This window comes from Ptychodera flava, chromosome 10 (assembly GCF_041260155.1).
Source record: "Ptychodera flava strain L36383 chromosome 10, AS_Pfla_20210202, whole genome shotgun sequence".
NCBI lineage: Eukaryota > Metazoa > Hemichordata > Enteropneusta > Ptychoderidae > Ptychodera > Ptychodera flava.
Genome location: NC_091937.1, coordinates 10,398,375 through 10,463,121, shown reverse-complemented (window position 1 = coordinate 10,463,121; position 64,747 = coordinate 10,398,375). Strand labels below are relative to the sequence as shown.

The following is a 64,747-nucleotide window of genomic DNA, read 5'->3' as shown; positions in this document are numbered from 1 at the left end:
ATGCAGCGTCCTCGGCTCTAGGGGGTCAAATGAAAATACTCCTTGATCTTTTGGCACTCCAGCCCCGAGATCTAACGATCTATTCCAAGCAAAATAACCGCTGGTGGCGTCCTCTTCGTATCCGTATAGACGGATGTCAACCAAGGAAGCTGTCTCGAAGATGTTGGTTGGCCATGTGATGGTCACAGTTCCCTCAATGGTGTGCCATGAGCTGCTACTCAGCCGCTTTACCTTGGGTTCCGTTCGTTCTATATTTACTGCAGAAGAAAAGGTATAGATAATAGACAGAATGTGACTAAAACTGTTAAAGCACTTGACTTGTTCAGGCATACCAAGTTGATATAATAACCCTTGTGGTGATTAAGACGTTACAAATACATAATATTATTTTTGAAGGGCGATAAATGGTAAGCTATAACACTTCTTAACATTGGCTTTTCACTTCATATTTAGGTTAAAGCCAAAATAAAGCGAGTCATATAATCGTACTACATAGCGATTGTACATTTTTCTGACTGTCCAAATTGTATGTAAACCTGGGTGTAGAAGCTAATCACTGTCACTATACACATTCCCAGACTAAGCAAAACATCAGTTTGACTAAAACATGTGACTGAAAGTATTATTTAAATAGCAGTAATAGCTTACTCTATCAATCATAGTTCCAAGTGCGTATTTCGATGACGTGCAATCAAAATGAAAATATTATGTATAGTATTAATTATTGCTAGTTTAAAAGTCAAGACAGAATTCGAACCAATGGACGCTCTTGTATAGTATGACTTGGCGCAGTCGTATTTATCACGAAAACGATCATAAATATTTTGGTAACAACGAAAGTTTTTACTACTTCCTCGAGCGAATAGGAACAATTAAAATACAGGTCCATATACCAACTGGAGTCACATTTTGATAGGTTTCACCCTCATTATTAGCGATGTAAGATATACCATTCATGCTTTACCTCGAGTTTATCTGAAGAAATGGAAATGCTGATCACAAGTGACCAGCTCGCACGTATGACCAATTTCTGGGTTTTCCTAAAATGACCTATACCAAGCTTAAGTGTAGATGTAGCATATGCTCTTGCCTAAATGTTACAGTCTGTAAAGCCAAAAAGCACATGGCTGGCGCAAAGCCTCATCATACTACTTGATACAACATGTAGGTCTATGTATACTTACAGACAGTGAATATGCCATCGTATACATATTTGGCGCCCCCATCTGTCGAAACATTAAATGGTAGCCTGCCGACCTCATAAAACATAGGAGTAATGCATTCGGCTGTGTTGCCCGCTTTTGTCAAACCACACGTAACAGCTTTCTTGTCACGGAACTTTAACCTGATCATGTCAGCACCAGACTGATCAAAGCAGTGTCCTACTAATGTTACCTTCTCTCCACCAAGCATTGTGCCAGTTACGGGGTAAATGATTATTGAACCTGAAAATGAAGGGATAAGGCAACCGAAAGTTTGTAACAATGTGACAATGTTATCATCATCAAAAATCACAATCATCATTGTCGTCGTCGTCTTTTTCACCATTCACCATTACTATCGTCACCATAATCGTCCTCTTCTTCTTCTTCTTATTGCTGTTTTTTTTTCTCGTGTCCAGTTTTGTTTAGACTTTTCAGTAATTTATCATCAGATTTTAACGTTTTTTTGTCTGATTCAAGTTTTCTTTTTCGTCTCTACAATTGAAATGATTTGATATGTACTTTTCTGGAGGAGGAGTTTTATTTTAATAAAAAAGTATTCATCTGAAAAATCAAAATCTTCTTCTTCTTCCTTTTGTTCTTTGACATTGTCGTTGTTGTTATCATCACCATCATCATCACCATTCATCATCATTATCTTTGTCGTTGTCATCGTCATCATCTTTAATATAAACTGTAACTCCTTCCCGGTTTTGAGAACGTTACACCTTCCGAATGCCCTCCACATCATTTTCAATGTTTAACGTTGACCTAAGGCAATCACCCTGTCTGATATTAACGATTTGCAGCGTATTCACTTGGTCTATTTACGATTGAAATCTTGAATTCGACGTAACCTTCTATCGTACGTTAAGTTATGTATTGTTTTAACAGATTCTATAAAGTGATTAAAATTGGTTGGAGGGTGACTTTAACATTTGATTCTAGCTTCAAGTTCAAAAATTATCTGACGCTGTTTGACAATATTGCCCTTCCTTAATATTTTCCGGTGGATTTGAATTCAACTTAGCTGTATGCTAAGTCTTTCACTAATTATGATACGTTGATTTGGATACTACTTAAGTTGTATACTCTCTAGAGTTTGGCAGAGCAGATGTTGAGTCTTTGCCGCTGCTATTTAGTTATAAAGATCTAAAGTGTTGCTCACAACCGACAACTTGGTGTGTCAGCATTATTGACGATCAAACACCGGTACTTCAACGAAGAGACCGTACATGTTGAGACGTTACACAACTATTTCTATTAATTGACACAGCTGACTTTTTTCATCATATTCATCTATCAAGAATTCAAATGTATGGTTATTGTCATTATCATCACTGTAGTCGTCGTAAATGTCATTTTCCTTATCACTGTCACCATCGTAATCATCAGTCATGTACTTCATCATCGTCATTTGTCATAACCGACAAAATCAAAATACAGTGACGACAATTTAGTAATAATCACTCAGTATTGGCCAACGAACTCTGTACCTTGTGTGTTACATCCTCCTTCTTCTATTTCTGCACTGTCAATTCTGAAAACGTAGCGTCCAGTAACATTAATGTTTGTAGTTTCTTCTATGTTTACAATAGCAGCAGTTCGGGATCCGGGGACGTTCTTGAATACGATTCCATCTCCTGAGTTAAAACCAACCTTAGGGAGAACCATCATATGGCATTTAGGAGTATATATATATATTATATATATATATATATATATATATATATATATATATATATATATATATATATATATATATATATATATTGTCTGAGGATTGCAGGATGCGCGAAACTGAAGTAACAGACGTTATTACTTTGTACTTAAAGTTATTTGTAAATATATATATATATATATATATATATATATATATATATATATATATATATATATATATATATATATATATATATATATATATATATACATATATATGATACGGTTGCTGGTGCTGTTTTAGTGCAAGAGGATAGTTATGGGACAGATCATCCATGATACGGTTGCTGGTGCTGTTTTAGTGCAAGAGGATAGTTATGGGACAGATCATCCTGTTTGCTACTTTTCACGCAAATTTAACAATTCCCAGAGAAACTACTGTACAATTGAAAAAAAGTGTTATCTTTGATGTTAACTTTACAGCATTTTGAAGTTTATGTTAATTCATCAAATCAGCCAAGAGTAGTTTATATTGATCACAACCCTCTTGTTTTTCCGCAGAAATTAAAAGGCAAAAATCAGAGATTGCTAAGATTGAGTTTAATGTTTCAGGAGTTTAACCTTGATATTAGACATATCAAGGGCAGAGACAATTTAATTGCAGATAGTCTCTCTCGTATTTAGAGTTTATAGTTTGACACATTTTAACATCAAATTTGTAAAAGAAAGATTTTTCTTTAATTTTTTTTTAAGAGGGGTGTGTTATGTAGGCCATTTCCCCCTCACTCATGAGCTGAGTTTAATTAGTCTGGAACATTCTCAAGGTCACTGTCATTCACGACCTCACGACCTTGAATTCAATTAGTCATGTTTGGAATGTTCTGGAAAGGTAATTAGTGATGTGAAGGTGATAAATTTAGAGCAGTAATTAGCATATCAATAGAAGTTCTAGATTGTTCTTATATTCTCTTATATAACCACTTAATATAGGACTAGCACAGCGTGCAGTCAGACATTTCGGGATCGTGTCTCTTCCGTGTTACTTTAAGTCTTTGGAAACTCCAGCAGTATTAATTTCAAAACTTTGCAAGACCTTCACTGCCACGCTGGATGTATACTGTGGACTTTGTGCAACCTCAAGCCTGCAAGGACTACATTGGTCTGCCTCACTGTCTGACTTTGGAGCTTTGCCGTCCTTGCTGAGATAAGTAGCCTGTACACTTTTACAGTTTGTATCCTATTCCTGACTCAACAATTAGTTTTATTTTCGTTATAAATTTCGTTTCACACGGAAATGGGTGAGTTCACCTTTTGTTTTTTGGTTTTTTATCAAGTAACTATACATATATGATATATATATATATATATATATATATATATATATATATATATATATATATATATATATATATATATTATATATATATATATATATAATATATATATATATATATATATATATATATATATATATATAATACATACATACATACATACATATATACAATAAATATGAGAACACATCAAGTATGTTAGGTACCTATTACTCGAGTTTCACGCATACACGTGATCGTCAGATAGGTAGATTATATATATATATATATATATATATATATATATATATATATATATATATATATATATATATATATATATATATATATAATAAACACCTATTGCCTGGTCATGAGGGCTATAGCGCCCGTCTATTACCCCGAGGGGCCGTGTGTTACCAGAAACACATCGCTATTCCCCGAGGCCGTAGGCCGAGGGGTGTAGCGATGTGTTTCTGCTAACACACGGCCACGAGGGGTAATAGACGAGCGCTATAGCCCGAATAAAGACCAGGCTATAGGTGTTTTATAACACACCACTGGCTCATGTTGTATTGTTATATAGTTTTTAATGCGTTTTGATATTTTGTACCGCAACAATCCATTGTGACAAGTTTACTGGGCGATGTTTCCACAGCGGTTTCAGTTGTACGTGGTACCACTTTCTTTCAAAAAATATTCTAAGCATAGCATGCGACATCCCAAGTTGCACTTTAATCTTTTCCGTCGATGAGCTGTTCAAGTTCCTACATTCGCTGTTGGAATGTTGGAAAATGTTGGAAAATCTGTTTTAGAGAATGTGTCGTCACCTATCCCGAACGCACATCACATTCTACCCACCCGCCATTGTTGCAAAGCTGCAGACGACACTACTGTCACGTGACCGGGACTTTCCCAAATTTGGTCAGAACTATTTCCCTAGGAAATAGCTGTTCAAAAAATAACCTCTGACGTCACTTTTTTCGATTCGGTGGGGACTAGACGTATCTATTTTCTCGTCACGTGATGTGTTCTGGCGAATGGCGACACGGAATGAGCATGTGGCGTGTTATAAATATATATATATATCGCCGATCTGAGCGGTACCTTTCTCATTATACTTACGTGTGCAGGGGTACCACCAAGACCTGTGAACGAATCTCCATCACTAGCTGTTCCTGTTGTCCAAACGATATCTCCATAGTTAAACAATGCAAATGAGTGTCTTCCATTTGTTATCAAGACTGCCTGGAAAGTGTTCCTCTGTCGATAGAATTACATGCAGAGGCGAAAATAAATATGATTATCAGGTTACGCACTGCGTAAAAATATGGAGGCCCATTAGGACGGGAAATAAAAGGAGATTCTGTTTTGATAAAAACTCAGAAGAAAATAGTAGGACATTTTTCAAAAAAAAAATGCGTATGGCCAAAAATGTTAGGATTTTGACTTTGAAAACAAGAGCGCCAGGTTTTTCACAGGTAGAATTGTGTGTATCGACGGCTTTTCTAATCTCAGATGAGAAGCTAAGGCATAATTGTTTGGTGTTATCGTCAAAGAAAGAACGATGGTCGGCACAATTTATCTTTTGCTGTTTATCAATGTGATTGCTGTCACTGCAAATACATTGAACTGAGAATACTATGTTCACCAAACCATCCGAATGTCAACCCACGTATAGGCAAATGTACTTCGAAAGCCTCATAAAATACTACTGTATTCAGCTTTTATTTATGGCCTTATGACAGCAATTCATTGAATATGCAGTGAGTTAATAATCAGAATACCCTTCTTATCAAACCTTCAGAATAGGTAGACAAATGTATGATCAATAATAGCAGATGTTCGGTCAAAATTAGTGCCTTTATTGTTAATATATTGTCTATTTAAATACATTCATTAAATCAGCAAATAAGCTTATTATTAGAATGTTGCACTTATTGAAGTACAGTAACAGGGTAGCCATACCTATCAATAAATAGTAGAGGTTTGGTCTAAACATATGCCTTTAATATTGATGAGTAAAATCAGAATGGGATACTTATCAAGCCAATAGCATATACAGGTTTAGCTGAGAATGATAATATGATAGGTGCATTCAGTGCTTTCAGTGACTGAACAGAAATTAATAAATATGCAAATGAGATGATAATCATGATGCTATGCTCATCAAACTTACAGTATAGATGGGCCTTGGTATGATTGGATAAACCAAGTCAAAATCGATTACAGCTAACATGCAAAGTATTTTGCTATCAAACGAATAACATAAGTAGACAGACCTAAAGACCAATATAGATAACAGGTTTGGCGAAAAAATGCATGCAGTATTGCTATATGGCCTAGTGAGAGACATGCAAACATTCAGTTTGTCACACTTGTCAAACTTTCTCCATGTATGACCAACACACCTAACATGACAAAATTAAATGAGTGTAACGGGAAATACATGAACGGGTGTTCTGAGCAGCTAGGATGCGATTTGGTGTCTTTTGACAGATTTTAGAGGTCATCGAATTTTTATCTTTCGTATATTTAAACTTTAAAATCAAATATTAAAACTAAATGGATGCCAAGTATAACAGCTTACCGCAAAAATGGTTGCAAAAACAAATATCGAGTCATATCTTAGCCTTGGATTTTGCCAAGTGGTTTGGACTATCATGTTTTCTCAAGGTGACTGGATGCCGTACGTTGTTACTTTAAATCCGATCGAAAATGAACTGCATTTATTTAAACCGAACCTTAAAAACCAAATTTGCTGAAGTTGTTTAGGTTTCAGTGGTCAAAGAATTGTGGTGGATTTTAAAGTGACTTCATATCATTCCGTTAAGTAACCTGTGTGTGATTGCTTTTCAAAAGGGCGGCTTCAGGGATTTTTTGAAGTTACAACAAGACCTGATACGCAACATTACACAGTTTGAACTCAATCCAAAGACCCTGAAGTGGAGAGAATTTACACTCACCAGGATCTCATTTTCTGATCCGAAGTATCCCACATCGTCCCATGTTGCGACAAGTACCCAGATTGCTTCAAATTTAAGAATATCTTCTTTTGCAAAATACTCCTTGATATGGCTTGAAGCTTTCCTTAGAATACCACTTTCAGTTGTTTCCCGCCAAAAGACGTTGCCACCTCTGTTAGTATCGACGTCACCCCAAAATGGCGCAACCACCCGTCTACCCACTAGGGGAAAAGGATCGGGGGTGTACTGTCTGACTTCCGAAAGGAAAGATATTATACCGTTCGTGTTAACCTGGCGTTAAAGACCAAAAATGTCGTTCCGTTAGAGAATTTGGAACGAAAATGGTATTTGTAAAGAGGGCCTACTCGGTAAACGGCTTCAACTGCTCCAAGAGAACGGTTACATGCATACGTTCAGTATTTCGTGTCTTGAAATTGTGAAATTGGAATCAGCAGCTAAAGTGAAAATGACACATGGAGAACAGTCTGATCAACGAATCTGACTCTACTGCCCTCATATGTCGAGAATGTTTAAAGTAGATGATTACCCATCGGTAGTAACGTGTAGGCTTACTCCTTTAAACTGCACTTAAAAATGAATCGAATAGATAGATAGATAGATAGATAGATAGATAGATAGATAGATAGATAGATAGATAGATAGATAGATAGATAGATAGAAAGATAGATAGATAGATAGATAGATAGATAGATAGATAGATAGATAGATAGATAGATAGATACATACATACATACATACATACATACATACATAGATACATAGATAGATACATACATAGATATACATAGATACGTAGATAAATAGATACATAGATATACATTGATACATAGATAAATAGATACATAGATATACATTGATACATAGATAGATAGATAGATAGATAGATAGATAGATAGCTAGAAGTATGCATACATTTTGTCATAGATAGGTAAACAGTTACATACATACATACATACATACATACATACATACATACATACATACATACATACATACATACATACATACATACATACATAAATACACACACACACACACACACACACACACATACATACATACACACACACACACACACACACACATACATACATACATACATACATACATACATACATACATACATACATACATACATACATACATACATACATAACATACATACATACATACATACATACATACATACATACATACATACATACATACATACATACATACATACATACATACATACATACATACATACATACATACATACATACATACATACATACATACATACATTCGATTGTGCTTCCATTCGTCCATCCAGCTATCCATTGCCGAATACATCAAATGTAAAAAAAAAACAAACTTTACCCATAACGAGTCATGGTCTTGATCGAAGAAAGGAAATGGAATCGAAATAAAAATCTCTCCAGAACTTTCATCATCATTTATCGAGTTGTTGTTGTCACCCACTTCCGGGCCGTACGGGTAAAACAGTTCTGTAAATCGTACAATAAAACTGATGACATTTAGTCTATCTTGTTGCTATTTTGGATTACAGCGCTGTCTGTTACTTAAATTTGATCCCGTGACCTTTCGTCTGCAACATCGAAACTGGCTACTAAAGTAACAAAAACAAGAATTCGATGGCTAGATCTTAGAATCATTTCAAGACGTATTCAATTAATGCACTCAAAATTGTTCGAGCTGGTGTGTTATACTTGCTATATCGACTTCAGAAGGAACTTAAGACAAACTGCTTCCTACAGTTTGAGGAAAATTAAATCAAGGCTGACTGAAACACAATGCATGGTTGATCTATACAGTATACGGTGGTTTCAACAGGGTTCGAACTCACAACGTATGGTACCCAGTCACCTAGTCACAATATTACTTCGCATCGAATCACCGGTGTGACGATTATTTTAATCGATTAACGTTTTTTAAACGTTTATAAAGAAGTATCATCATCACAACCACTATTACCGCCACCACTACCCCCTACCACAAACAACAACAATTCGCAAGCAACACTTTGCTTACCGAAGTCATCCGAGCATGGGTTGTACTTTGCAATGGAGGTGTTCAGTGATTGTCCATAGGTGAAAAACTTGTTACAATTTGATACCATTCGCTGCTGTGATTCTGTGGGATGGTGATATTCGTTAACAGCGTTTTGTCTGGCAAATTGCGGACAATTTGCTTAAGAATCAATATGCCTCAGTTTCGTTTTGCACACTCCCAGATGATGTGCTCGTGATATTTTTAGTATTTCTGTCTCGGAGATACTCGTAAATTATTGAATATATATTTTGAAAACGGTAAAACTTGAACGGATATGAAGCTGTCATCATTGAGGACAGGTGAAAGGATGATGAACTAGTAGTGTTAGATTATTAGATGCAGAAAAGTAAAGTGATACCGTTAAAATATACATCGATGTATGTCGGCTGCCATATACTGTACGCAACCGTGTTTTGTTTACCACAATTAGGAAGTCTTTGTGATGGAAAGCGTTGGGCCTATCTAAAATGTGACACTCTCCCTTTGCCAATGTAAAACATAAACCGCCACCCCCCCCCCCCTTACAAAGCTCGATGTTTGAAATGCGCATGTGACCTTTCCAGAAATGCTTCGCCCTCTGTAGACGTCCTTGTTTGCCCTACATTCACACTCCTCCTTTATGTTTCTCTCATTTGCATATTAATTAAAATTTGACAGTGTTTTTCATATTTTAAATATACTAGGTTTTACCCTTACTACTCTAAGACTTTATAACTAACTAATAAGAACCACATACTACCTGTCTAAATTCACATGTGTTGTATGCCACTCGCACTTCCGTGTGAAAGGAACCAATACTTGTGTCGGAAATTCGGATGTCATATTTGTTGTACACATATAATATGCACTTCTTAGCACATTATCCTGGTCACGTACATACATATGAACAACAAAGCATACATATACACAGACATTATACTTTTTGTACTGGAAGAAATGTATGTATGTATGTATGTATGTATGTATGTATGTATGTATGTATGTATGTATGTATGTATGTATCTCATAGTATGTTTCTATATATCAATATATTTATGAGTATCTATGTCTTTTATGTATCAAAGTGTGTGTCTATATTAATTTGTGTTCGACGTAAATTGTACATATTGTTTACACTTTACCTTGAGAGGAAAGTTCATCTTCGTTCCATGCACCAGTCACATCCAAGTACTCCACACACACCTGTGTCCATGAGCCCAGCATGTCATTTATCAAGGCGATGACGTCACTACGCAAGCTACCGTGAAAGAAAGCATCAACCAAAGCTGCTTGTACGTCAAGGGGGTACGAATCAAAGTCCATTATTTCTTCTCGTGTATCGTTTATGATGTAAGGTAGGGTACCAAGCTAGGAAACAAAGGTGAGCGGAGAAAAATTTCTAGATTCTCGACTGGATAACAGGATTAAGACTTCCCTAAGAATTTGCTTCTATTGTTATTTAATGAGCGAGCCTCGACTTCACTTTGAAGAGTTCAATATGAAATTTCATTGGACTAGCAAAAAGGGACACACAGCTATTGCCGCTACGTTATTGCTCCATACATCAGGAACGTTATTTCTGCTGTTGTCCATAAAAACGTGATTTTCAAATACAACACTGTAAAGGGAAGGCTTTGAGAAAGGAACCTAAAATGTTACATGTTATTTTTAACGACAAGGTCTAAGGCTGAATAATTAGCAAACAGGTAAGAATACAAACAAACCAACAACCTCCGTAAAGACATTTCGAAATATGAAACTTACAAATGGGTAAACAGACCGACGGATAGTTGAAAAAGTAAATAACATAAACAAATATATATACATATATATATATATCCATCTGTATGTATGTATGTATGTATGTATGTATGTATGTATTTATGTATGTATCAATGTATGTATTTATGTATTTTTGTATATATGTATGTGTGTATGTATAATCTTGCATGTTTTAGACTTCAAACTCACCCTGAATAACTGCACAATTTGGGCATCGGTAAGGTTTTGTGTTCCATCAGCAACGTCTTTAAAAACAAAATTTGTTAAATTCGCAAGTTTGAATCGTGATTCGGCCTCATCCTCCGGCAATAGCCTGAACTTTATCCCTATCGCCAAGACAGTTTCAACCTCAGAGATTTCTAAAGAATAACGAGTATGGTGGCGTTCCTCAAAGGTCATAATGTAATTGCCGATGTAGGTCACGTCGTGTTCTGACAGTCCTGAAAGGAAAAGAAGTACGAGAGTTGACGCATAGTCAAACATTGTGTAACCCCTTGACGTCGATTTGCTGTTCCATCACAACCTTCAAGATGAAGAACGGCAGTTCCCTGTGTGGTTTGTTCCCATCGCCCTGCTGCAAATGAGGCAACAAAACTCTGCCTTATACCATGCGGCGAAGTTCTTGAATTTGGGCTGAGAAAGTAGCCGCGTCTCGTAACAAGGGATCCACACAATGACATGCAGACGGGAAAATAATATGGTTGCATGACTTTAGCTGCATTGTGCAAAAATGCTTGCTGAGACATGTCTCCACTTACGTAGACTAAGGTATAATTTCACCCCCTCTCTTTTTTCTGGTAAACAAGGTCTTTTGATTTTCTTGCTTTGACCTGGCACCGCAGGGGGTATGATGGTTTTATACCGCTAGGTGGAAAAAACCCACCTCTAAATCGACCCCAATATATCACTATCGGTTAATGAGAGTATTCGCTGAGAATATAATGGCATGTGCAGTGAACTGGCGAAGGCATGCTAAAGCGGATTGGCCAATTGTACAGGCCTTAAGTATTGGGTATTATTTTTATTATTTTAGGTGAGATAACAATACACTGCAACAGTACTTGTGGCTGTTTAAAACGTTCCTTATTTTTTCACTTAAATTTGTAATCTTGAATATCTCTGTCCGTCTGTCTGTCTCTGTCACTGTTTCTCTGTCTGTCTGTCTATCTGTTTCTGTCTCTCTGTCTCATTCTCACTGTCTCTGTCTCTCTGTCTCTGTCTCTCTCTCTCTCTCGTAGTGTTGTCAATGGTACTGCAACGACACTACTTTTTATATGAAATTATCATGTACTTTAGGGCAGCTACCCCAATGATCGCTTCCCTGGCCTTAATGTATTGGTGCGTAATTTCAAGTATAATTTCTGCATAATTTAAAATCTTGTTTTCTTTGTTTGTTTTTTTTATGAGTCCATCATCCAACGAGCGTTAGCCCAATTACAGGATGAGGTACCAAAAGCCCACTACCCCAATGGAGCACTGAGGAGCAACGTGCCTTGCTCAGGGGCACAACAACACGTTAAGAGTGTAGAAATCAACGTCCTCCGACAGTGAATCCCTTACTCTGGTCCGGTACTAGCCTCGTTTGACCCGATGAGGGAAGGGAATACTAGAATGATTTGTATGTTTTATTCCTTAAAATAGTTCACGGTAATTTTCTCTTTAGTATTTGTTCTCCTGATTTAAACGATCTCTTTCAAAACTAAAAGAACAGCCAAATCAATGGATATCACAAGTTTCAAGAGGCACGAACAGACAAATAGCGATGTTTGTGAGTCAACCCCGAATGCATCTGTGGAAATTTGCGTATGACGACTGTCACTAACAGTAACACATGTAACCCTGACAGAATCTGAAAAGTCGCCATTTTGGCAGAGAGATTTTGTTCAGATAAGATGTTCAGAGAGGGACTTAGGCTAACTTGTACGAACTGGACGAAAATATAAATGTTCCACATAGTAGGCGAAATACAAGACACGGCTTTGTTGAACTCTGTCAAACTTAAAATCACTTCGTTCTTTAATCGTTTCCGTGTTTGACTTACCTTGACAAAGTCTTCCATCTATTATGTGGCATAACACATACGACAGCACCAGTAGATTTAAACACCTTTGCATAATCGATGTCCTTCCCCTGTTTTCCAATTTTAACACGAATTCATCAACAAGTTGCCACTCCAGTCAAAGTGAAAGGCGCACTCAGGACCTATGCTTTGAATGGCTGAGGTCAGGCTAACAACCGCAAGTGGTGATTGATTCTCTCCGTGGCTACTTAAATTGAAAACTTTCGAATGCGCATGCGCTTGGTGTGATAAGTAAGTGGAAACGTAACAATGTTAACGCTAACTAAACAAAAGCAATAGCCTTGTCTCCGTTCCAGGAATATAATTCAAACAGTTCATATTGATCGCAATTTCGCTGACTTGCACACGCCTATGAGCCTAGGAATGGGCTACGATGAAAGTTGTCGTCTGAAGTGTTTATGAAGTACTTCAAACGAGGAAACGCAACTTAGTGTTGCGTATGACAATTTTTGTGCCCTGCAATGCGTTAAAACGATTAACACTCGCAGAATGGGGCGTGAGTTAATATAAAAGCTACACGCAAGGGCGAAACCCAGTTGAACACGCTACACTACCAGATGCATGGTTCAAACGCCCTGGGGTAATATTAATAATGTGCGTTTGGTCCTAATAAACGTATGATATTTAGGACATAAGTTTGTGTCCTAAACCCAGCGTCACTCACGTTGATTGGTAAGTTTTATGTCCCTATGTCCCATCTGCGGTCATTCATTGGCTGCCTATATGTCTTCAAGTCTCATTAATATTTACTGTTCCGAATGCAAATCATTCATTGGCCGCCATATTTTCTTGTCCTTGCCTCACTTTCGAGTGTTTCTTGTCTCGTTCTACCATGTGCTCATTACTGTAACGCATCTGCGAGCCTAGCCAATCATAACCAGACAGCTAAGGCGTAGTCGCAACGTTTGTGAACACAACGCTCTAGCACAAATTTATGTCCTAAACGTTATACGTCTATTGCAACTTGAAGAACGGTTGTGAGAGGTGAGATCCCTTGAAACATGGTTGTCCATGACATAAAGACATACATGTGCAGTGGACACTATCATTACGTCCATCTTGAATTTGGTGAAGAGTTCAAGCAATGATGATAAAGGCACTGTATGTCAAAAACATTCTTTCCAACTTGGGCAGGCAGGTGGGTAGTCGCAGGACCACTTTAGATAAGTTACAATGTAATTCAAATTTTAATCATTAGGACACAAGGATCCTGAGATAGAAACTCTCAGCCAATCACAGACATTTAATTTTATCCAATCAGAGTTCGGTATGTTTCCGCTCGATTCAGCTTGCTACTTTTCCTGATGTTTTCTCCAACGTTCTTTATCACGAGGAAAGATAGGAACTTGCCATGCCTTAGGTTTAGGATTACTGATGCTTCATTGCATGGCTTGACAAGCCTTGCTACTCTGGTGTTACAAGATATTGTTGAATTCGAATTTTAATAAACCAACTTGTGGTTTTTACATCTAGCCGAGTCATTCGCTTCTAGTTCGACGTCAGTTTACTCGGACCCCAACGGCAAAATTAAGGAATACTCGCTGGAACGTGTAACGTTATTTGGTTTGAAAAGTCTGCAAATATATCGCAGGTAAGACCTACGATGAAGCACAAAACTTGCACAGTTGGAATGTACATAGTTATAAACATTGCAGGAAATAAAATGCAGAATACATTATATGCAGTTATCAACTTTTTTGAACCTTTAAGTGTCTCGCAATGTATTTAGGTTTAATAATGAAAGTAGCAAAAATTATATGAGTAGATCGGTTTGGTCGAGTTTGGAGAATTGCAAAACGTTTTGTATATCGACCTTTTCGTTCCCCGATGAAAGAAAACACATACTTTTTTTCGGTATGACAATTGTCGTTTTATTAAAATAAAAAATAAAAAAATGATTGCTTTTTTCTCAGTGTGAAATACAACTACGTCCACGTAACAAACGTAAATATGAGTTATCAAGGTCATAGGTAACGCAATACATTATCTTAAGGTAGAACACACATTAAAAATGAACGACTTATACTTTTGCTCAAAGTTTACTCAATAAAACTTTCGACCATTCTCTTAACAAATCAAAAACAAGAATCGGGGGTCACCGTGCAAAATTTGGTACTGGAGAGATAAATTACCTGAGATTTCCCAATATTCGAAATTCAAAATCGCCGCCATCCCTACGTTAGCTCTATGGAGAATAATAAAATTTCGATTTTCGAAAAACTAAGACGGTGAAAAGTTTTCTTACGCCAGGAGCTTTAAAATGAGCCTCCACATCTGGTAGATGAGAAAAGAATAGGAAACGTTTCTGATTTCGAATCTCTGTCCCCGAGGCGAATTCTACCTTAATGGCATTCATTCCAATAGGGATAGCTGGCTCTGATGTCATGAGTACAATATATTACCGTTTATTATCGAATAGTGTTAGCTTAAAGGTACACTGTCACCTGTTCCAATTTTGCCACAGTTACCATGGAAAGAGAAAATCTAACCAATCACAGATTTTAAGCGGGTGGCTGCTTTTTAAAAACAGCGCCCTCATATAGGCATTTGAATACCAAGGAACGCCCCTTTGACCATATATGGGCATATTTAGATTACAGGTGACTGTATACCTTTAATAATACATCACGGCAACCATTATAACTGCTACAGCTAAGGAGCTATGTCTTTGTGACGAGTACAATGTATGTATATCATCCAGCACTGATTGCCGACACTAGATGTCCAACACGGTAGTAACTCTCAAATTTCAAATTCAAGCCATGAACTGAAAGTGACATAAAGAGAGTTTTACAAAATCATGCATTGTAAGGGACAATAACTGAGACCTTTGATCATAATTTTCGTCACATTTTTCTGATATTGTCTTATCATACTATTAATCTAGATCTTTCTAGATTTTGTTAGAATACTGAGTGCCAGCCACACACATTGTGAACAATATGCGATGTTATTGTTGATGAAGAATTTTTGCTGGGATTTAGCTTCGCGAGTCGACAATAAAAGTTGCTATTACACACGCACAGGTTTCATCGACAAATTAAACAACATGCATTTAGTCAAAATTTTAGGAGTAGAATAAAACAGTGTATCTTACAGACATACCAAAAGTACAGTCATTGGAAAATTACAGCTATGAGGCCTATAATAACAACAGAAAACTGCAGATGAAAATATTTACTTTTACAGTTTTCCCATGAAGACGTACGAATTTCTTTCCCGTTTAGGCAGTCGTTTTAACGGCGAATGTTAACACGGCTTAGAGACATTGCACGTCAACTACTACGGTCCTACGCAAATATATCCAGTCATTGCTGAATAGGGTCTGCTTGTGGCAAGAAGGGGAAACACAGAGTAGACTAGAGTTTCATTGAAATTGTGCAGCGTTGACCAATGACAGGAAAATATGTAGTTACTGTTTTAAAGAAAATGTAAAATTTGGGATTTGTAATGACATATGTGACAAGTGGGGTCTATGTCATTATTAAAAAAGATCATGACCCGTGCGGGTGTGCGTCCGTGTAATGATATATAAACCTTTGTTTTCGGCTATTATTTTAGAAATCTCTCTTACATGTTGAATAGGTCAACAATAATACCAAGTCTCCATATTCGTTGCGTTCATTGGCCTATTAATAAAAAAACTCATTAAAATATTTACATATGTGTAGACATACTCTCCACGCAAATGTTGTCAATTAAAACATACTGCAATTTGAGTGCCCCTACTCGCTGTCTGATTTATATAATCTCTGACGCTGCCTTCAAAATCAACATTCCAAAGTGTACTATTATTATCTTTATGTAAAGGGGGGATTCGTGGACACCAAACATGTTTAGAATTTTAAAACAACCTGCAAATTGCACAGTCAAATATACCTTATAGGTATGTTCCTGGTAATCATATTTTAAAAATATTGATTATGTGGTAATTACGGGTATTTTCGAAGAGTGCTTTCGTACATCAAATCATTTCATTAATTATTTGGACGTGGAAGTTAAACTTTGGGTTAAATTTAGTTTACGATATGGGGTAATTGGGGCAAAGAGTGCATGGGGAACAAAGTTGAAATTTTCGCTAAGCTTATGTTGAGTCAGTTTTTGTATTTCTTGAGAAATTTAAATTTTCACAGGCTTGAATTTTTCGCGTTATTTTGAATTTTAGAGAATGGTTAATGTGAGTTAGTTTGCATGTATGTAGGACATAATCAGCACACAAGATTACGCCTGATATTTCTTCCTGGTAGGTATTTAAAAGACAGCACATCTCTATCTCAAACAGTAATACTAAATGATCAAATACCACAAAATAAATGTTGAAATCTAAAGACGTTAAAATTATTTCTAAAGGATGTACAGATTGGGCTGTTTTGTCATTCTTCAAGTTAGATCGTCTCTCAAGCATAAAAAATTCCTCAGGCGGCTCTGACATCCTCAGTTATATGTGTATACATGTCGTATATTTACTCTTCGTACAGCGCGCATTTGTATCATGTGATAACATAGCCATAAACATCTAGTGCATTAATGTCACATAGTTACCATGGTGAATGTGCTCTTACTATCAGAGACCCCTGTCATGTCTCATCAACAAGTTTGGAAATCAAAATATCAGCTTATCAGATTTTGTTTTTCAATATAAGGGAGCAATATGTGAAACAGTCTCGAATGTCGTTGTCGAATGTCGTTGGGCTGTATATGTTTTTTTTTATAAATATTCGATATAATAGCGGGTGCACTACGATGCGTCTGGCAGGGCATATGGGTAGTAATTTACAAAATAAACAAATATAGACACTTCAGAGCTAGCGCTTTTTCTTCTTTATTTCATTCACACGAGCTGAGGATTTACAGACAATGAGATGAGTGATTCGATACAAAATACAGCAACACGTTACCCTCTGGATTTTGCTAATGTGCATCCCCTGTATAAAAAACTGCTATTACTGGCGATATGAGTTGGATTCCACCGCATCTCAGACGGTAACTGAATATTCTTAGATTTTGAAATGGAGTTGTTCTCATTTTAAACAATGGAACTGCTTAAATTACCTCCTTATTAGACCATTGCTTCAAAAACAGAATCTCAAATCTCAAATTGGTTGCTTGGTGTATCCCCAGTGTGTGGACTATAGTGTACCATACATATCTAAGGATACGTTTACTCAACGTGAATTTTCAAATTTTCACGATTTTTCGCGTTATTTTGAATTTTAGAGAATGGTTAATGTGAGTTAGTTTGCATGTATGTAGGACATAATCAGCACACAAGATTACGCCTGATATTTCTTCCTGGTAGGTATTTAAAAGACAGCACATCTCTATCTCAAACAGTAATACTAAATGATCAAATACCACAGAATAAATGTTGAAATCTAAAGACGTTAAAATTATTTCTAAAGGATGTACAGATTGGGCTGTTTTGTCATTCTTCAAGTTAGATCGTCTCTCAAGCATTAAAAATTCCTCAGGCGGCTCTGACATCCTCAGTTATATGTGTATACATGTCGTATATTTACTCTTCGTACAGCGCGCATTTGTATCATGTGATAACATAGCCATAAACGTCTAGTGCATTAATGTCACATAGTTACCATGGTGAATGTGCTCTTACTATCAGAGACCCCTGTCATGTCTCATCAACAAGTTTGGAAATCAAAATATCAGCTTATCAGATTTTGTTTTTCAATATAAGGGAGCAATATGTGAAACAGTCTCGAATGTCGTTGTCGAATGTCGTTAGGCTGTATATGTTTTTTTATAAATATTCGATATAATAGCGGGTGCACTACAATGCGTCTGGCAGGGCATATGGGTAGTAATTTACAAAATAAACAAATATAGACACTTCAGAGCTAGCACTTTTTCTTCTTTATTTCATTCACACGAGCTGAGGATTTACAGACAATGAGATGAGTGATTCGATACAAAATACAGCAACACGTTACCCTCTGGATTTTGCTAATGTGCATCACCTGTATAAAAAACTGCTATTACTGGCGATATGAGTTGGATTCCACCGCATCTCAGACGGTAACTGAATATTCTTAGATCTTGAAATGGAGTTGTTCTCATTTTAAACAATGGAACTGCTTAAATTACCTCCTTATTAGACCATTGCTTCAAAAACAGAATCTCAAATCTCAAATTGGTTGCTTGGTGTATCCCCAGTGTGTGGACTATAGTGTACCAAACATATCTAAGGATACGTTTACTCAACGTGAATTTTCAAATCTAGAAATGGTAAACCTCGATGATGCTTGCTATGTAGTTGTAAGATATGCTCACAAAAAAAATTGTTTTCAGAGTTTATTTACGATGAGAAATAAAGAATACGTATTTTTAAAGAAAAGTACGCAAGAAAAAATAAGTAAATGCAATCACTCTAGAGTCCGAAACGTTCAAGTCTTGCAAACTTTAGAATGATACATCTTTAAAAAGTGAAAACATGCACATACCAGCACTAATCAGTGACAGGAAAATGTAATAATTGTTCAGATTGACAAATCGACGAACAGAAGCATTTTCTTTGTGATTGTTGCCTAATTTATGTCTTCTTGAGATTTTCGTATTTTAGAAAATGTGAGCAGTATATTCGCAATTAAGTATGCTTCATCATACTTAGGCCTACATGTATTTATTTTATTATTTCTCAGTAAGATGGATTTGTTTTGAGCCTAAAGGGATAGATGCGGCATAAATCACATAAAACGTTGTGTTTGATATATATTACTTACGCATTAATGTACATCCTCTTGGGCAGGACAATAATGAATAATGGGAATTTTTGTACACCATACTGTAGTCGGTAAAGGCAAATACATTATGCCGCGCAAAGTTATGTTGAATCCATTATTGGCCAGAAAAGAGTACATTATTGCTATCATTTTATAGTCTGACAATGCCGCGGAATGTGAAGAATAATGTACAATCGAATGCATTTTCAGTTATAAGGGGGGGGGGGGGTTACGTCTACTAAATTCACTCTTATTGACAAACCTGTAATATAAAGTATCTAAACCTCAAACGGGAAGTTCACAAGGGTGATTTTAAATATGTGCTACCTTTGTGGTCACTTAACGATTTTTTACAAAACCGATACAAATAGTACAGGAAGTTGCAGTTTAGGGCTTTATCAACGCCATGTAATTTTAATCGAGGGAAAAACGCTCCATGCTTGGAGCTTGCATCCCGTGATTTCGAAGCTTCCGATGGGTACGGCATTTTCCTCTTACACACGCTCAAACCAGGCTGTGCGTGTTTACATTACAGTTGTTTATACTGAGTATCCTTGCATAAACGATGAATCACTTATAATACAATGTCCACTGTCAGATATTGTATTTCTATTTACTACTAACCACAAAATCTACGAAAAGCTTTCCAGACCATTTAACAATGGAGTGGAGTGATATTCTGACTATATTCCTATAACCATATTTTCCTGAAGCTTGTGGTAGATTCTTTGGTTAGTAGTAAACAGCAACACAAAATCTGAAAGTGGACAGTTTATTATATTAAGTGATTCATCGTTTATGCAATGTATGTATGTATGTATAAACAATTGTTAATATATAAATACGCACAGCCTGGTTTGAGCGTGGATGAGTGGACAATGCAATACCCATCGGAAGATGGTCCCTTCCATATTACGTGATGCAAGCTCCAAGCCTGGAGCTTTTTTCCCGATGATTCAAATTACATGGAGTTGATGAAGCCCTAAAATGTAACTTCCTTTACTATTTTACAGGCTTATGTAAAAAAAATCACGAGAGTTAAAAATGGCGAAAATAGCTTTCCTTGGTTATTGACCAATATGCTGGCACATATGTAAAAATCGTCATTAGTGAATTTCTCCTTTAAGTACACATAGGACAAACAACTGCTAGCCCTTTAAATGCAGTCAGTGTTAATATACGTTTTTCCGCTAAACCTCAATGAAATATGTACACGAGCGTCTATTTATTTGTTGTACATATCAAACTCTTAGCTGAACTAAACTAAGTACGTCAAAGTATACAAAACGTCCCCTGAAAATCAATACATTAAGTTCTGATATTTGACTCAATGAAAATAAAAAATATATATATTGTATAACCATACCTACGTATAAGCAATACATCTATGAAATATGCAGCATTGATGTTATACACAATTATAGAGATTAATAAAAAATGTACACATGGTAATACTAAGAATGTCATGCTCATTAAACATTCGACGTATTCCTCAAAATATTGTGCTCGTATACAAATGTGTTCTTTCATATAATATATTTTAAATTAATGCAGTTGAAACAAAATCTGTATAAGTGACAAGATATGTCGCAACGCTCCTCCCAACAACAAAGCCATGTTTATCATCGGAAATTACATTGACGACGTGACTATACTAACTTTTAAAAACTATCTTCTCAAAAACCTTACTGAATAAAGGTAATAGTGAAACAGGCCTGTAATTTTTTATATCCTGCTTGATCCCTTAAAAATTGGTACCAAATTACTACGTTTAAAAACGTTGAAAAATTCCAGATATGAGAGATTTATCAAAATTATATAAGTCAAAGGAAATACCAGTTCCTCTGCACATTGTTTGAGAATAAAACCTGATATGTTATCAAATCCACATGCTTTGTTGACATCAGTAGAAAGTAACAATGTCAATACATCATAACATGCATAAATATTACTGAGGATGTCATTTTTAACTGGAATTATGTCAGGTAAGTGTGGATCATCACATTTGCTAAAACCTGTTATTGACCACAAACCTAGCACATATGTAAAACTCATCAATGGTGAACTTCCCCTTTAAGTACACATGGGACAAAAAACCGCTAGCCCTGAAGTGCAGTCAGTTTTGACATACGTTTTTGTCAAAATACGTTTTTCTGCAAACCTCAATGAAATATGCACATGAGCGTCTATTTATCAAACACTTAACTTAACTAAACTGAGTACGACAATGATACAAAACGTTCCCCTAAATTCAGTACATTAAGTTCTGATATTTGACCTAATGAAAATATAGAAATTATCTATTGTATAACCATACCTACGTATAAACAATACATCTCCGAAATATGCAGCATAGATGATATACACAATTATAGAGATTAATAAAAAACGTACAAATGGTAATACTGAGTATGTCATGCTAATGAAACATTCGACATATCCCTCAAATATTGTGCTCGAAGTCAGTACGTTCACAGCATACATATGTGCCCTTTTCAAATAATATATTTAAAATGCAAATGAGCTGATACGTTATGCTCATCAATATTCCAGGATACCTCAACCCTAACATAAGCAATGTACTCAAGCTTTCCCGGCCGTTGACAAGTGACTGGAGTGATAGTTCTGACTATATTCCTATAACCATATATTCCTGAAGCTTGTGGTAGATTCGATGGTTAGTAGTAATAGCAACACAAAATCTGGCAGTGCACAGTTTATTATATTAAGTGATTCATCGTTTATGCAAGGAAACTCAGTATAATCAATAGTTATATAAATACGCACAGCCTTGTTGAGCGTGGGTAAGTGAACAATGCCATACCCATAGTCCCTTCCATATCACGTGACGCAAGCTCCAAGCCTGTAGCTTTCTTCCGATGATTCAAATTACTGGAGTTGATGAAGCCCTAAAATTCAACTTCCTGTACTAACTTTTATAGGCTTTTGTAAAAAAAACGCGAGTTATAACTGACGAAAATAGCTTTTCCGGGGTATTTGACAACAAAGCGAGCACATATGTAAAAATCGTCATTAGTGAATTTCTCCTTTAAGTACACATAGGACAAACAACTGCTAGCCCTAAAATGCAGTCAGTTTTGATATACATTTTTCTGCAAACCTCAATGAAATATGTACACGAGCGTCTATTTATTTTTTATTCTTATCAAACACTTAGCTTCACTAAACTGAATACGACAAAGTATACAAAACGTCCCCTTAATGCCAGTACATTAAGTTCTGATATTTGACTTGAAAATATAACAATGATATATTGTGAAACCATACCTACATATAAACAATACATCTCCGAAATATGCAGCATTGATGATGTACACAATAATAGAGATTAATAACGAACGTACATATGGTAATACTTCGTATGTAATGCTCATTAAACATTCGACATATTCCTCAAATATTGTGCTCGAAGTCAGTGCGTTCAGTATACATATGTATTCTTTTCAAATAATATATTTAAAATGCAAACGAGCAAATATGTCATATTCATCAATATTCCGGGATACCTCAACCTAGCATAAGTAATGTACTCAAGAGGTTTATCGCATTCGTTGTATTTAATGTTTTATATACAATGTAATCATAAAAAATCTCATTTTTCAAATTAGCTAACAATTAAGGTAGCGGTAAAGGCTATTTTTGCACCAATTCTTTTCTCAGAGTTAATGTCAAGTTTCAAGTGTTAGAATCAAGATATTTAGTTCAAATTGTCAGGATAAATCCCTTACTTAATACTTTCTCCAAAGAATATAAAAGTTGTATATTTGCAGCCATGGTTTTGAAATATGACACCAGTCAATATTAAACTTTGATTTTTCATATTGTTTTACATATTTGAATTTAATAATAATTGGATAGTACTTAATACTACCAAATTAGTTATAAATATATTGACGTTATTAATTATAAGATGTGTAAGGCAGGATTTGTAAATAAAATTTGTTTTTATGATTTTACATGGGTTTACATATCAAACATTTATTTAAAATTTCTTTAAAATTTCAAAATGTGATTTTTCAAAAAGTACTTCAAATACAGGAAAATTGTGCCATACTCATCTTGTCTATAACCTTGTTAATAGGCTGTAAAATTTCCATGTCCATATCTCATTTCAAAGGTTTGATTAAATTGGCATAAAATTATGTACGAAAACTTATTCTGTCAAAAATGTTGAAAATAAGCCATATTTGCACCCCTCTTTTGAAGTCACAGATTGGTTAATCTCACTTTTGACACCTCTTTGACACTCAAAGAATCTAACAATGCATTTACAATAGCAGTCACACATTCTGAATGCAAGCACTGCCTTGTCAAACTTTCTTAAAAAACAGCAAAAAAATGGCTTTCCCTTTTCAAACATTTCTTAAAAGCTAGGGGACCTGTACCATAGTTAATACACTAAAGACTCCCCAACTTCCTCTTATTTGGTCAGTTTTTCAGAAGTTTCAATAGGCTATAACTCTGCCATGCCTTTGACCCAAAATGTCTAGTTTTTTTTATTCCACAGAGAATGTTGACTACTTTTTTATTTTAATAGTTTTATTGAAGTTTATAACTGACGCTCTAGGTTTTGCCCGAAAGCAATTTTAGTATAACTAAACTTCTTAATGCTCCAAAACTATCTAAGTAGCTTTGATTATTGCCGATTTGTTGAGAGTTTCTCAATGCGCTGATTATTAAATGTGTCATGCTCAATAAATATTTTAACAGAATCAGGTCCAGTCAATTTACTGCGTGCAGTTTTTGTATATATGGCGTAAGCGATCTTATCAGAATCTTAAATCGTGTTAGCAGGTCACAAATAACGCTAGTGAAATGAAACTGGCGTATTAAAAATGATAATTTCCCACTTTAATGCTTGCAGCTATGGTCTTCGATGAGAAAAAAAAACGAGCAAACCCGCCCTCACACTTTGAATTGAATACAAAAACAGACTGAGTCTACTCAAATATAATAAAAACACAAAAATCCAATTCATTTATTAGTCGAATCACTATCGAACTTTTTTGGAAAGCGAAAATTCCTCTTTGTTTATCAGTATTGATATGCTGCATTATTATCATGGCAGGCAAAGCTGTCTCTAAAGATAACTGCTACGCGCTTGTTCACCCGAAAGTAAATGTTAGGATCGTTGGCCTTAATTCCCTTATTGAAATTCCTTATTCAACTTCAACCGTCACTGTCAATATTTGGCAGAGTAACGCCTTCTTGTATGTTTGAAGATCTGTAGAAGAAATGGCAGGATAATAATACAGCACCCATTTTATATAAACGTATGACCTGCATGTGCAGCACTGTGATATCAGACACGCCTGCAGAGATAATCCTGACTTTCTGTTACCTGATTCCGGAGAAATATTAAACGGCAAGCTTATCTGCGAGGAATAATTTGGGTAAAATTCATTCTACAGCTAATGTTATTGACAAAGTCAATCATGATAGAGGATAACATTGCAATCGCATGCTTGTACGCCGAAACTATTAACTGTCAGGGGTATGGCGTTGATTCATATTTTTGCAGGCATACACGTAATACTTCTTGCGTCTCTCGACTGTCGATCACAGACCCCCTTCCAACTCGCTCGTAAGCTTTCGAAAGGAAAATCAATTTTTTGCAAGCTATGAAAGGCGGAAGTGCTGAAAAAGCCCATCCGACTAATGCTATTTTGTGGAGGTTGGAAGAAAAGGTAAAATAATCTAAAACATGACTCGTTTTTAATAAACAATGATCCGTATCTTCCGCCGACTCGTTACTTGTAAATTGCGGAAGCGAATTATCAAGAAAATACTATTAAGTTCAACAGTGTATATTTAGTTAACAGTTACTTAAACAGCTTGTTGAATCATTTTTTTACTTAGATAGCTGGTTGGCTGATTGGTCGGTTAGTTGATTGGTTTCTTTGTCAACTTAATAAGTTAGACTCTATTGGTGCTGCGCAACTCTGACAAAAGTACTTTTCTGATATAACAGACTATGGAAAAGAAAAAAATATACTTACTCTTTTTTTAATTTTCTGCATTCCGAGTATACCGTCGATAAGCATAGACCAAACAAAAAGATCACAACGAAACCAAAGGTCACACCAATGGCAATCATCGTCACATTGATTTTATTGGTATCTTCATTTTGCACTGGTGTGTCTACTGGAGCAAAATTTAAGAGTGATTAATATACAGGAACTGTGAAAGATTAATAACCCACTATTATTATCCATCTACCAAAAAGTCGTATGGAACGCCCTTTCTGTCACACTTACAGTTTCAGAGTTCCTCAAGCACAAGCCCTTAGAACTTGCTTGATGGATCATATTACGCACGTACACTATGAACGGTTTCAAGAGACCCACACTAAATATACAAAATATGTCTTGTCCAATCGAAAAAAATGAACGACATTTACAATAACAAGACGCAAAAAAAAGACAATAAGGTTTATTTCATTTGTAAACAAAACAACTTTTTTTCAAAAGTATTATTTCACGGCAATGTTTCATCTTGTGACGTAACTGCACGAGCTCGAGCTCCGTCAGTCGTATGATCACATTTGTAGAAGACGTCAAGCTGATGTAAATTTTTCCCAAACACCAATCTGTTTATCAACCTAAAAGTGATTATATTATTGCAAATCAGTCGAAAGCATGGGGGGGGGGGGATAATCACTCTGATAACGGCGAGTATGACTGGGATTCACTGCAGTGGCTGAGTTACAAACGGAATGTATTTTGTTATAGGCCTACATACAACGACAGCGACAATGCCGGATCGAGACAAGTGCAAAGATATGTCTGAAATATTCCGCCTGGCCAAAGGTATCGCTAATATTGCACCAAAAGATCCCAATTAGACGAAGTGAACCGTAAATTTGTGGATGGACAGAAAAAGGAGAACACAAAGACAAAGGCTATATACGAGGCAAATATCTTCCGACGTTTTCTACAACAGAACAACGAGTTCATTGAAATCAACACCATTCCACTATTTCTGTTATATTCATATTTCAACGCTATTTCTATTCGGCGAGGAAGTCTATATTTCTCCAGTATGTAATAAGTAACCCAATATGTAATATTAACCTAATATGTAATAACACTAAATGAGGGATACAATACCACGCAAAATACGACAATATTCACCTAGCAACCATGACAAAGCCTCTTGGTAACCAATAATCCTTCAAAATGTTTTAATGAGAGTGAAGATGGCAATGATTATTTACGTTAGCATACCTGATGAATTACTAAGAATGCCCAGTAATCATAAGCATGCCCTCAGCAAGCAATTAAATTTCAAAATTTGTAAACTTGTATGGCCACTGTTATTATGTCCTTGGCAACCACCAATCATGTTTTTTGTTTTGTAGAAGAAAACACGATTGTTACGAATGTGTGATTTCACAAATAAACGAAAACTACAATAACTAAAACAATCGCAGACTCTGCAATCCAACGTTTGCAATAACAGCATTGTTTGACGAATGATACTGTTGATCGTTTAATGACTGTATGGAAATGATTAGAAAATTTATCCAACAGTCACAACTTTACCGACCACTTAACATAATTTCCATAAGGAAATTATCACTAAATCATGAAAAGGTATAGGTGTGTATGGGTAGCATCTACTGTATGAAAAATTTAGGCGTCATAATGGCACCTAAATTATAAGATATTCAATCTTACTCCTTTGAACTTGGAGAAACGTATCGTCAAATAGTACTCAGTAATAGACGCATTTTGGTGATAAGCTTGTGTTAAGTATCACAAATTTACAAAAGCTTAATGCGCCGTTAAGTTCTAATGAATGGATTGGAAAAAAGGTAATACTGACTCACTAAATGATATCGACTCAATAAGTTATAATACTTAACCCTATAACTGACACCAACCCAACATATAACAACATTAAACCTTATATGCACTAAATCTGAGACAAAGTACTAAGCAAAATAAGACAAAATACACCAAGCAACCATGAAATAGCCCCTTTGGAGCCAACACCACTTCAAAAGTTTTGATGAACTTAACCAAAAATGTCGGTAATTATTTGTATCAGTTAACTTGCAAAAATACTATATATGTCCAGCAACCATAAGCACGCCGTAAGCGAGAAAGTAAATTTATACGTGTATATAATACATAAGTGTATATATATATATATATATATATATATATATATATATATATATATATATATATAATATATATATATATATATATATATTCAATATGAACACAAATTACTTCAAGTGCAAAGTAATAATAGTGAAGTAATAAGTATTATTATTTCTAACGCTCTGGTTGTAGCATAGAGCACTATAATTTCCCAAGAGGACATCTGTATATTTTGATAGATTTAACAAGTATGTAAGTTGTGAATAGAAATAACTAAATAGGTACATTAAATGAAATAACATCTGTTCATTTACAGTGTACTTCATTCCATATACTGCACTGCGATCATTTTGCAAGGAGTATCGCATCCCTGTTGTCGACTCACAAAAAATATGCAATGCACATTTACCTTCACAAGTCACTGGGAGACCAGCCCATGAGCCGTTACCATGGCAATATCTCTCCCTGGAACCTCTGATTGTATAACCAGGTAAACATTCGAAAATGACGACAGACCCGGCGATATAACTTGACCCGTTCTTCACGCCGTTCACTGGTGTTGATAAAAACCCGCAACTAAGTACTGCAATTGTAGGTTAGGTCAAAGTGTAAAAATTCACGAAACAAACGTAAGATGGTAATTAATAATCTTTACGGTCCTGATACGGCTTTTGCGGACCGAGATCGTACGCTGTACGACCAAGGTCCAGAAAAGACGTATCAGGGCTCTAAGGGTTTTATCATATACCTTACGGAATGATAAATATGTAATTCACATAATATTCAGCATCGTTTTGACAAAAAAATGCGTGCGATATCAAACATTCTTTGCCATTGGTGTCGCTTTTTCATAAATGCGATGGCCAGCCGCTTCCCGGCGCAGATTGACATACATAATGACGTCATTTGTTTACCTGCAGAATTCTAAAACGCACGAAGCAACATGCGTACTAGTACGTGATCAACAGAGATCCAGGCTGAAATCGAGGTTTAAGAAGGACAAAAGCGTGATGTCAGTTTATTGTAATTTATACTTAACAGGCACGCACTTAGTATACATAAGATTTCACTAGAATTCAGAAATATAAGCCGATGTCACCGGCGCGGCTCCACTGTCGCCACGCGCCACTACGATATGAACAAGCAAACGTTTTTCCTAATCTCCCGCTGGCTTTGTGTACGAATGGAACGTTTGCGGATAGCAAAGCGCGTATAGAAACAAGAATTGAGATAGTTGAGAAATGCATGCGATTGCCCATATTTGAGCACCGGGCCGGGGCGTGATACGACAAAAAATCAATGGATGTGAGGGCGCTTTCCCCCATATCTTCACACAGGCACGTGAATGTAAGTGTAAGATAATTGGAATTAGCTCATTTTATTACCTTTGTTAACAATTACACAAAACACGATGTATTGTGTTTAAAGTGGTAATGCTTTGGATTCGAATATTTTAGGACGAGTATAAAAAATAACATTGAACAATGTTGTCATAATAGTGTCAAAAGTTTTGTTAGAGGGAACATAATATATGCTACATATCACGATTGAATACGAGAGTCTTATCTTATCAAGAAAATGACTTGTAAAGAAACATTTCAACGCCTCTCGATATTCTTTACCTTCAGTTGTAATATTAACGGTTGTTATGTAGGTTTCTACAGCAACGCGTGAGCCCATGGCCGTTTCTTGATCACCTGTAACTAGGTAGTCGAAGAGACATTGAAGGCTTTCGCCACAGACACTAGCGGCCTCAGAAGAATCGTTTGTGGGCGGCAAGTCGAACATCGGCTCGTACGTCAGGTCTGTGTTGGCGTTAACGTCCTGTCCAGGCCTGTAGTAGAACAGGGAGTCTTCGGGAGATATCGCCCCTAAAAAGTCAACATGAAAAATCAAAAATTATAAATTTTACTGGGAGTGAACGAAGTTGTGCTCTCGCTTTCTTTTGTCAGATCTTGACGTTGGATACTGAATCAATATCTACGACGCGACGATTTGATGTGAATAAGCTGCCTTAGAGGTAGAAATAAGTCAATTTCGCATCCAAATCTACACAAAGGTGAATTGAAACTGACAATTGGATAAATTTTCAATCGGCTTGAAAGTGACACTACTTAGAAGGTTGTAACGGAATAAATGTGTTTCTGAAAACTTCACCAAAAGAAACAAACTCCGCACTTAAATATGGCTCCGTTCACACTAACGACTATTTTAAAGTCTGTCGCAAGTTAGCACTTCAAAACAACAAACATAAAAGTATTATCTCTGAGATTTTATAACAGAGAAAAAACATAATAATGATACTGCGTGCAAACATGTCGATTGCTATGGCATACGGTAGATGTTTTGTCAATTTGATATTCTTTGTGCCCTCGTATACTTTGTACTCTATCTCTGCCATACCACACTCGCTGCAGGTATTTGTTTGCAATAAGGATTGAACTGAATGAAGCGAAAAATTGGCAGAAACAAAATATGTCTAAACTTTTCAGCTTATGACATTCCAGCAAACATTTAACTTATTTGTCCATGGAAATGACAAATTAATCAAATGGTAAATATTTCATGAAGTATAGTGCTTGACAATTAAAATGTACATTATGATTAGGAAGAACACCACTTACAGGTCATTCCGAAGTTATAATGTATGTCTCTAAGACTCGAATTGGCAGGGACGTTGTTTCCTTCCGGGGTTAAGAGGTCATCATCCGGGTCATCGTTCCAGGTACCTAGAAGGCCCGCGGTTTGATTTTTGAATTCCGGTTTGGCCAGAAATAGGAGAGACATAGCTTGTCCGACCGCCGAGATTTCAGTTGACACGCCGAGGTCAAATATCACGGACACTTTGTTATCTGTGATATTTGTCCTTGATATGGAAACACCTATCACAAAACAGAGGAAAATGGTCATTTGCGATGAAAAGTATTGGCGATGATACCATAATTGGTACGAAAAAACGTGTGAGCAAACACAGCTTCTATGCTTATCGTTGTAATTTGTGAAATTCAGGATTACTTTTCTAACTACATGACTGCCCAAAGTTAGAGTTGTTTAACCATAACAGCAAGGAGCAGCTGTTTCGATTGTGTTTCCAAAGCCCCATCTCATCAGACACCTACAAATTATTTTATGAACAAGAGGCTCTACGTCAGAGACAACATTATTTACTGTACTGCTCAACAATAAAAACACAAAAACCACTAAATTAACAGGTATTGTTATAACTGAACATGCATCTTAGAATTGTACAACTTTTAAGATGGTGTTAAAACGAGCTCAAGTTGACTTAATACTCCACAGTAGACCCTCCAAGACCCATGAGTGTACTTTTTAAAACTACAATAACGTCACAAGATGGCGATTGTGAGTATTTAACATTTGATAGTCAGGTTTTCCCGCCTACTGGTCTTTGTCATGAAAATGGTACTGTGTGCAGCAGTTATTTTGTCATGGTGACTAATGAGAAATGTTAAAAACTTCCAGCCTCAAGACAACAGCACGACAACAACTGTTATACTTTTTGTTTGCTGGACTGTAATATACTACCAAATAAAACTGACCAATGGCATCAGAGCATTTTATGAGTATAGAGGAAGAAGTGGAAGGCGACAAACAAGCCTAACCGCTGTTACAGTATGTGTAATTGTACAGTTACCTTGTATCTCCCAAAAGGTTTCCTCTTCAAAGTCCAACATCTGCCAGTCATTATCGTCGAGCTCACGAATATATACATCTAAGATTCTACGGTCACTCCTCTGTACATGTACCGTAGCTGTATCATTTCCTTTCATGGCAAAGGCCTTGAACACGGTCGCAATGCCTGGCAATTTATCAAAAATAAAACGTGTGTCTTTTTATTGAAAGTTTTATAGGTCACCAATAGTTCTCAGATTATTAGCATAGAGTTCATTCACAGCAGAAACGTGTAATGTCGGGGAAACCCCTCATGAGAACGAATCGCATCACCATTGAATAGAAAATGGCATCAGCCAAACATATGCTTTCACATTTTGAGAGATCCCAACCCAGCCTCGTGCTCCACCGTAGAATGGTTAACATCTCAAGACTCCAGCCCTAGGTGAGATACGGTCCTGAAATATTGACAGATTACAGCTATCACTCTCAACCAATCAAACAACAAAGTAACAGCATATTATTGGTGTCTATGAGCTGATGTGAAATTACGGTAACCTAAACTGAAGTGATGGATGATGTACGAGTAATGTGCATTTACGGTGTTTTTTTCCTGTACCTACCATTTGACTCGAGTGGCGCCATACGACCTTGTAAGACAAAGCTTCCATCGTTCACGCTAAGCAGAGTGAATTCACCGTGTCCATTGAATGTGTATTGAAGTCCATCCAGTGTTATCATATGAGGATCTCCAAACATGGTCGCTGTGAGAAATGAAAAATTGACAATTACTTTTTTGCCCAATCTTACGATTTTTTTCTAACAAACACGTGACAAAGTGTTCACTTATTGCGGCCTAGACTGGATCGTCGAAAAACTCTTCCCGTATCTATGACAAAATTATCGTACCTTCCAATTCACCTGCTTGAATCATAACCTCCAAAAGATTACACACATATACAGCATTTGTACACTATACCGTCATTTTAATGGTTTAATAAATTTAAGCTAAAAGTCGCTGTGATTATTTCCAATATTCTGGGCATACCATACCACATACGTTTACGCTGTTCAGAAGCTTAAAAATACCGGGTTATCGGAAGTCTGACATGTAGCGAACAAATCCTTTATCTGATAATAATGTGTCAACAAAAAATATCGATATGCGTCAGAAGATCAAGTGACAAACACTCAGATAGTAGCGACAAACCTGGGGTTGGCGGTACATAGCTTATACAGTTGTGCGACGGTCTGACTTCAAAGTAACGGTCACACAGCGATTTATTGAAGTCTGTGAGCACACAGCAACGATGCCACGGCAATACATCTTCCTTGAAATGAGACAAGTGAGGGATCTTCCCAGCGCTATTGTAGGGTATTATTCCACCATGGTATCGACTGTGGAAGGGGCCAGCGCTGAAAGAGTCCGCCGAGTTAATGATGCTTCCAGCGGCGTTGTAGCAACACTCTCGCCCTGTACCCTCATCACTGTATAAAAAGACATCGCAGGTATTATAGTGAGTCTAACATTTTTGTCTGTCACGTTAAATTACTCTGTATGTCTGGGTACACCTCTCTTTTACGGAAAGAGTTACCCGGAAAATGCAAACGACACCTTGCCTACTTCACTCTCACTTGTTCTCGTAAATTCACAAATAACCGGGTAATAGTACAAAATATATTGAAATCGTTGAAATGTCCTAAAACTCAAATTGTCGTAAAGATAATGCCATTAATTATTGTAATGTACACACGAAAAGTGATCCACTCCTGTGTGTGGCTATATTTGAGTACCTGGGTACATTCACTCGAACGCAGTGTATAGCATTTGGCTTCCCATAGCAATTGTCAAGGCGTCTTGAACCAATGCGGCAACCAGGACTATGCGTGTATCTGCCGATGTCAGCACGGGCCTGGTCCAAGGTACACGGGCATGGAGCCGCGAGGTCCTCAGAAAAAGCCGACGCTTTCACGGCGCCATCGTACCAGTTTTCACACAACATACCAGGATCAGCGCGGATATTCCAAATGAGGTCGTGAACATCGCTCCAAATTGCTTCCAGTGTCCTATAAGAGGAGTGTAAAGATTTTGTAACTGACCAAAGAACATAACAAAAATATAAATACATTTCCATATAATGCGCCTAGAGGACAGACATTCGGAGTTTTAGAATTAACAATGCATTAATTAAATCTGTCACGTGTTAGGGCTCATTTTAAAACTTACTGACTAAACGAAGTGTCACCTGCTACATCTTGAGAACCGTTATTCCCCCATAGAGATGAGACAGATATATATATATATATATATATATATATATATATATATATATATATATATATATATATATATATATATATATATATATATATATAAGCCAGACATTAAAGCACAGGGCAGAGATTTGGAAGCACGGTAATTCGACAACAAAATAACAAAATTATGATTTTGATTTTCCCTGAATACGATATATTGCCGAAATTTGTTGTTGTAGAGTTTAAACTGTGAAAGACTTTTGAAGATAAAAATTACACTTTGTAAACACTTTAACATAAGTTGCATTTGATTCAAAACTATCGTATCGAAAAAAGAACAAAAGGATACAGATGATTGGGCCTTCAGGTAGTTTGTACATAACAGACGGAAACGTTTGCCAAAATTTTATCCAATGAAACCTTAAACCATTACCTTTCGAAATCAACAATAAAATTTAAGTGTCACCATGCAAAATTGGTACTGCAAAAACATTTCCAGATGTTTAGTGACTCTTGAAAGTCAAGATGGCCGCCATCTCTGTCTTAACCCGATGGGAAGATAATGATTTCAATTTTTACACTATCAAACAGATGGAAGTTTATCTACTCAATAAGCTCAAAAATGAGCCCCAACAAGTGGCAGATTAAATGTAAATGTTTAAGAGTCCGAATATTGGTCCTCGGGGCTCATTTTATCTTTAACTGTGGAAGTATTTTTTGTTCATTGACCACAAGGGCATCGCAATACCTGGAGATTGCCTAATCATTTATCTTACAATTCGTTAGCTTCATAGGAAGATGTTGCATACTACGATAGAAACATTTCTGCTACAATTTTATACTGCCAAAATCCACTGTGTGTAAGAGAACCAAAGAATATTATTGTGATTGAGTAAGAGGTCTTTACTCACAGCTCGTCGTCGTCGTCTTCCGAAGCTGCAGATATCCTAAATGCACCGATTTTATTTACTGTCTTTGGCTCTCGGGGGTCAAATGAAAATCTTCCATCGGCTTTGGACACTCCATCCCTGAGATCGAATAGTCTCTTCCAACCAAAATGACCGCTGATGGCGTCCTCTTCGTATCCGTATAGACGGATGTCAACCAAGGAAGCTGTCTCGAAGATGGAGGTTGGCCATGTGATGGTCACACCTCCCTCAATGGTGTGCCATGAGCTGCTATCCAACCGCTTTACCATGGGCTCCGTTCGTTCTATATTTACTGCACATGACACGGTATAGACAAAAGATAAAATGTGACTAAAAATGTTCAGTCAATAGACTTGTTCAGGCATGCAAAGTTGATTGAATAATTAAGCCGTATGGCGATTAAGACGTTAGAAATATGTTAGAACATTTAAAAGCGTTAGCTTTTTGTGAAATGTTTAGGCTGTTGCCGAAATGAAACGAGTCATACAGTCGTGTTACACAGCAATTGTATATTTTTCTGCAGTTTCTGACTACCCTAGTTTTATGTAACCCTTGGTTGAGAAATCAATTCCCACACTCAGCAAAAACTCCTCTTGCCCTATAGTTTATGATTAAAAGTATTATTGAAATGGCAGGACGTGGTTATTCTATCACTCACAGTTCCTAGTGCGTTTTACGGTGACTTGCAATCAGAATCAAGTTCAAAAGTCAAGACAAAACCCACGAAAGCTCTTGTATGTGATAACTGAGAGCCCATAAGTCATCAATGAAACTATGAAAGTCTATATCATTTCTTCCGTACAAGGCAAGCCCATATGAACAGGGCTTAAATACACTCCCGTACACCAGCTGGAGTCACTTTTGATGGGGTGTACCCTTATTATTAGCTATCATGTAAGATATAGCATTCATTCTTGACAATGAGGAAATGAAAGTACTGATCTCAATACACTACCATGCGTGTACGACCACTTTCCGGGTTTTCCTTTGCACGATTCCGCGAATATCTTATCTCTCCCAAGAAGGTGCTGGACTCTGAGATTCAGCCATGTGCGGATGATCCATGGCCATGAACCGGAAGGACCAATACTGAGTGCAGATGGAGAATCTGGTCCTGACTAAATGTTTAAGTTTGTAAAGTCACAAAGCAAATAGCTGGCATAAGCCACGGCAAACTTCTTGATACTATATGTAGGTCTACGCATACTTACGGACAGTGAATATGCCAACGTAAGGGTAGCTGGCGCCCCCATCTGTCGAAACATGATATTGTAGCCTGCCGACCTCGTAGAATATAGGAGTAATACATACAGCTGTGCTGCCTGCTTCTGTCAAACCACATGTAACGGCTTCTTTGGCAGGGAACTTTAATCTGATCATGTCACCACCAGATTTACCAAAGCAATGCCCAACTAGTGTTACTTTCTCTCCACCAAGCATTCTTCCAGTTTCTGGGTAAATGGTTATTGAACCTGAAAAAAGGAAATTAGGCAACCAAATGTTTGCAAAAATGAGGCAATGTTATCATCATTTTCATCATCAAAATCATCATTGTGGTCGTCGTAGTCGTTTTTACATGATAATTTTCATCAGCATTGTCTTCTTCTTCATTGATATAGCCATTCTCAAGTTGGATTATTGCCATTATCATCACCGTAGTTGACATAATTGTCATTTTCCTGACCATTGTCATCATCATATTCATCAGTGTTCATCATCGTCATTTGTCACATCAAACAAAAACAAACCCACAATGACGACAATACAGTAATCATAAGTTATCGTTTTTTGTCGATGAGCTCCTTACCTTGTGTGTTACATCCTCCATCTTGTATTTCTGCACTGTCGATTCTGAAAGCGTAACGTCCTGTAACATTAATATTTGAGGTTTCTTCTATGTTTACAATAGCAGCAGTTCGGGATCCGGGGACATTCTTGAATACGATTCCATCTCCTGAGTTAAAACCAACCTGGTGAATAGATATTCCATTTCAGAAAAATGTAGTAAAAGATACAAAGACGCGCCAGTTTTGTCTACACTCTCATTCACTCAATAAACAAGTAACTCACGATCTATATCAGGGAAGGTGGCTCGCAACCTTTATTCTGGTGCGGATGTGGCCTTGAAACCCAGAAAACAATCCAAAGTCTTAGCGAAGAGAGAAATGGTACAGTGGCTAGCACCCAGCACTAAAAACAAGAGATAAAAACCCTATTCCTTTTTGTTAGGGAAAAGTTCTCTGGAAAAGCGTGGGTGACTTAGGGTGTGAGACCTAACAGATGCACAGTATAAAAGTGTCAACTTTATGTAACTATACTACGAAAGAGGTCAATTTGCACGATGTGAATCTCAGATAATTAAATGTTGCAATTTGCCAGGGTGGGGGGAGAGAACTTGGCCTCTTGCGACGTGCTGTCTGGTTCAAGCTTGCAGCCTTGAGTGACACGACCTCGTGCTCCATCCGAAAGTCATTAGCCACCTTCACGACAGTAGCCAATCATACGCCTACAAGTGTTTCTTCCGAAACTTCTGACCAATCGCTAGTCAGTAAATTCCCGCCTCCAGTTTACTTACTTTGTAGCAAACAATCATACACTGGCCGCCACAGGCCCGAAAACGGCTACATCTGCCGCTGCCGACAAAACAATATTTTAACGCTTTTACTGCGAACCACTATAAAATATTATTACTGTTACTGGGGCTGGTGTACAGGTCTGTGGCCAGTGCTGTGATGGCATGGCTATTGCAGTGCTAAAGATACAGTGATGTGACAGGGCCTGAAATTTCCATCGTCGTAATCGACGCGCCTCTTTACAGCAACTGCTTGGCGCAAGAGATTCGTAGATCTATCGCTGGTTTCCAACGCTGGCTCAACTGAGCCCATCAGAAAGTAGGTCTCATAAAACCGCACAATTTTTTTGATATTGTAAGTAGCAATAGACAACACTTTGTCTGACTGTCAATGAAGAGCGCGCAGTTTGTAATGTTGCTGGACTAAAATATCTCCATCCACACCAAATAGACGTCATTAATAATATTTTACATGGAAAAGACCACTTTTCTTTGCACAAAAACCAGCAGTGGCAGGTCTCTACGCTACCATGCCATCCCCAGCGTGTTTGGCAAGTGCCATATGGAAGGGTATTGTAATGCCCTCCCCTGTAGAGACTTTATCTCAAAGGGTCCTTCGTGTGGCCAAGGCGTATGAAGAGCATTGACTCAAAATAGTACATGAAGGAGATAAGAGATAGTGTGATACTTTTAATTAATTATTGGGTAAGATTTCAATGAGGACAATCGAGAACGGGATATGCCATGGCGTGATTTTGTTTAATCTTAAGAAACTATCAAAGACTGGCGTGATGACCATTGTCTGATGATGATAATTTTTTAGTTATGTAAATTTTAGAAACGTATTTAACTTTGTAGAAAGTTTACACTACTGACATTACAGATCAAAATTGGAGACCTGGTGTGTAACGCTTGCCATCTGAAATACAGATCAAAAGTTGTGCTACAATTTACTACTTTGTGTGTTAGCTTCAGTAACTGAAAGCTTTACGATCCAGAATGGTACCTCAACTCGTAATTCTCCTGACTACGAGCATGGCAGTATATGATTTTCCGGCCCACGCTGAACCCGGTCTCGCTGTAGGAGTTAAATGCCGGCCCAATGCGCAAAACAACACCGCTGTGTAAAACTAGTTGGTCTAATCATAAATCATAAACTTCCTTTACTGTTTATATTTTATGTTCAAAAGTTTACGTATCGATCATTTCATTTAGGTTCAAATTGAGGAATCTTTCATCGTGCTGTATATACAATTGTCCACGCAGACACGGTCCATAGAGGGATCGTATGCAAAGAAAGGCTGGTTGTTATCTGCTCCGCTACACACTAAAGCTCCGATCGTCTCTACAGCCAAAATCATAGTCTTCTGCAAATTGTAGTTTTTCCAAGCTTGTTATATGTTTCATTAATTCATCACAAAAGTTACTTAAACAACGGAATCAAACCAAGAGGACGTGATGTTCAGCCGGGTGCGTAAACGTTTGGGGGAAACGTTGGATTGCGTTACTAACTAATGATCAAAAAACTGACTACTTTTCTGACTTGAGAGAGATTAGAAATAACCCATGAGCACCCACGGTCACAGTTTAAAAGTACAGTCAGGAGACAGAAAAAGATGTATGACTGCTTTGTGACAAAAAGCTGTCACAATGTTGGGGCTTTGTTTGACTGAAGAATGAAAGAAGGAAAAAGGGATATTCACCTAAGTTACAATTGGCTAAGAAGGACCATATCTGGTTAAAGGTAAATTGTCTGACTTGGTGTATAGAATTCTGTACAGCCCTAAAAGTAAGCCGAAAATTGCCTACAACGAGAAACTTAAGTGTTATCAGGTAGAGCCACTGAAAGGATGGTTAGATAGGGTTAAGGTTCTACCTATTTATGAACGCATACAAGTGGGTAAACCCTCTGACCAGGATCGAGCAAAGTCTGATCTTGGTAACAAAACTATACCCATATCTAACGATACAAATAACACTGTTACTGAGAATAGTGGTGCTGGAGCAATAAAATGTAAGTCTAATATATCTACTGGATCTAATTTGAAATCAGATGCTCCCCTTGATATCACTTCAGAACCAGAAATGACAGATTTTGATGATGACATAAGCAAAAGCCAAATTAAATTTGTAGCGATGATTCAGTTTGTGAGGATGAAAGTAAGGGAGATTCTGACATTTTAGAAGTAGAAAAAATGTGATGATGGTGAGACAAAGATTGCTGAAACTTTCACCGAGAAAAATAATTTAAAGATCAACCAAGCAGATATCCTAAGAGAGATAGAAGCAAATGAACCATTATGACCTTGGAAGACTGTCAAAGGTCGTGAGTCAAGTTTGAAAAGAATTGACAAGTTGAGTAGATCAAGAAATGAGAACATCTAAAGTACGCAGCCAAGGAGAAGGGTAGTCTCTCTTTTAAGGGTCTAAAGCCCCTGCGTAGGTTTGTCAATATTGCGGTGAGGTTAAAAGCATGCATGTCATGAATAGACAGGTTCATTAAAGGCTACCAGACGTGTAACCTTGTTATATAGTTGCACAAGGCCAGGTTCACGGTGTATAGTCACGTTCTTTGACGACTGGATGATGAGAGAAAACAAAAAAACAAAACAAAATAAAAAAAAGGTAAAACAAAATACATCACCAAAAATATTAAAATGACGAAAACTGCCAAAAAGGCAGATAAGTCTGTATTTTCATCTACTTGGTTCCAAAGTCTGATTACAACTGCTAAATATTGCGATTGACCTGGGGCATCCTTTTCTTGACTACCAGGTGTCATTCAGTAGAGTACAGAGATCTTCACCTTGAATGCCAGAAGGTCTAGCTTCCTTTTTCGTTTTGTCTTTAAGTGGTTGTGGGCGGTACAAAATATGAAGTAGAAAGAGCCGTGGAAAATACCTGAACCTATTATTGACTCTGTCTTTTACTCTATCCGTTCCCTTTGCTATGAGAAGAATACTTAAATAGATAGTGCAATAGGGTTGTTAACTCCTTGTGAGCATTACAGCTCTCCTCCCTGTACTTCTCCTTTGACAATGTGACAAACAGAACGACAACTTTATCTTGAAATAGTATGTGGTGTCCACAGAGAGCTGATTCTGTTGACTTCCACATGGAAATTTCCTCTGAGACTTCTTCTATTTGACATGACAGAAGGAGGGCTACATACCCTCGGTAAAGTTAAAGGACGGTTCATTACAGCCATTTTCTATTGGTTGTTGTTTAAGATCATCGACATTGTGCAGATTCAGCCAACGGAGCTATTCATCAAAAAAGCTATTCCAGGAGTAATTTTTGAGGGCAGGGGAAATTTTAATTTTGCTAGGGCAGGGGACATGTTTTTAGGTGGTAGGGGAGCAAATTTTAGGGTTTTTTTGGTAGGGCAGGGCGGATATCGGTTGATTTTCCTGGGGACAGGGCTTGGCGAAAAACTTTTTGAGGGGAATTGTTTCCAGGGCAGGGGAAATTGGCAAGTTTTTATTCGCTGCAGGGCGAGGGAGCTTCAAAAATTCACAGTGGGGAGGGGAAACAGGCAAAAATAAGTGGGGAGTGGGTAAAAATGAAGTTTGAGTGTGGGAGGGTAAGTCGAAAAATTTTCTGTGTGAGGGCAAATTATGAACAGCTAATTAATTACCCTCTTGACTTAAAATTAGTCAGTTCACATTATTTGTCATGCACAATATATCTTATCATAGTAAGGACCTTTTTAAAAGTGCATTGTTCGTTGGCTGCACCTGATTGTGTGCATGAGGATATGCAAAGGTCTGGTCAGGGGAAATTGTCGCAGAATTTCGGGGTCAGTGACCTATTACATCGCTCTTGGACCGCTTTGTTGGGTCTATCAGGGTGAATCATTACAGCTAGATATATCCACATATATCCAAGGTCTTTGGTCATGTGAGTGTTTCTGTTAGGAGTCAGACAAAAGACGGTAACAGTCAAAGCTTTGTCTTATAGTATGACCAGGAATCCGGAAGTGAGACAAAGGAAACGGCGATCTCAGACTGTCAGATTTGTTTGTGTTAATGTTTGAGTTCTGTCCGTTGAGAGGTTTGTGAAGTGGTTGTGAAGTTTTCCCGATGTATTGAATGCCGTATGTTTTATCTGACAGGGCATAGATAACGTTGGTTAATTTGCAGTTCGCATCATGTTTGATTGTGAAAGTTTTTCCGGTTACTATTGATTTGAAATGGGTAATATTTTTGATCACGGTGCAACAGGGGCATCTTGCTGTGTTGCATGGAGGCTTTCATCCCCAGGTTATCTGTTCTGATTCAGTGTATTCTATTTTATTTCAGAGGATGATGTCACCAATGGTAGCTGGTCTACATTGGGCAATGATGGGTGCATTTGGCATACTTGTCTAATTCGAACTGACGATTTCAAGATAGCGTAATTATCTGTACTTATTTTTCATAGATCTGGTTGACAGGGATCATATGAAGAGATCCAGAAATCGGGACCAAGGGCACACGCTGTGAAGTTTTTTCCGTTGATATTGAAGTAGATAGTTACGAGATGGGGCTGATGCACGGGCGATCGAAGGATTAGTTATTTTTGTCGAATACCAAGATTGTCGTTGGTAGCATGAAAATTCACCCAGTCGTCTTTCACACCACTCCAGTTTATTACATATGCGCCGTATCCGCAGTGCTCCTGAGTATGCAATCGATCTGAAAACATGGTGCGGAAGGCATCTTGTAGGTGGCATGTAACGGTTGGATGAAGTGGGCTTACAGTAGAGATCGGTTTCGAGTTTATGATGCAAAAGGTGAACATGTACGTCAAGGAATGGTGCAGAGTGCTTGTTTATTTCAACTGTGAACTTTATTTTCTGATGGCAGTTGTTAAGATGGTCAACGAACATGCGAAGATCTTCTTTGGTTGCTATCGATAGTGCTACTAGGTCATCGATGAAGAGGTTGGTAACTTCAGGGCAGTTATGTGTCATGTATAATATTTCCACATTCACCAGCACATAAAGATGTTGGCATATGAAAAAGCAAAGGGTGTTCCCATCGTGGTACCGGAGACTTGTCTATAATGCTATGGGTTCAATCGAAAGTACTGGTTGTTGAGTACAAAACGAGCCGATTAGAGAATCTTAGTAATTTCATTGTTGGTTAAATTGGAACTTGAACCAAGAGACTGATCAAGGGCAATCATACCTTCCTAGATGTCAATATTTTGGATGAGTGAAACAGCGTCAGTATAAGACGATGAGGTATAAGGTAGGGGTACATTGACATTAAGTTGATTAATATGTGCAAGTTGAAGAAAATTTGTAATGTCCTTTACATTATACGAGTTCTGTGCAATATTGTTCACAAACCGGTGCCACTTTCCAATCAAACCACAGAGGTGATGCACGTGTGGGAGCTTGGACTTGACTGTATATGCCGGGGACATGCTGGTGGTAAATCGCCTGGGTGTTTGATTTTATTGATTTTACCAAGAATGTAGAAATAGACATCTCTGCGATCAGGGCAGTGCAGGATAGCGTTTGTTTGTGTCTGGTAGATTGAGTAAACTAACCTATTTGGTAAGGTCTTTGTACACGTCGATTGATCGATCCTCAGGTATTTATTCATAGACGTTAGTATATGACAATTGTCTCATGCATTCTCTTTGAAAATCACTGGTGTTCCGAATCACTGTGTTGCCTCCCTTCATCTGCTTGTCCAATGACAATAGAAATATTATTTTTGAGTAATATCAAAGCTTTACGCTTTCGAGTGGTACATCAACTAACTCTCTGACTTTTTCGTAACGTAGTAAAATTGGACAATAACTTAGCGGCAATTAGAGCAGAGAATGTTCATTGGTTGAAAGTGGACGATCACTGAGATTAATTAAGTGGATTAATCGTCTAGCATTGGGGAAATTACTATTTTACGGCGATGTTCAGGAATATTTGTAGATTATATATATATATATATATATATATATATATATATATATATATATATATATATATATATATATATATCAGGAATATTCGTAGATTATATAATATATATATATATGTATATGTGTGTGTCTGTGTGTCTGTGTGTTTGTGTGTCTGTGTCTGTGTCTGTGTGTCTGTGTCTGTGTCTGTGAGCTTGTGTGTTCTTCGAGGTTTCAGTTTCCAAGGTAAAGCCTCTCATCATATACTTACGTGTGCAGGGGTGCCACCAAGACCTGTGAACGAATCCCCATCACTAGCTGTTCCCGTTGTCCAAACGATATCTCCATAGTTAAACAAAGCAAATGAATGTCTTCCATTGGTAATTAGGACTGCTTGGAAAGTGTTCCTCTGATAATAGAATAATATGACATGACGAAGTGTGATAATCACTTTACACAATGTGTGAAAATACGGGTACTCATCAATGCTTTGAAAGGGAGAAACGAAATATATTAATTCATTTAAAAAAATCTTTGGGGATTATAACTATTTTCATAGCAAATTTGAGGAAAATTGTAGGATTTTTTGTTGTTGAAATAAATGTGTTTGGCAAAGATTAAATTGTAACACGTCAGAGTTATCTAGCTTCAAGCGAAAATTAATTTAGCTATAACAAGAGTGCTACAGAATTTTGATCAAATTCAGCACTTTAACTTTTGATATGTGACGTAATTACAGAAAGTCATTAAACATACAAGTAGGCTTATAATGACTAAACGATATTCACAAAAGTGTAAGCAAGTAAACCAAAGTATAAGCAATGTACTTCGTAAGTCTCGGAAAATTCCAATGCATTTAGCATTTATGGCCTAATTACATCAATTCATTTAGGATGCAAATGAGTTAATAATCAGAATGTCATGCTCATCAAACTTATAGAAAACATAACCAAAATATGATCCACAATAGCAGACATTTGTGAATTCATTATTTATATGTAGTCTAATTAGAGATTTTCATTAAATAACCAAATAAGCTTACAATTAGAATATTTTACTCATCAAATTTACAGTATAGCCAGATCTACCAAAAAGAAACAGAAGTTTAGTCAAAATCAATGCTCTAAGCAATGATATATGGCCTACTAACATAAAGTGATTAATTGTGCATTGAGATGAAATCAGAATCTCATGCCTATCAAGCTTACAGCATACGTAAATCTGAGTATGTTAAATAGATTGCAAATGTTTGGTCAAGATCAGTACATTTAGTATTGCTATGTGTGTTATATAGGGAAATTCATCAAATATGCAAATGAGATAATGATCGTAATGTCTTGCATATCATATTAACTGTGCATTGAGCTAAAACCAGAATGCCATGCCTATCAAGCTTACAGCATAGACCTGAGTAAGATAAATTGATAGCAAATGTTTCATCAAAATTAGTGCATTCAGTGCTAATATATGACGTAATTACACAAAGTGTCAAATATGCAAATGAGATAATGAGCATAATGTCCTGTTCATTAGGTGGGCCTAAGTATGATTAATAGAAGGCATAAGTCAATTTTATTGATGTATGGCCTAATTACAGAAATTAATAAGATATGCAAATGAGATAATATATAAAGTGTTTTAGCTTATCAAAAGTAGAGCATAAGTAGACCTAATAAATAAATACATATCAGAAGTTTTGTCAAAGCAAGTGTATTCAGTATTGATATATGGCTTCATGAAATTGAAAGACATATATGACATTTGCAAATAATTATTATGCAAATAATCGAATGATCAGTGCGTCACATCTACCAAAATTTCTACATAAATTGTCCTATGTATAACCAACACACCATAGAGATCTGATGAAATCCTGTGCTTTGAATTTTATTGTATATCATGATGGAGAGTTATTCCTTAAATATGCATACCGACTTATCGTCTGTCAGCCAGGCAAACCAAAGTTTAAGCATAGTAACATCATAAAAACTTAAAGTGCCTGCACAGTTACATGAGGTTATTGGCTCAGCATTTATAAAGTTACAAACAACTGCACAAATTCTATAATTTTATGCTAATGATTATTAACTATGCAGACCATACTCAGCAAAGTTTATTACAGAGCCCCGTGAAAGTCTTGTGCCGAAAGCATGATATTTTGGTCGAACTCACTAATGTTGACTGCGCAATGGCTCTAGGTGATTTTTGCATCTGTATTTGAAAAGGCTGCTGGATCACGATCTGCATGATGCCACCCTGGCTCCCTTAGGCATTTTGAAATATTCAAGATGGCCGCAAAGATAGCGGCCGAGACTCATCTTGCTCATGAGATGCTGTGCGTGTTTTAATGTCCTTTGCCAGGTAAATTAGGTAAAGAAATCCATCCTTTCATTAAAATGCATAATCTTTAATCTATATGAAAATCCAAGATGGCCATTAAAATGACTGTTTCAGTGACTACGAGTCAATCAACTGCACAGCCATGCGACTGATTTATGAGATAAGGAATTTGTATTTATTACTTATATGAACCGAAAAATAAATCATAAAATCCAAAATGGACGACATACATCGAATATTGCGGAAAAAAATGGTTGACACAACAAATATCGAGAAATATGTTAATTTGTAGTGCACATCAAGTTTGGTGTCATGGTTAGGGGTTAGACGTCAAAGAATTGTGGTCGGTAATTTGACAGCTCTTCAAAAGGGCAATTTTCTGAGTTTCTGAGTGTTTTTGCAGATACAAGAAGATAGGTTTACTGAATATTACACACTGCAAACTTAATTCAAAGATCCTGAAGAAAATAAAAATGCACTCACCAGCATGCGATTTTGTGACCCATAGTATCCCACATCGTCCCATGTTGCGATCAGTACCCATATTGCTTCAAATTTAAGAACTCCTTCAGCTACAAAATACTTCTTGATATGGCGTGAAGCTTTCGCAAGGGTGCCACTTTCAGTTGTTTCCCGCCAAAAGACGTTGCCACCTTTATTAGTATCGACGTCACCCCAAAATGGCGCGACCACCCGTCTTCCCTCAAGAGGAAAAGGATCTGGGGTGAACTGACTGACTTCCGAAAGGAAAGATATTATACCGTTCGTGTTAACCTGGAGTTAAGACAGAAAATGTCGTTCCGTTAGAAACGAAAGTGATGTTTGTAAAGAAGACCTACCCGATAACGAGCTTCAAATGCTACCCTAGAACTGTTACAACCAACGCATACGTGTAGTGTTTCTTGTCTTGAAATTACACAATTTGAATGTGAACTAATGTGAACATGCTACGTGGAGAAGAGTCGGATTAACAAATCTCACTGTACTGCCCTCATATTTCGATATTTTAAATATATATGATTATAAATAATGATACTGCAATGTTGGCTGACTCCTTCGACCTGCACGTAGAAATTCAGCAAAATTTCATCCTAAAATATTCATTTACTTGCCACTTTCGCGAATGTTTCGGTACAGGAAGCCATTTCAAACACTGCATAAAAATATATCAAGATAAACTTGCAAAAAACATTTATTTATTTGCAGAGACAAATATGAAAACATGTCTGGTTTCTCACAACTTATTCGTATGAAATATTAGCTGGCCTTGTTAAAGTCGGCCTGAATGTCGGTTATCATTCAGCAAATTAAAATGACCTGTACCGTATTTCGCGCAGACTTGTTCGACATTATGGCGCTTTTAACTCTCAAGCTGGGGTTCGAAATGTGCGCGAGCTAAAAAATGTTACGCGGTGCGCAGGTCTTCTTGTTGAGAATTAAAACCCCGGCTCCACTAAATCAGATTACCGGATTCCATCTAAGCATATAATTATAGAAAAAACATATTAATAAATGGTTTCAGCAAACAACCCTAAGCTAAAGTAAGCGACTTTGTTATATTCTACTTACATAAGGACTTATTCAACTGAGAACAAATAATGTGAAATTAAAGTAGCTAGATACCTAAGAGACACTTTCAGATTTTTATTTTTTTCTCCGTTATAAAAGTCCCAAACCCTAAATGAAGTATAGATTTTCTAAAAGTCCCGATATTGGTGAATCCGACCATGCAAAGTACAGAGCTGTGCTGTTTTATTTTATTAATGTAGCTCATCACACTGTAGATACGGTCTGTGTTTTGGCTATCCGAGCTGCGTCCTATCCTTTGTAAACTGTCAATCAATAAAGATAAAGATATTTTACTTGTTTTACTTGTGATCGATTCTGTCGGCGCTGTCAATGACACTTTTGCATTGACCCTTGACCTATGTTTGTTGCGTCAGAAGGCACCGTCCATTGTATTGAATGGAAAGTGTTAATATGTCAATTTTTCGGCACTTCGATATTATGATGAAAAAAATTGTTTGACTAGAAGTGTTCATTTGTCGATCTTTCGAAACTTCGATATGGATAAATCTAGCATATATACTGCACTTTATCTTCGGTCTTGACATCAAGAATGTATGCATACATACGTACATGCATACATAGATAGATACACAGAAACATTCAGAGATGTATAGAAATATATACAGACACAGTAGATAAATAGATGCATGTATAACAGACAGACATACATACATACATACATACATACATACATACATACATACATACATACATACATACATACATACATACATACATACAAACATACATACATACATACATACATACATACATACATACATACATACATACATACATACATACATACATACATACATACATACATACATACATACATACATACATACATACATACATACATACATACGAATGTGCCATCCGTCCATCCAGATATCCATTGCCGAATATATCAAAAATAGACAAAACATTAAAACATTACCCAAAGTGAGTCGTGGTCTTGATCGAAGAAAGGAAATGGAATCGAAATAAAAATCTCTCCAGAACTTCCATCATCATTTATCAAGTTGATGTTGTCACCAACTTCCGCGCCGTAAGGGTAAAAGAGTTCTGTGAATCGTATAATGAAACCGAATTAAGATCCTATCTTGTAGCTATTATATAGTACAATGCTGTCTATTCCCAAAATTTGATCTAGCAATCTGAAATATGCTGTATGCTGCAATGCATGATATAATTTTATAATGGTCAACATCGATCATCGAAACTGTTCAAGCTGATATGTTTAACTTTCTAATATCAGCTTCGGAACTTAAATTTAAACAAGCTACTCCCTACAGTTTAAGGAAACTTGAATCCAGTGTTATATCCTAAAAGCTGACTGAAACATCGTACATAAATACACTATTACATAGCAACGAATAATTAGTGAAGCGGTTATTTCAAAATCTTAACGTTTAAAAGTAAATTCATCATCACAACCACTATAATCCCACCAAAACATAAACAAGCACTTGACAATTCTTAACACTCACTGTATTTATCCGAGCATGGATTGTACTTGGCGATGGAGGTGTGCAGGGATTGTCCATAGGTGAAAAGTTTGTCACAATTCGAGACCATTCGCTGTTGTGATTCTATAGGAAAGGGATATTTGTTTAAGAAGTGTTTGTCACATAATCTGCTTTTGAACCAACATTTATGTGTTTTGATAGATTTTATCACAATTATTGGTCCATCTCCATGTCATATCTGAAGGCAACATTTCGGATCACTAAATTTCTTTAACGTCAACTATCAGCACAAATGCACTAATTTAGCTAGTTTCGTATCAGAGAAAAGTGACATTTTGGATGAAATTTGATAAAAATTTCTAGCACACACACACTGTCAATCATCCCTCTCTAGTCCAGTCAAGTGCATTGATATTTGAAATTAGGAAATTAAATATCCTATCGAAAGCAAGCAGTTACTCAAATGTCTCAGAGAAATGCAAGCTTTGTCTTACAGAGAAGCTATTTATCATCAATGCAGATAAGTCCAGCCTTTTAAACTAGCGTTCCGAGTTGGTCTCCAATTGCCGACACGAAAACAAATTTTACTTGTCAAATTTCAATTCAACCCACCACACCAAATGGTTTGACCCAACCTGATACTTATATGTAAGCACCTGAAGCAAATTTCAGACAATAAAATCTGCCTATCTGACGATCGCATGTATGCGTGAAACTCGAGTGATAGGTACCAAACATACTTGATGTGTTCTCATATTTATTGTAATATTGCTCTGCATCCCTGCATCGAGCACTTTACCCCTCTGAGAAGATATAGATATATATATATATATATATATATATATATATATATATATATATATATATATATATATATATATATATATATATATATATTGTTAGTAGTTGTCGCATTTCTGAACAACGTTACGACTAAGCTTTATATGTGAGGCAAACCTGACTATAGTTGATGTCATGATCATGTGTCCGCGGAAAATGCAATAACCTGGGTTAAAGACAGCATTGCTCGAAGTCATGCTTTGTCGAAGTCGATCATGCTTTGTTCACTTTACCTGGAGATGAAAGTTCGTCTTCGTTCCAGGCACCAATCACATCTAAGTACTCCACGCACACTTGTGTCCATGAACCCAGCATGTCATTTATCAAATCAGTGACGTCACTACGCAGGCTACCGTGAAAGAAAGCATCAACCAAAGCTGCTTGTACGTCAAGGGGGTACGAATCAAAGTCACTTATTTCTTTTCTAGTATCGTCGATAATGTAGGGTAGCGTACCAAGCTAAGAAACGAAGGTGAGTGAAAAAAGTGACTAGATCGTTGAATGGATTTCAGGATCGAGACTTCTCATAGAATTTACTTCTTAATATTGTTATTTAATGAGTGAACCCTGGGTTCACTATGGAGAGTCGAATATGAAATTTCATGCGACTCTTTAAACAGTGCTCTAAAGCTAAAATACTACTTGCATCATTTAAGCAAAAAGGCCGCAGGCTAAATAATATACAAGGAAACATCAAAACCAACAACCATCGTAAAGACAAAATTATAGGCAGCTGACAGACGAACAGGTCAACTAGTAAATAAAAACACAAACAAAGATATAACAGGCCTGTTTGAAAAAAATGTATGACAAACGTGTAAAGAAGTGTAACTCTGAGACTTCTTATCAACAAACGAAGTCTTCGTCATGGTATTAAATGGTCCGACTGTCTATACAAGGAACATTCTGTCGGGGGTGGGTGGGGGTGATTACAGACACTAACTTTCAGTTTTGTGTTTGTTTTACCCCGAGTAGTAGCCATAGTTTGTTTTTTGTAGTAGTTTAAACTAGCCCACTAGTCGCTTTGCGTTTTGTTTTTGTTTTTTGCTTTTTTGTTTTTTTGTTTTTTTGACATTTAAATAAAGATTGTCAACTTATTCAGTCATTCCGTCTCTCCTATTGTTTTTTTTTACCTACGTTCCAGATGTGCTTTTGGCCAGGTCACGTGATCGAGGGCCGTTGCCTTCTCAGCTTGTAGGAATGTGCTGTGGGTTCACGCAGCGGCGATCGCACTGCCATGAACCAATCACACCGCGTAAAATTAAATCGAGACAAATTTTGCAGAAATGTATTTTATTTTATTACGACATAATTAAGCCCATAGACTTGGGGCAAGTCTAGTATTACGTCTAATGGGGCCAAATATAAAAATATGTCCTTTTCCGGTAATCTGGCCTAACCTAAAAGCCGCCAAACCTAGTCATGTTTTCGTATTTTCAAAACAAAGAGGGGTAAATTCTCTTAAGGTTACCATATTTTATGGAAGGTCGCCAACAAAATGCACAATACAATATCCTCCGACCTACTTATCCTAACTTTCGAAGGTATGTCAATGGAAACACATCTCTTTCAAGTTTTGATTTTGCCTTGTTATGTTACTTGTTTATGTCTTCTAACTGTTTGTTTCATTGCTGGTTATTGGTGGGTTGGTTGTCTTTTTGTATCTCTTATTCAACGTTATTTTACTTAGTCTGCCCGTCTGTTTGTTCGTTTATTTTTGTGTCATTGTTAGAGTTTGTATCTAATTGTTTGTTTTAAGCGGGAAGTCTCTTTCGATTACCCACAAAATGAGTGGACTAATTTTTACAAAGCTATCGAAATTAGGACTATCGTTCATAAGAAATTAGCAAAGAGGCACTAAAATATAACGTCCGATAGATAGATAGAAAGATAGATAGATAGATAGATAGATAGATAGACAGATAGATAGACAGATAGATAGATAGATAGATAGATAGATAGATAGATAGATAGATAGATAGATAGATAGATAGATAGATAGATAGATAGATAGATAGATAGATAGATAGATAGATAGATAGATATTTTTCGCACGTTTCAGACTGCAAACTTACCCGGAATAACTGAACAATTTGGGCATCGGTAAGACTTTGTTCTCCTCGGAAAATGTCATCGAAGGCAACATCTTTCAAATTCACAACTTGGAATCGTGATTCAGCCTCATTCCTCGGCAATAGCCTGAACTTTATCCCTATCGCCCGGACAGTTTCACCCTCAGAGATTTCTAAAGAATACTGCGTGTGGTGGTGCTCCTCAAATGTCATAACGTAATTGCCGATGTAAGTCACGTCGTGTTCTGACAGTCCTGAAAGGGAAAGAATTTCAAGAGTTGACGCTTAGTTAAACACTGTGTAACCTTTTGGCGTCGATTTGCGTTTTCAACTCAGCCTGCAAGATGATGAACGGCAGTTCCTTGTTTGTTTTGGTCCCCTCGCCCTGCTGTAAAATGAGGCGATAAAAATCTGCCTTTTTTCAACATGACGCAAAGTTCTTGAATTGTAGCTCATAAAATAGTTGCATCTCGGTACAAGCGATCTAAACAATGACGTGTAGACGGGAAACTTGGAAATACCATGACGCATGATTTTAGATGCATTGTGCAAAAATACATGCTAAGACATGTCTTCCGTTTGATTTATGTCTCTTACTTTAAGTCCACGACCTCTCATTTCTTGTAAACAATTTCTTTCTCGCTTTGGACAGTAACAGCACCGCTGGGTATATGACAGTTTTATGCCACTTAATGGCAAAAACTCCACCTGTAGATTGACCCCAATATATCAATATCGGCGAAGGAGAGGTTAACTGACAATATAATGGTATGTGAACTGAACTGGCAAAGATATTTACGCTAATGTGATTGTCCTTTGTACAGTCCAACATGTATTGGGTATTTTTACTTCCTGGTGAGATCACTATGCCAACCGACAATGTTCAATTTCAAAGTGTAATGTTTTTACGTTTCATTAAGAGCGATTGTCGCAGCTCAAAACTCTCTTTATTTTTTATGAAATTTGTAATGTTTAAAATCTTAAATATAAGGACAGACCATTCTTTTAACAAGAGGTGTGTATTTCTGCTCTCTCTCCCTCCCCCCCCCCTCTCTCTCTCTCTCTCTCTCTCTCTCTCTCTCTCTCTCTCTCTCTCTCTCTCTCTCTCTCTCTCTCTCTCTCTCTCTCTCTCTCTCTCTCTCTCTCTCTCTCTCTCTCTCACACACACAATGAAATTTTCAGTCTGTCTATCCGTCTGTCTTTCTGTCACCCCTGTCTTGTCTCTGTTTCTTTCTGTTCCGTCTGTTCTGTCTCTCTGTCTGTCTGACTGTCTCTGTCTGTTCGTCTTTGTCTGCCTGTCTGCCAGTCTTTGTTTCTCTGTCTATGTCTCTCTTTCTCTAAGGAGACTACGATGGTTACAATTAGACTACAAACACACTGTGTTTTTTGTGTACATTTTCAAAGAAACACAAAATAAAGTAGCACTTTCAAACCACAGCTATAGAGATAGACATATTGAACTGATCGTGACGTTAGCATTGTCAATGGTGCAGCAACTTTTTATCAAGAGACAAACAAATTCATTACAGGGGATTATCGACATTATCGATCGATATTACATCTGCTACCCCAATGATCGTTTCCCTGGTCTTACCGTATTGGGGCTTTTTTTTTCAGGAAAACACGGGCATCTGAGTCTCCATGATATGTGCATAATTTAAAGTCTAGTCACGTAAGACCCGATAAGGGAAGGGAAAACTAGAGTTATTGGTCTGTTTGTTAGCTTGGAAAATTTTCATGGTTATTTTTCTCTTTACTATTTGCTCGGTTGACTTGGCGATCCTATTTGAAGCTATAAGCACAGCTAATCAATCTCGCGATTCTAGAGGCACTTTCAGACAAATGGTGATGTATGTGACGCAAACGCCGAGTGCATCTGTCAAAGACTGCGTAAGACGACTTTTGCTAACAGTAGTGAAGCATATAAATCTGACAGATTCTAAATTTCGCCTTGTAAGTCCACAGATTTGGGTCAGGCCAACTTGTCCTGGAACATAATAACTTTGCTCATAGATGATTAAACATAAGGCAAGACTTTCACTTCGTTCTTTAGGCGTTGCCGTGTTTGGCTTACCTTGAGCTCGACAAAGTCTTCCTTCAAGTATCTGGCACAGGACATACGAAACAGCCAGTAGATTTAAATACCTTTGCATAATCTTTCTCATGATTTCTGATTATTTAAACATATATTCACCGACAGATTGTCGCTTCTGTCAAAGTAAAGGCGCTTAAAGGACCTTTACTTGCAATAGCTGCGGTTAGGCAAACAACTGCCAGTGGTGTTTCTCCAGCTCCGTGGTTACTTAAAAGTAAAATTAATTGTCGAATACGCATGCGCTTTGTTAAACATGTAAAGTAGAAACGGAACGACGTCATAACTTTGTCTCCCTTCTTAACAGGGCTTTCGAAAAATCGCCGCTGAAAGCAGGACGACCGCCGGTTGAAATTATGCCAAGATCGCTTCTTTTTACCAACTTTCACAGACGATAAAGCAACAATCTTTCTAAAATTAAAAAGAAAACGTAACAAACGCGATGGACGGTGCGAATAGATGACATGTAGTCTATATTAAATTCTCGCTAAGTTACTTCCTGGTTTATCGCTAAACTCCTAGCTCAACTCGGGGTCTCATGCTTGTCCTCAAAATATCTTATCATGAGATGCACAATCTATGTATTGTATTCTGTGATTTGTTCGTTTACATCCCGACATGTATCGGCTGCTCTTATTCACTAAAGTTTTTAATACAGGCGTCGTGAAGTCCATGTCGTCGCCGATTCGGTGTTGGCAACAGATAAATACTGACACTAAATAAATTTTTGGGTTCGAGAAAGCGATCCAAGCATAGAAGGTATGTTTTTTGTTTTTTTTATCTCGTTTCTAGTCGTGAATTTGGGCCTACCCATGCTATATACGTAAACGTATACGTGGCCGGTACACAGTATACACATATTGACTTGCTATGAGGGCATCAGCATACGTCTGTACCCGAGGCCGTAGGCCGAGGGAAACAGTCTGTTTTTGGGGGTGACTCACAGGCCCGAGGGGTTAAAGACGTATGCTGTTGCCCTCATGCCAGTCAATATGTGTTTTGTAACACACCTCATCCGTAGCCATGCATAAGAACCTACTATACACAAAACTTGTCGCATGTAGGTCTATGATGTAACATGTTGGAGTGGTTCAGTAAGAAAAAGTTTTTCCTAAAAAGACCGCAGTACTTCTGCAAAACGTTCAATTCACCTTTGATTATAGTTTTTGTCCGTATCGAGTCCTTGTTGGAAACCAAAGCATTCAATTCTTCTTCAGAAAGTAGGATAAACCAAGAAATTTCTGGATTATCGTTTCGATCGGCCGCAGACGACATCTTTGTTTACATTCCGGTCCGCGTTCGCGTCAAATATCGTTTTTGACGTCAGCGGGCATCATTTTTCAGAACTGATGCCTGGCAGGCAACAGTTCAAAACGAATGATGCCTGATGACGTCGTTTACGTGGATCAGCACAAAAAGAATGCATCCCACGTGACTATCAATTGGCGAATTAGAATACAGACTGCGGATGAGGTGTGTTACAATCATTACTGTTGTGTGATAATGTGAACGAGCAAGGCCGACCTTCATCGACCGTACAGGATTGGATTTCGCTTGCCGTGATTTGTAGTATCTAGTGTTTTTTATGAAAACATCAATAAACTATGAGTACGCTCAATTACATGGGTATTTTATACTAAATTTTGATTTTTTTAGTATCAGGTGTATTTCAGATAAAGGAATCCAAACCGAAGAAAACATAGCGAAATAGCAGAAGGAAATAACTGCTCTAGAAAAAAACTTAAACTGATACATGAAGAAATTGGAACGATGATAAAACGTATGCAAATAAACAATAAAAGAAAAGAAAGAAAAATTAATTTAAACTCTGAGTAATGTGTCTTTTTGTGAGTGTGTTCCTGCGTGTAATGAGTGAGTGGCTGAGAATCAATGTAAGCTGTATTGCAATGACTCAGCAAGAGCAACTTCACTGATTTTACTTTACTCACTTTCAACTACAGAGTTTTTGGATTGTACTGTTTGTACAGATAAGGTAACTTCTAAAACTTACTACCAATCAGAAACTTCGAAATTACTCTAAAATCTAACAAAAATGTACTTAATGAAAATCCTTAAAAGTTTCAAAAAGTGTACAGAAGGGCTCAAAATAGCCTCTAAAGCCCCTAAAATCTCAAGACCTCCTTTCGAGAGGGGATGTGCCCCCGTACTCGAGCTCTTTCCGGATCCCGTGCCGATGACTTTAGTCATCGGCCGCAGTTACCGTAGGTCACAGCAAACCGGTCTGTTGATATTTCCTTTTCGCCTGTTGATCGAAAAATTTAATGAAAGCCCTGACTTCTACGAATGCATTTTCAGACATTTATCATGTGCCTACGAACTTAGGAATAGGGTAAGGTGAGTTTATCGTCTGAAGTGTTCATGAAGTACGACAAAATGAGAAAGTGCAAATGTTATATACGACAATTTTATGTGCCCTGCAGGCTGCAACGCGTTAAAATGATTGACAATCGCAGAATAGCTATCTCTTAGAGTGTGAAGTGAGTCACAATAGAAACACGCATGAGTGAAACCTAGTTGAACACTAAACACCCGCAGATACAAAGGTACAAACGACGTGCGGTAACATTTGTGTCGTTTTTTCCTACCCTAAGGAACTGTTGTGAATGTGAGATCCCTTGAAACATGTTTGTCCATGACATGATAGGACAATTGTCGGATTTTTTTGCTGTGGCCTCTATCGTTGAGGCTATCTCTTGATTTCGCTGAGTAGTTTAAAGCCCCAATAGCTGTAAATTCTATGCATTATTTTCACGGTGCAGCCTAATATTAGTGAGAGGCATTGAAGTTCCTACTTGCCTCATTATTCTTTGTCTGGGTAAGTATTGGCTGAGAACCGTAGTAGCAGCCTTTGCGGTGCGCCTCCTACGGCGAGGTGGGAAAATGCGCACTAAACCGAGCTACTTACCGCGTTCATAACAAATTTTTAATACTTTCTTTATACTTTATTAATTTACCACAAGACAACTATTGGTTTTCTGTCTTATGTATTTGTCATAAATGGGTCATGTAGGGTGAAGTAAAGTTTAAACCCCCAAGGAACTGTTTTTAGGTTTATGATTGATTACACAGCGAGGGGGCTATTGTAGTACTCAGAAGTGAAAGTTGAGTGAATTATGCGGACATTGATTGGGTGCGGTTTGGCAATATGGCAAGGAATGACGTTCGTTGCGTGAAGAGCTCGCTTGTGTGCAGAAGAGTCGAACAAAGAGCAATAAAGAGCAAGGACTTTCGTCAGCACTCCCGTGTACAACTTTTTATTTGACAGAAAGCAGTCAACAGTATCAACAAAACGGTAAATTCGAGATTTACTAAAAATTCAAGGAGACTTTGCCCTTTACTTCAATAACAATAACAATAACAGTGGTGACAGCCAAGCACCGAGACCTGAGCTCGCGTGTCTGCGCAACGCGCTCTAGTTTGCCGGACTTCCAATCTGCCGTTTTCAAGGTTCACGCCTCAACGTGGTTCGACAAGACATGACCTTTGACCCGGCAACATCCACGAGTGACCTGCTCTGCACTGGGTAACAATAGCAGTGACAAGTGGCGGATTTCCTCAAAATGGCAGAAGGGAACGGAGACGTATACGTGGACGGCCTTGGGCCGAGTCCGGAGACAGAGCTGAATGGAAAGGACATGGTCGGAGACGGAGAGAATGCCGGCCTCTGTAGGACAGTGTGTCGACCGTACTGTATATCGTGGTTCATTATACTCGGATACATTATCTTTGGAGGGTTACTTTTTAAACTTGTGGAGACGCCAAGGGGTACCGTGACCAGTAGCATGCCACAGAACACCAACAGCTCTAGCTTCAGCCCCGAAGCTCCGACGGTGATCACGTACACAGTCGAAACCATGGCAAACGTCACAAGACAGAACTTGGTCAAAACACTACGTGAAGTATTTATGAAGGAGAACGATACGGAGTGGACCGCCAGAGCTGAGGAATTGCTACTTGTGTACGAGACCTCGCTCCGGTTACAGGAAGTCGAGGCGAGGCCGAAAAGTGACGACGCTGGTTTGTACACCACGGAGAGTGCCTTCGCAGACTGGCTGAACTCGTGTTTCTTTTGTCTGACCGTAGTCACCACAATAGGTATGTGTTTTCATTCATCCTGTTTCAACAGTTTTGGATTCACATTGCAAAGTTCCGCAATGCTCTGTCTGATTAGGGCGTGTGCCAAGGTCGTCTCGGCCGGCTGGACAGTGTTAATTTCATGATGTTGTCGGATTATATTAGCCAGGGGGCGTTAAAGTAACACCTGTGAGCCACAATTGTTGAACGTTGGGTAAATACGTTTACCTACATGCACTTCCCCTGCGTAGTTGCGTAATGGAACATTCCACATGCCTACGGACATACCGGTGTATACATAAGAATGAATACAATATAACAGCCCGCCGTTCAGGACTTGTTTGTCCCACAGCGTCGCTTAACAATCAACGATTCATTTTAAGGGTAAGAAATTTGTTCATTTTGCCCTGACAGGGTTTTGTTACTGTATTGCAACGAGAAAGCATAATGCTTGCGGGTTGAAACTTTGAAATCAGACTCGACCGCTTTAAAGGGACAGTAATGCTAACTTTTGATAATTTTTTCACCATAATTGTTTTCAATGTCAACCATAATTTCTTCTGTTTGTTCTCTTCCCCAAGACATGTTGATATACACAGTGTTCAGCTTGTCAACTCAGCCTGTACATGTGTAAACTGCATTGTTATTGTTTAAAAGTGAGTTCTGGTCCGGACCAGAATTAAAATGTAAACAGTAATACAGCATTTTAAACATATAGCCTAGGCGCTAAGTTGACAAGCAAAATAGTAGGTGTTTTGACATGTTTTTGTAGTAGTATAAGAGGTTGCAGTTGACAAACAAAATATAAATAATCAAAAAATCATCAAGAGTTAGCATTGCTGGCCCTTTAAAGTGTGATGGACATCGACGGTAGCATTTTGCAGCTATCCACTGCACTATCACTGCCAAACAAAATAACCAAAAGATCTTGACAGAGGGTACTGCTCGCAGCAGAGTACTCTAAGGGTAGCGTTTAAAGTCACACTGAGACAAGCATAACACTTGTAGGGAACATATAAGCGTTAAATTGTTGTTCGCTATAAAAAAATTTTATCGAAATTTAAAAAAAAAAATTAATTGGTGAATAGAGGCCAGAGTGCGTCATTTCGATGAACCCTCCAAAGATCACACAAATAACGTGAAAACACGTGATCGCGAGTAAACTTTTCGCATTGGCTTGTTAAAGTTAAATGACGGAAGCCGAGTCATCATTCTAACTGACAGACATAATTACCGTTATAATAGAACTAGTGGTACGACATTTATCATTTCCATACACGATATATATATATATATATATATATATATATATATATATATATATATATATATATATATATATATATATATATATATATATATATATATGCAATCTGATGACTTATAGAACTGGGTAGTTCAAAGGCCGTCTTGCTTCCAATCCCGAGTAGCAATAAAATAGCGACGTTTCGGTGCGACTAGCGTACCTTCATCAAGCTATACAACAACACGAATACAAACGAAAATGGAGGTACCACTCGTCGCATAAATCTTATGACTTAAATATTGTTTAGTCTGGCACTGAGCAAAGTCTGTTGAGGAAAAACAAACAAGACACTCGGCAGAGCTGAATTGTGATGAAAGACATTTTTTGCAAAGCTTTGGCAGCTGTTATTCAGACACATCATAAAATAAAAATAGTAGAACTGTATCCGACTAATTACTCCCAACACCGTCCTTGGGAAGGCTACTTGACTCGCAAATATCAAAAGTGACATCTGAAGGCTATAGCACAAGTCCTCCCCATTTTAATGTTAGGGGGCCGACGTCATTTTCGAGAAAGAATACGCTTTGGCCAGCTCTTGTATTTGAGAGAGTTTATGCAAGACCTGCATTTGTATAGCCTTACACTGCATACTGCATAAGTTCGACGAACTCAGTACAGTACTTTGGATTTGTGGGTAATATTGTCAAACGCGCTTGTGAGTAAATATCTGTTTACCAAACCTATGACTGGACTTTTTGTTTAATGGAAGCCAGTCGTTCCTTTGGCGAACTGATCAGCCATCTGCTGTCCATATGTATTATCATAGAACGTAGTCTCGCTTCTACCTCCATGGTGGTATTAATGTAGTTTTTCTTTCGTAGAGTAATGCACACCACAATTCTTAATGATTAATGATTGCGCGAAATCCAAGTTATCTTATCGCCAGCGTCTTCAATGATAGCATTGCAATATAGGCAGTACAGCGGACGATCTTTCACTCAACTGTCTGTGATTACAGTATTCAGTATTAAACTCTTGCAATTGGCATACCAGAAAACGTTGGAAACTTTGCACCCTGAATGCTTATTATTGCCATTAATATTGTATGTCATTACAGTAGTTACATTAAGGGACGGTGAGGAAAGGTGGAAAGAAAGGAACATAAATAACCGCGAAGTCACTGGTTTTCCGCCGGAAGTGACGCGTTTTTGTCGAACTCCAAAGAGGAGAAACACACTAAGCTGAAGTCTGTAAACAGGATGGCATCTATTCAAAGAGTATTTTCTGTATACAAACAAAATCTAGGTATAGAAGTTAACTAATTATGGTCTATTTTCATTTTTCAGTCCATTTCCTCCAACAGATTATAACCTGTATTATGATTTAATATTTTTTTGTTTTTAGGGTATGGTCACATGTTTCCGCTAACTCCACTAGGGCAGGTAGTTTGCATATTTTACGCTGGTTTCGGAATCCCTATATTCTTCCTGTATCTGGCCAAGCTGGGGGAACTGTGCGCCATTCCCGTGAAAAGGATCTATCTCAAGTGCTCTGGCTGTCGGGGGAGATGTGAAAGCCGAACCTCGAGGTCAAAGCGGAAGCAGAGTGCAAGTATAAATGAACACGAGCTTCAGGAGTTCACTGCCGATGGGGACCTCCAAGTTACAAATAATACTCAGGAAAATGGCGCCCCTCCTGTTGTTTATTTCAAAAACGTGGAGTTAGAAAACTCTGAATCGTCGGATTTGATTGAGATTGACCTTGGATGCTCGGTCTCGTTGCACAGTGAACAATCATCAGAAAAGGGTAAGGGTGAACATGAGGACGAGACTGAACCGTTTTTGGTCCGCACTGAATCGGCCGACGCAGGCCCCAGGACTTCCAGGCAAAATTCTCAATTGTCAGCAGACGATAGTGACGAAAATCGCGAGAGTCAGTCCTTGGATGCAGTGGATCTTGATAAGGTGGAGGTTCCCATTCGCATTTTGTCGACCATACTACTCGTCTATATTCTCATGTGCTCGGCTGTATTTTCGTCAATGGAAAATTGGTCGTTCATCGAATCGATCTATTTTTGCGTGATCACCTTTTCCACCATTGGCTTTGGGGATTACGTACCTGGTCACGACCGTCCCGTAAAACAGCTCTTGGTCGCGGGCTACATCGTGCTCGGCATGCTTGTGACGTCGGCCTGCATCAGCCTGTCGCAGAAAAGGATCGCCAGATTTGCTAAGTGGTTTTTCAATTGTCGTTACTGCAATAAGCGGTCATCTGGCTGCTGCTGCTGTGTTGGATGATTTGGGATTATGAATTTAAATGTAAAGAATCGTTTACTCAATGCCATGACTAGCGGATTTTATCAGAATATATTTTATGTAAACAAAGATTTTTTTTAATTTGACTCTGTGAGCCATTTGCGTACGAATGTTCATCGAGTTGTGTTTACCGTGACAACAAAAGTAGTTGTTACCATTTACCTGCATCGTCAGAATTTTACACAATTTTACAAGAATTTTACTCTTTATATATTCTGTTAATTCATATTTTATGTAAACAAAGATATAACTTTTAAATTAGCCCATACTAGCCAAATGTTTTTGATACGCCCATTGATCGGATTTTTTATAGTCCGACAAGAAACTTTGATACTGAGATGTCCATGTGTCTATTTACCTATTATCGATCCAAGACGTATCCATTGAACTTGAAAAACTATTGAGCCATATCACATTTTATGACTGGCCTGAATTACAACCTTCACCTGCGGATGGAACAAATGAAAGTCCACAAAGTTTTCACTCGACAGATTCCTGAACTGTACAGCTTTAACACACACGCCATCCAACCGACTTCCCGCATTCTACCTCTGACATCGATAAATTCCTTAATCTACAACTCATTATGTCTCCACACTCGGCTTTTGTAAACGACAGACACCAAGATTGAAAAAAGTTTTCACAGAAGTAAAAATCTTGACGCCATCCATATATTTTCACAACAACGATATCGTCATAAAGTTCGAAATTTAATTTTTTTAAATTTTATATTCACATCGATCAAGGAACTGTTCGATTTTTTGTGCAATCCTCGGATATGCCTAATTTCGTAATAAAAAGTAATATTTGATGACTCCTCGTCTTCCATGTGCCTGTATTAATTCCCCGTATGAGAAGAATGTCACAGACTATATAAGCTGCTTCACTTTCTCTTACAGATGTGACGTTTGAAATACTTTCCTTTGATCCATGACTTGAACAGAAACACGCATTTTCCATTAATTGTCGAAGTCACGATGTGCGTTGATTGCCGTTGTCGGAAAGCATACGAACACACTGAGTTCCTCAAAGATCGTGTATAATTTGTTGCACAAATGCAGTAATATTTTTATCCTAGCATTTGTAACACCAGCTATTATTATCTTTGAAAAACAAGTCTTTTTTCTTCTTTTCGCAAAAGTAGTGTTGAAAGACAAATGTTATTGATTTGTATATTCAGCACGTGAACAAAACTCAGTCTTCGGTCTTGTTGACAAGGACATAGTTGTCAAGAATATGACGCTAGATACACACAGTGTTTACAGATTGAAATCCGACTCGGAGTTGAACATGGTCAAACAAGTGGACTTCACAAGCAGAAAAAAGCCTCAGAAAGTGTACCGTACATTCATGACACGTAAAGCCAGTTCACTTTCCCGGTGCGATTGTAAGTTTAATGTAATCGTCGTTTGTACACAAATGCAAGAGACAAGAAATGTGCAGCTGTAATCGTTTCTATTCCCGCAAAGTGCGAGATGTGAAAACAATGAAAGACTGTCGTCTCTCTTATATTTTCATAGTACATTCTTTTTTTGAAATCAAGAGAGTTTTTGTTGTATTGCGCAAGATATGGTGAAATACAGAGTATTAGCCTTATTAACAGTGCATTTGTAGAATATCCATTGTCCTACTGTCTCAGTCACTGCCAAAACTATACGCTTTTAATTTTAATCTCGAGAGTCAGAGGAAATGCAGGCTCAGCAATAAGTCTCTCATACTTAATGTTTTTGTATCAGAAGTCAGCTCCTGCTAAAACCTAGGCGCTCTTAATTTTATCTCGAGTGTTAAGAGAAAGGCAGGCTCCCTTTTAAGTATCTCATACTTCACGTTTTTTGTATCAGAACTCAAAACTAAATGTTTTAATCATAAATATCTGCACATGCTCTCAATGATGGTGACGCGGTGCGTGATTCTCATTCCAAAATATGCCGTGGATGCACTTTGCGATGGAGAACTTCGCTTGTTATCACTGACACCCGATATTAGAGTGCTAAACGTAATTTTCATCAACATCAGGATCTTTCTCGACGCACATTTTCATTCAGGGCAGACTTTAGCTCCGTGATATCTTGCAAAAAAACTGTTGATAAACGCAGAACCGGGTTCAAATCAGATCTATTATTCTTACGACTCGTGTTGTTCGCTCATTGCGTAGTCTCGACAATGCCTTCATCGGAGCCTTTCTAAGCTTTCAGCAATTACAAAGTCTGTTCCCTTCCATATAAACCTTTCCCAAGGGAGTTTGGTAGCTTTGCTATACCTCTTTACATTTGAAACGCTAAACGCCGGTACGATTGTGATCAGCAAACGCCGAGGTTAACACCCAATTTTTCTTTGCTAATTTCGGCCGGGATAAATTTGAGATCGCTCGCTACAAAGCTGAGTATTAAAATGTATAGTTGCTTTTTATGAACAGTAGAGACGGTATTGTCGCAAATCTCGTAAAGCGAGTGATTAACCATCATAGGGATTTTTAACAAACTTTGTGTTAAAATACTCAAAATCTTTACAGACACAAATAGTGAATTATCAAAGGGACCTCTTTCTTTAACAGCGTCGGGTATGTCGATCGTTGTATGGTTTACGCCGCAAAGCGCAGCAGCTGGCCGTGCAGCGCACTGAGACCTGCCGCTTGAGGGCGCTCAGCGTCCGTCGCCAACACACTCTAAAGTAAGCTGTAGGGTGTACGGTTGTTACCTATGTAAAGTGACTATAAGTAATGCACTTTTCTCATAGCTTGCGCTACATCCACCAACAGCTGTTTGTCAGACTTAAGGTCAGTAAAGCGATGAATATAGACAAAAGCAAGGGTTAAAGTGGACTGAAATATTTCATTTCTGGCTGTCGCTGATAACAATAACATAGATTTCTTAAATACCACATTGATGCTATCTCTGGTATATTTGTCCCCAGCACTTATGTAGATCGTAAATGGTATCAGAAGGATAAAATCTTGTTTAATCTCGATTTCATATCAAGAAAAGTGTCACTCTAATCACATTGTGATACAGAGGTCCATCATAAAGTTAAGGTAGCATAACATGTAATTTTGAAGGCTCGAAGCTTAAAGGCTATTGCCACTCCGCAGCTTATTTAAATATCATCAACAATCCTTACAATGGAAACGATTTACACATCGTTGCTATGGGGCAAAAAACTTAGCAAACTTTGAGTATCGTACGCACGGTCTTCAATGTCCAAACATTGCGCTACAAGTCATACAAAAAACGAACTTAAGCTTATGATTTATGGTGTATTCACAATCCGTGACAATATTGACTCCGGAAAAGTCATAGGTACAATGTTGCTAGACAGCGTCAATCTTTGCGTATCTACCGAGAGATCTAAAGTAATCGCAGGGTAATATTTCTATCAAGACCCGAGCGTTTTAAACGTTGTTTTGTAATTTACAGTTTGACCTATTTATGGCATGTGGCGGAGCCGATGTTTGCACTATACAGTTGTTTTATCCTTGACACACAATAACGGATGAGA

General features: G+C 37.5%; 3 protein-coding genes across 4 annotated transcripts in view; 1 reads left to right on the top strand and 2 right to left on the bottom strand.

Moving 5' to 3' along the window:
• The window catches only part of LOC139141959 (sushi domain-containing protein 2-like), a 23,288-nt gene extending 10,046 nt beyond the window's left edge, over positions 1-13,242 (bottom strand). For both annotated transcript variants that reach the window (XM_070711737.1, XM_070711736.1), the window contains exons 1-10: positions 13,022-13,242; positions 11,170-11,420; positions 10,341-10,566; positions 9,199-9,300; positions 8,527-8,654; positions 7,144-7,434; positions 5,303-5,440; positions 2,699-2,861; positions 1,185-1,445; positions 1-257 (exon numbers count right to left, since the gene is read on the bottom strand). The exon at positions 1-257 is cut by the window's left edge and continues 53 nt beyond it. In XM_070711737.1, coding sequence (XP_070567838.1) covers positions 1-257; positions 1,185-1,445; positions 2,699-2,861; positions 5,303-5,440; positions 7,144-7,434; positions 8,527-8,654; positions 9,199-9,300; positions 10,341-10,566; positions 11,170-11,420; positions 13,022-13,094 — 1,890 coding nt within the window. In that variant the 5' untranslated portion in view covers positions 13,095-13,242. The remainder of the gene's footprint in view (positions 258-1,184; positions 1,446-2,698; positions 2,862-5,302; positions 5,441-7,143; positions 7,435-8,526; positions 8,655-9,198; positions 9,301-10,340; positions 10,567-11,169; positions 11,421-13,021) is intronic.
• Positions 13,243-24,849: 11,607 nt separating this feature from the next.
• LOC139141957 (sushi domain-containing protein 2-like) lies at positions 24,850-53,815 on the bottom strand. The gene is made up of 19 exons (XM_070711735.1): positions 53,579-53,815; positions 51,508-51,758; positions 49,666-49,891; positions 48,614-48,715; positions 48,061-48,188; positions 46,035-46,325; positions 43,483-43,620; positions 36,555-36,717; positions 35,959-36,219; positions 34,730-35,039; positions 33,357-33,629; positions 32,773-33,050; positions 32,186-32,326; positions 31,585-31,749; positions 30,554-30,811; positions 29,552-29,800; positions 28,339-28,512; positions 25,818-25,962; positions 24,850-25,042 (listed from the first exon to the last, which is right to left on the bottom strand). The coding sequence occupies exons 1-19, from the start codon at positions 53,667-53,669 to the stop codon at positions 24,988-24,990; spliced, it is 3,699 nt and encodes a 1,232-aa protein (XP_070567836.1). The 5' UTR covers positions 53,670-53,815; the 3' UTR covers positions 24,850-24,987.
• A 3,292-nt stretch (positions 53,816-57,107) lies between these two features.
• Positions 57,108-62,067, top strand: LOC139141956 (potassium channel subfamily K member 18-like). Its single transcript, XM_070711734.1, has 2 exons — positions 57,108-57,712; positions 60,342-62,067. The coding sequence occupies exons 1-2, from the start codon at positions 57,178-57,180 to the stop codon at positions 61,232-61,234; spliced, it is 1,428 nt and encodes a 475-aa protein (XP_070567835.1). The 5' UTR covers positions 57,108-57,177; the 3' UTR covers positions 61,235-62,067.
• The last annotated feature ends 2,680 nt before the right edge of the window (positions 62,068-64,747 follow it).

Coding starts and splice junctions, on each gene's coding strand:
- LOC139141957 (XM_070711735.1), bottom strand. CDS start 53,669: ATGAGAAAGATTATGCAAAGGTATTTAAATCTACTGGCTGTTTCGTAT. Junction 35,040..35,958: donor CGTTGGCATATTCACTGTCC/GTAAGTATGCGT, acceptor TGTCATGTGCAG/TAAATATAGAACGAACGGAG. Junction 33,630..34,729: donor GAAGACGACGACGACGAGCT/GTGAGTAAAGAC, acceptor CTCCTCTTATAG/GACACTGGAAGCAATTTGGA.
- LOC139141956 (XM_070711734.1), top strand. CDS start 57,178: ATGGCAGAAGGGAACGGAGACGTATACGTGGACGGCCTTGGGCCGAGT. Junction 57,713..60,341: donor GACCGTAGTCACCACAATAG/GTATGTGTTTTC, acceptor TTTTGTTTTTAG/GGTATGGTCACATGTTTCCG.